At 41.8% G+C, this 72,089-nt stretch overlaps 4 protein-coding genes across 4 annotated transcripts in view; all 4 read left to right on the top strand.

Annotated features, from left to right (window-relative positions):
• LOC142098711 (hemoglobin subunit alpha-5-like) overlaps positions 1-722 on the top strand; it is a 999-nt gene extending 277 nt beyond the window's left edge. Inside the window, exons 2-3 of the mRNA XM_075181527.1 lie at positions 144-348; positions 594-722. Of these exons, the coding sequence (XP_075037628.1) occupies positions 144-348; positions 594-722 (334 nt within the window). The remainder of the gene's footprint in view (positions 1-143; positions 349-593) is intronic.
• A 21,145-nt stretch (positions 723-21,867) lies between these two features.
• Positions 21,868-23,202, top strand: LOC142098710 (hemoglobin subunit alpha-3-like). Its single transcript, XM_075181526.1, has 3 exons — positions 21,868-21,962; positions 22,577-22,781; positions 23,028-23,202. The coding sequence occupies exons 1-3, from the start codon at positions 21,868-21,870 to the stop codon at positions 23,154-23,156; spliced, it is 429 nt and encodes a 142-aa protein (XP_075037627.1). The 3' UTR covers positions 23,157-23,202.
• Positions 23,203-32,116: 8,914 nt separating this feature from the next.
• LOC142098709 (hemoglobin subunit alpha-3-like) lies at positions 32,117-33,114 on the top strand. Its single transcript, XM_075181525.1, has 3 exons — positions 32,117-32,211; positions 32,492-32,696; positions 32,953-33,114. Exons 1-3 carry the CDS (start codon positions 32,117-32,119, stop codon positions 33,079-33,081), a joined length of 429 nt encoding a protein of 142 aa, XP_075037626.1. The 3' UTR covers positions 33,082-33,114.
• Positions 33,115-47,572: 14,458 nt separating this feature from the next.
• Positions 47,573-48,878, top strand: LOC142098707 (hemoglobin subunit alpha-5-like). The gene is made up of 3 exons (XM_075181524.1): positions 47,573-47,702; positions 48,235-48,439; positions 48,666-48,878. The coding sequence occupies exons 1-3, from the start codon at positions 47,608-47,610 to the stop codon at positions 48,792-48,794; spliced, it is 429 nt and encodes a 142-aa protein (XP_075037625.1). The 5' UTR covers positions 47,573-47,607; the 3' UTR covers positions 48,795-48,878.
• Positions 48,879-72,089: the final 23,211 nt, after the last annotated feature.

Below are 72,089 nucleotides of genomic sequence, written 5' to 3'. Positions count from 1 at the left end.
AAGAACAGAGGGAGATGCCAATATACTTATTCACTGGTGGAATTATGGCATACAAGTATTAACAATTTGTCTGTAATTCGTCATTTTGAGCAAACTGATATTAAATCCATATTTTTATATTAAATGTTGACTTTTGATTTTAGGTTATTTCTGAGTTTCCCTCAGACCAAGACTTACTTCAGCCACTTTGATGTGAGCCACGGATCTGCTGATCTCCAGGCTCATGGAGGTAAGGTCCTTGCTGCCCTTGGAGATGCTGCTAAGCATCTGGACAACTTAGATGGAGCCCTGTCCAAGCTGAGTGACCTGCATGCATACAACCTGAGAGTGGACCCAGGAAACTTCAAGGTGAGACACAGTATTAATAAATGTTCTTCAATTACTCTAATAGGAATTCATGCAAATATGTTTAAACATACTTTTATGAATTTATTAAAGAAATATTACATACTACATATTGTTTTATTTTAGTAAACAATGTGTTTTAAATAAAAAAGAATTTGATAACACTCAGATATAATTGTATATTAATGTTTTCTTGAAGGCTGATATTTGAAATAAACAATAATGACTGACATAAATGTCTCTTACAGCTGCTGTCTCACTGCATCCTGGTTGTTCTGGCTTCTCACTTCCCAGCTGAGTTTGATGCAACAGCCCATGCTGCCTGGGACAAGTTCATCGCTGCTGTCTCCGGTGTTCTTATCTCCAAATACAGATAAATCCAATTATTGCTCTTAGTTTGAAGTTTAATAAAATATTTCACTTAAAATCTGTACTTTGTGTTTTATTTACATATTATTTACTGTAACATTATATACTTGGCAGCTGTGCATAATAAGTACAATCTGAATGGAAACACATTCATGTACCTGAATAACTTTGCAGAAATTGTGTTTTGAAATTATTATTCTAAATATGTATATTACAAATCACCTACGTGGTATTGGATAAAACAAATCAATGTAATTACTGTAAACCTGTTGCCTCCTGGGCTTGTACATATACTATATACTGTGGGTTGTGCTCATCTAGGTTAAGGAGTTATGAGTTAGAAAAGAACTGTGATGACACTATATTAACAGTGTTTCTGTAACCATGCACATTGGAAGGGGCAATGACCTTCACACCTCTACTCCATACTCAGTAATATATTACCTCATTATAGTGCCTGGTAATCTGTGAATACCACTAATGCTCACCTGAAAATAATATCTCTATTATAGTTCAATATAAACTCCTACATCATTTACCCTTCTGCCATACTTCCTTTTCACCTTCCTTTCTCATTCTGTTTATTATTCTATTTTGAACTCACAGAGCTAAAAAAAAGAGTCATACTCAATAATGTTCATTTTCAGAATGTTTTTATTATCCTATTTTCCCTGCAAGTGATGGGTCAAGATTCATTCATAAGATGACAACTGGATGCATTCTACAATTCTGTAATCCTCACCAATCCTTTCTCTCATTCAAATTTGATCTATACTCAGATATTTAAGCAAATGAGCAAGAGGCAAAATAGGAGCCCAAGGAATCTTATGGGCAGCACGGTGGCTCAGTGGTTAGCACTTCTGCCTCACAGCACTGGGGTCATGAGTTCAATTCCTGACCAAGGCCTTATCTGTGTATAGTTTGTATGTTCTCCCCGTGTTTGCGTGGCTTTCCTCCGGGTGCTCCGGTTTCCTCCCACACTCCAAAAACATACTGTCATGGGCACTAGGAGTTTTACCCAGAATTCACCAGATGTAGCTACACTTACCAGAGGTGCGGACCTCTGGGTAGTGTGGTGAATCAGTGGAACCATACAATAAAATAGAGGAAAGGAATGTCAATAGTATAAATGCTGAGTCTTGGCATCGTGGAGCTATGATGGTACAGCAGTTTAATAAACAGGATAAAATGAGGAAAGAGTCCAAGTGCCTTAGCACGCAGGTAGCATATAGCAGGCCAGTACTTGATAACTGGATAACGTTAGGCAAAGACCAATCAACAATATAGTAGAAGAGTCAGCGACTTGCAGCTACAATACAGAGGCACATGTAAACTTTAGTCCAGCTAATAGGTACCATACAGAGTAGTAGCCATATCACAAGGAAACAAGAAAGGTCTACAGCTGGTAAGTTTCACCACGGATATGTAGAGAAGACTTGTCCTAGCGCAGGCATGTATCCGGATAACGTGAGTGGTCTGCAATTGGCAAGTTGTACCACTGATGTAAAGGGAAGGCTTGTCCAGGTGCAGGCATGGAACGGAGTAACGTGAGTGGTCTGCAATAGGCAAGTTGTACCACTGATGTGAAGGGAAGACTTGTCCAGGTGCAGGCGTGGAAAGGAGGAATGTGAGTGGTCTGCAATAGGCAAGTTGTACCACTAATGTGAAGGGAAGACTTGTCCAGGTGCAGGCGTGGAACGGAGCAACGTGAGTGGTCTGCAATAGGCAAGTTGTACCACTGATGTGAAGGGAAGACTTGTCCAGGTGCAGGCGTGGAACGGAGTAACGTGGGTGGTCTGCAATAGGCAAGTTAAACCACTAATGTGTAGAGGAGACTTGTCCAGAAGCAGGCAAGTAACGGAGGTAGCGAGAGTAGTCTGCAGCGGGTAAGTTCTAATAATGATGTGGAGAGGAGACTTGTTTTGGGTTTTGGGTTCTGATTACCTTCAGGTTTTGGGTTCGAATGTGTTTTGCCAAAACACCCCCCTCAACGTTTTGGGTTTTGGGTTCTGATTTTTTTTTTAAAAAGCATAAAAACTGCTAAAATCCCGATTTTTGTTTTTTTTTCACTCCTACGCTATTATTAACCTCAATGACATTCATTTCCACTCATTTCCACTCATTTCCAGTCTATTATGAATACCTCACACCTCACAATATTGTTTTTAGGCCAAAAGGTTGCACCGAGGTAGCTGGATGACTAAGCTAAGCGACACAAGTGGGCGGCACAAACAAGTGGCCCATCTAGGAGTGGCACTGCAGTGGCAGACAGGATGGCAGTTTGAAAAACTAGGCGGAGAATGGCGAAAGTGTCCCGCAATTTTGCAGGCCACCGCAAGCATATCCTGCACACCCCTGTCACTTTTAAGATAATGCTGCACCACCAAATTTATTGTGTGGGCAAAACATGGCATGTGCTGGAAATTGCCCATATGTAATGCCCGCACAATGTTACTGGTGTTGTCCGACACCACAAATCCTCAGGAGAGTCTAAGTGGGGTAAGCCACTGCGAGATGATTTCCCTCAGTTTCTCTAAGAGGTTGTCAGCGTTGTGCCTCTTACTGAAACCATAATACACAACGTTCCCTGCCTTGGAATGAGCAGGCGTTTCAGAGATGCTGCTACTGATGCTGCTGCTGCTGTTGCTGCGGAAGGCGATGCATCTACCCAGTGGGCTGTCACAGTCATATAGTCCTTAGTTTGCCCTGAACCACTTGTCCACATGTCCGTGGTTAAGTGGACAGTGGGTACAACCCCATTTTTCAGAACACTGAGGACACTTTTTCCTACTTCTCTGTACATCCCGGGTATCGCCTGCCTAGTGAAGTGGAATCTAGACGGCATTTGGTACCGGGGACACAATACCTCCATCAACCGTCTAAATCCCACTCCACTGATGGCGGACACCGGACGCACGTCTAACACCAACATAGCTATCAAGGCCGCAGTTATCCGCTTTGCAATAGGATGACTGCTGTCGTACTTCGTGCTCATGGCAAACGACTGTTGTACGGTCAATTGCTTAGTGAAAGACGTAGCGTTCTTACGACTTCCCCTCTGGGAAGATGACCGACTCCGAGCAGCAACAGCAGCAGCGGAAGTAGTAGGCGTAGCGCTACAGGATCCTCCCGAAGAATCCCGGATTGAAGAGGACTCAGTGACATGGCCTGCAGGACTATCTACGATACAGATCGAGGAGGAAATTGACGAGGAGGGTGTTGCTGGTGTGGATACAACGGCACCAAGGGATTTAGGTGTCCCTGGACTGCTGATGGTCCTAGCCACAGTTCCTGAACTAAACACAGAATTATGAAGGGTCTTCAAGTGACGTAGAATGGAGGATGTCCCTAGGTGGCCAAGATCCTTACCCCTGCTTATTGCAGCTTTACATAAGCTAAATATGGCAATACAATTGTTGTCCAGATTGGGATAGAAATTATTCCAGACCGAAGAGGTGGATTTTTTGGTCTTCTGCCCAGGCATGACGATGGGCTTTTTCATTCCATGGACAACAACTGTTTCTCCCCCTGGTGCCTCATTTAAGAAAACCACATCAGCATCCTCCTCGTCAAGTTCCTCCTCAATGCCAGCTACATCAATATCCTCCTCCTGGTGTACAACATTGACACCTTCATTATCCAAATCTGTAACTGCACTGTGGGTGATCCTTCCAGCATATGCAGAGGGCATGCTGCAAATGGTGGAAGGAGCCACCTCTTCCCGTACAGTGATGGGAAGGTCAGGCTTCGCAACCACCAACACCCTTGGACTCGCCTTGGGGATTTGTGATGCCATGTCTTTAGAAGGCAGAGTTGTTTGCTGTGTTGTTGATGACAGCTTAACTCTCTTAAATATTTTAGAGGGGGGGGAGGAGGAGGGCTTAGATCATTGTGTGAAGTTGAACCACTAGTCATGAACACGGGCCAGGGCCTAAGCCGTTCCTTCCCACTCCGTGTCGTAAATGGCATATTGGCAAGTTTACGTTTCTCCTCAGATGATTTTAATTTCTTTTTTTTGATCATTTTAGTGACCTTTGGCTTTTGGATTTTATATGCCCTCTACTATGACATTGGGCATCGGCCTTGGGAGACGACATTGATGGCATTTCATTGTCTATGTCATGACTAGTGGCAGCAGCTTCAGCATTAGGAAGAAGTGGTTCTTGATCTTTCCCTACTTTATCCTCCACATTTTTGTTCTCCATTATATGCAGCACAAGAGAGCGTATCCCTAAACCACACAAACTCGGCAAAGGCTTTAAAAATGATATGCAGCACAGGAGAGTACCACTGGACTGGAGTTATACAGCACTACCACTGGACTTATACGGCAGGATCAGTGGAGTTATACAGCAGTACCACTGGACTTATGCGGCAGGATCAGTGGAGTTATACAGCACTACCATTGGACTTATACAGCAGGATCAGTGGAGTTATACAGCACTACCACTGGACTTATACGGCAGGATCAGTGGAGTTATACAGCAGTACCACTGGACTTATACGGCAGGATCAGTGGAGTTATACAGCAGTACCACTGGACTTATACGGCAGGATCAGTGGAGTTATACAGCACTACCATTGGACTTATACGGCAGGATCAGTGGAGTTATACAGCAGTACCACTGGACTTATACGGCAGGATCAGTGGAGTAATACAGCACTACCACTGGACTTATACGGCGGGATCAGTGGAGTTATACAGCAGTACCACTGGACTTATATGGCAGGATCAGTGGAGTTATACAGCAGTACCACTGGACTTATACTGCAGGATCAGTGGAGTTATACAGCACTACCACTGGACTTATACGGCAGGATCAGTGGAGTTATACAGCACTATCACTGGATTTATACGGCAGGATCAGTGGAGTTATACAGCAGTACCACTGGACTTATACGGTAGGATCAGTGGAGTTATACAGCACTACCACTGGACTTATACGGCAGGATCAGTGGAGTTATACAGCAGTACCACTGGACTTATACGGCAGGATCAGTGGAGTTATACAGCACTACCATTGGACTTATACGGCAGGATCAGTGGAGTTATACAGCAGTACCACTGGACTAATACGGCAGGATCAGTGGAGTTATACAGCAGTACCACTGGACTTATACGGCAGGATCAGTGGAGTTATACAGCAGTACCACTGGACTTATACGGCAGGATCAGTGGAGTTATACAGCACTACCACTGGACTTATACGGCAGGATCAGTGGAGTTATACAGCACTACCATTGGACTTATACGGCAGGATCAGTGGAGTTATACAGCAGTACCACTGGACTTATACGGCAGGATCAGTGGAGTAATACAGCACTACCACTGGACTTATACGGCGGGATCAGTGGAGTTATACAGCAGTACCACTGGACTTATATGGCAGGATCAGTGGAGTTATACAGCAGTACCACTGGACTTATACTGCAGGATCAGTGGAGTTATACAGCACTACCACTGGACTTATACGGCAGGATCAGTGGAGTTATACAGCACTATCACTGGATTTATACGGCAGGATCAGTGGAGTTATACAGCAGTACCACTGGACTTATACGGTAGGATCAGTGGAGTTATACAGCACTACCACTGGACTTATACGGCAGGATCAGTGGAGTTATACAGCAGTACCACTGGACTTATACGGCAGGATCAGTGGAGTTATACAGCACTACCATTGGACTTATACGGCAGGATCAGTGGAGTTATACAGCAGTACCACTGGACTAATACGGCAGGATCAGTGGAGTTATACAGCAGTACCACTGGACTTATACGGCAGGATCAGTGGAGTTATACAGCAGTACCACTGGACTTATACGGCAGGATCAGTGGAGTTATACAGCACTACCACTGGACTTATACGGCAGGATCAGTGGAGTTATACAGCAGTACCACTGGACTTATACGGCAGGATCAGTGGAGTTATACAGAACTACCACTGGACTTATATGGCAGGATCAGTGGAGTTATACAGCACTACCACTGGACTTATACGGCAGGATCAGTGGAGTTATACAGCAGTACCACTGGACTTATACGGCAGGATCAGTGGAGTTATACAGCAGTACCACTGGACTTATACGGCAGGATCAGTGGAGTTATACAGCAGTACCACTGGACTTATACGGCAGGATCAGTGGAGTTATACAGCAGTACCACTGGACTTATACGGCAGGATCAGTGGAGTTATACAGCAGTACCACTGGACTTATACGGCAGGATCAGTGGAGTTATACAGCAGCACAGCACAGGACAGCACCACTGGATTTAAATGGCTGTACCACTGGACTGGACACAGGACAGCACCACTGGAATTATGGCAGCACCACCACTGGACTGAGCAGGACAGAGCACAGGACAGCACCACTGGACTCAGCAGGACAGAGCACAGGACAGCACCACTGAACTCAGCAGGACAGCACCACTGGACTGAGCAGGACAGAGCACAGGACAGCACCACTGGACTCAGCAGGACAGAGCACAGGACAGCACCACTGGACTCAGCAGGACAGCACCACTGGACTGAGCAGGTCAGAGCACAGGACAGCACCACTGGACTCAGCAGGACAGAGCACAGGACAGCACCACTGGAATGAGCAGGACAGAGGACACCACTAACACACCCTCCCTCTTCCCTGATCAATGCCAGAGTGAAGATGGTGGCGGCAAGCGGGGACTAATATGAATCCAGATCTCGCGAGATCCGACGGCGGGATGATGACGTTTTGCCTCGTTTTGAGTTTTGCGTTGGGCGGGAATACCCGAAACAATGCTCGGATCCGGCTCAGATCGGCACTGTTCGGATTTCGAGAATCCGAGCCCGCTCATCCCTATTTAGAAGGTCATCTAGGATAATTGTATCAAATAATAAGAGCTAGTTATTCCATAGGTCATCTATGTCATATCACATGATAACTCTCTTATATCAATAATATATTGTCCAAAAATATTGGAACATCGACACAATTCTCATATTTTGTGCTCTATACACCACCACAATGGATTTGAAATGAAACTAACAAGATGTGCTTAACTGCAGACTTTCAGCTTTTATTTGAGGATATTTACATCCAAATCAGGTGAATGGTGTAGGAATTACAACGGTTTCTATATGTGCCTCCCACTTTTTAAGTGACCAAAAGAAATGGGACAATCGACTCAAAAGCTATTTCATGGACATGTGTGAGCTATTCCCTCATTATTTCATCATCAATTAAGCAGGTAAAAGGTCTGGAGTTGATTCTAGGTGTGAAATTTGCATTTGGAATCTGTTGCTGTCGACTGTTAATATGAGATCCAAAGAGCTGTCACTATCAGTGAAGCAAGCCATCATTAGGCTGAAAAATCAAAACAAACCCATCAGAGCGATAGCAAAAACATTAGGTGTGGCCAAATCAACTGTTTGCAACATTCTTAAAAAGAAAGAATGCATCGGAGAGCTCAGAAACACCAAAAGACCTGGAAGACCATGGAAAACAATTGTGGTGGATGACAGAATATTTTTTCCCTGGTGAAGAAAAACCCCTTCACAACAGTTGGCCAAATCAAGAACACTCTCCAGGGGTAGGTGTATATGTGTCAAAGTCAACAATCAAGAGAAGACTTTACAAGAGTGAATATAGAGGGTTCACCACAAGATGTAAATCGTTTGTGAGCCACAAAAACAGGAAGACCAGATTAGAGTTTGGCAAACAACATCTGCTCATGATCCAAAACATACCACCTCATCAGTGAAGCATGGTGGTGGTAGTGTCATGGCGTGGGCATGTATGGCTGCCAATGGAACTGGTTCCCTTGTATTTATTGATGATGTGACTGCTGACAAAAGCAGCAGGATGAATTCTGAAGTGTTTTGGGCAATATTATCTGCTCATATTCAGTCAAATGCTTCAGAACTCATTGGACGGCGCTTCACAGTGCAGATGGACAATGACCCGAAGGATACTGCAAAAGCAACCAAAGAGTTTTTTAAGGCTAACAAGTGGAATTTTATGCAATTGTCAAGTCAATTACCTAAACTGAATCCGATTGAGCATGCATTTCACTTGATGAAGACAAAACTGAAGGGAAAATGCCCCAAGAACAAGCAGGAACTGAAGACATTTGCCGTAGAGGACTGGCAGAGCATCACCAGGGATGAAACACAATATCTGGTGATGTCTATGCGTTCCAGACTTCAGGCTGTAATTGCCTTCAAAGGATTTGCAACAGTTTTATAAAGTGAAAGTTTGATGTAGGATTGTTTAGTTTGTCCCATTACTTTTGGTCCCTTAAAAGGTGGGAGACACATATAGAAACCGTTGTAATTTCTACACCTGATTTGGATGTAAATTCCCTCAAATTGAAGCTGAAAGTCTGCAGTTAAAGCACATCTTGTTAGTTTCATTACAAATCCATTGTGGTGGTGTATAGAGCCCAAAATATGAGAAATGTGTCGATGTTCCAATATTTATGGACTTGACTGTAAAGGCTGTTAAAGAAAATGACAGAAGACAACAAAGAAATAAATAGTTTACATTCTTAGTAGCTGTCACGAGCCGCGGCGGTACTCACAGCCGCCTCGGCTCGCTTCCTGTAGGTCCCAACGTCCCGGCCGTCACCATGACGACCGGGACGTCATTTCCTTCCAACTCCCGACCGTTGCCAAGGCAACGGTCGGACGCTTCCTCAGCGCCGTGTCCTGGCAGCCAGGCGCGCATGCGCTCTAGGGACAATCAGGCAGATTTAGCCTGTGGCTGAATTAGCAGGCATTAGCCTGCAGGTGTGGATTTCAGTGCTAAGCCCTGATTGGTCTTGCTAGGTGCTGGCAATTAGCCTACAAGTGTGGCCTTATCTAGGGGCAGGTTCTGATTGGTTATGGGTTGTATTTAAGGCAATGAGGTCTGCTGCCTCATTGCCGGTTATAGCTCCTGTGCTCCAGTCTGCTGACCTGCTTGCTCCAGTTCCTGTTCCTGTATCTACGTTTTGACTTCCCGTGTATGACCCTTGGCTTCGTATTTGACTTCGCTTGTGTTTCCTGTGACCCTGATCCTTGGCTCGTTTACCCGTTCTGCTACTTTGCCTGTGAACTCTGACCTCAGCTTGCTCATCGTTTCTGTTACCTGCTGCCTACCTTTTGACCTCTGCGTGGACCTGACTCTTCTTGCCTGGGTTCTCCCCAGCCGGTACACACTTCACGACCCTCTGTCAGTCTGCAGCCCAGTCTGTCCCCACCATCAGGGGCTCCAGTGAACACCTGACTGGCAGAGTAGACTCCGGGTTGTGTTGTGCCGGCTGGAGGGGTTCCTAACATTATAACCGGCCCACTCACGGAGACAAGATTAGGATGGATACAAGTGGATCCACACCGTCTCCAGCACAAACTCTAGCAGGCCACGTTGAGTCCTTGTATCAGATGATGCAGGGATTGGCTGAGCGTAGTCTGTTCAAGAAGAAGCCACAAAAGCTTCACAACCGACTCCAGGTTCCATCTGTGAACCCAAAATGAACTTACCAGATCGGTTCTCCGGAAATAGAACCCTGTTTCGGAACTTCAGGGAGAGCTGCAAGCTCTATTTTCGGATGAGACCTCGCTCCTCCGGTTCAGAGCAGCAAAGAGTTGGGATTATTATTTCCCTTCTACAGGGTGACCCCCAGTCCTGGGCGTTTTCTTTGCCGCAGACCAGTCCGGCCATGCAGTCCGTAGACTCCTTCTTCGAGGCACTGGGTCTACTGTATGATGACCCGGATCGAGTGGCCTCCGCGGAAGCTCATCTACGGTCCTTGAAACAAGGCCGACGGTCGGCAGAAGAATACTGCGCTGAATTCCGTAGATGGTCACCTGATAGTGGATGGAACGACCCTGCCTTACGGAGTCAGTTCCGTCTCGGCCTATCTGAACAGATTAAAGATTCTTTGGTGCAATACCCGTCTCCTAGTTCTCTGGAGGATCTGATGCACCTCTCCATTAAAATTGACAGGAGATATAAGGAGCGGAAAACTGAAAAGGAAGCATCATCACCTCCATTCGCCTTCGTTCCTGTTTCCCAGGATGGTGAGGAGCCTATGCAATTAGGAGCATATCGTCTCTCTTCGGAAGAGAGAGACAGGAGACGTTCGCAAGGTCTATGTCTATACTGTGGCATAAAAGGCCACTTCTCCCGTTCTTGCCCAAATAAGTCGGGAAAAGACCATGCCTAGGGAATGAGGGGAAAGTTCACCTAGGTCTGCAAATTATCTCCCCGAAAAATGCTGTATTAATCCCTGCACAGCTCACCTTCCGGGCTCGCTCTGTGGACCTGTCGGCCTTCATTGATAGCGGAGCTGCAGGCAACTTCCTTGATATTGGGTTTGCCCGCTCTGCCGGAATTCCGATGGTAAAACTCAACTCTGCCATTACTGTCTGTGGCTTAGACGGAGGTCCGTTGCCTGGTGGCAAGATTTCCTGGGAGACCCCACCACTACAGTTGAAGATCGGAGCTCTCCATTCTGAGTCAATCACCTTCTTCCTGATCGATTGTTCGTCGGTTCCTATGATCTTGGGCCACCCATGGCTTTCCTGTCATAACCCTGTCATAGACTGGGTAAAAGGAGAGATTGTCAAGTGGAGTACTTATTGTACACAGTCTTGTTTGTCACTGTCTCTGCGTATGATTCAGCCTATTCCGGAGCGGCTTCCCTCACAGTATCATGAATTCTGGGACGTGTTCTCCAAGAAGGCTGCTGATACCTTACCGCCACATCGTGACTTTGACTGTGCCATCGAACTTATTCCTGGTTCCAAGTTACCTAAGGGGCGTTTGTATTCCCTTTCTGCTCCAGAAACAAAATCCATGCAGGAGTATATCGATGAAAACCTGGAGAGAGGCTTCATCAGGCCATCTAAGTCTCCCGTAGGAGCGGGATGCTTCTTTGTATCAAAAAAAGACGGAGGGTTAAGACCTTGTATTGACTACCGGGGATTGAATCATATCACAGTCAAGAACACCTATCCCCTTCCGCTCATCTCGGTTTTGTTTGATCAGCTAAGAGGGGCCACTGTCTTCACTAAAATCGACCTTCGCGGAGCATATAATCTCATCCGTATCAAAGAAGGAGATGAGTGGAAGACGGCATTCAATTCGCACTCTGGCCACTACGAGTATCTGGTCATGCCGTTTGGCCTTAGTAATGCACCTGCAGTGTTCCAGGACTTGATCAATGAAGTTCTTCGGGAATTCCTTGGTTGTTTCGTGGTCGTCTATTTAGATGATATCCTCATCTATTCCAGATCTTTGCCCGCCCATCAGACTCACGTCAAACAAGTTCTACAGAAATTACGAGAGAACCACCTGTACGCTAAGCTGGAAAAGTGTGAGTTCGAGGTACAGAGAGTATCCTTTTTAGGCTATGTAATCTCTTCTGAGGGATTCTCCATGGATCCAGCTAAGGTCCAGGCTATTCTGGATTGGGTGCAACCCAACAATCTTAAGGCGGTGCAGAGGTTCCTGGGCTTCTCCAATTATTATAGGAGATTCATTCACAACTTTGCCGACATTGTGGCTCCCATTGTCGCTCTGACCCGTAAAGGAATGGATCCAACTAATTGGTCGTCTCAAGCAGTAGCCTCATTCGAAAGCCTGAAAAGGGCCTTTGTCTCCGCTCAGGTCCTCAGACATCCGGATCCAGCTAGGACATTTATTCTTGAGGTCGACGCCTCTGACATCGGTGCCGGTGCCATCCTATCGCAGAAGGATCCTCATACTAATCGTCTGCACCCATGTGCTTATTTCTCCCGTCAGTTCTCTTCAGCGGAGGCCAACTATGATGTCGGTAATAGAGAACTATTGGCAATCAAATGGGCCTTCGAGGAGTGGCGGCATTGGTTGGAGGGTGCTTCACATCAGATCTCTGTCATTACCGATCACAAGAATTTACAATATATACAGTCAGCCAAACGTTTAAATCCCAGACAGGCCCGGTGGGCGTTATTCTTTACCCGGTTTAACTTCCTGATCACCTACCGACCAGGCTCCAAAAATGTCCGGGCAGATGCCCTTTCCAGAAGTTTCTCGGCACACCACATTTCAGTCACTATCCCAGAGCCGATTATTCCCCCTTCTGTAATCCATGCCGGGTTGACCCAAGATCTGAGTATCACACTTCAGAGATTCCAGAAATTAGCCCCTGATACTACTCCGGAGCGACGTCTCTTTGTTCCAGTCCATCTAAGGAAGGCGGTTATTGCAGAGGCGCATAACAGTAGGGTTGCAGGGCATCCTGGAATTTTCAAGACGTTAGAAATCCTTTCCCGTACAGTCTGGTGGCCATCTATGTCTGCTGACGTCAGGAGTCATATCCTCTCATGTGAGGTTTGTGCCAGAAACAAAGTTCCTAGGATCCGCCCAATAGGCCAGTTAGTTCCTTTGGCACCACCTGCAAAACCATGGACCCACTTGTCCATGGACTTTATAGTGGATCTACCACCTTCTGCAGGACACAATACCATTTGGGTCGTGGTAGACCGGTTCAGTAAGATGTCCCATTTCGTTCCCTTACCCAGACTGCCTACAGCTCGGGATTTGGCCGTCTTATTCATTCAACATATTTTCCGGCTCCATGGACTCCCTACTGACATAGTTTCCGATCGGGGTTCCCAGTTCATAGCGCAATTCTGGAGATCTTTCTGTACCCTCCTCGGAATCAAGGTTAGTTTATCATCCGCATATCACCCTCAGTCCAATGGGCAGACCGAAAGAGTTAACCAGTCCTTGGAAAAAAATTTGCGATGCTACACGTCAGAGTTCCATGATAATTGGTCTTCCTTGTTACCCTGGGCAGAATTCGCCTGTAACAATTCCTGTCATTCATCTACTAAAACTTCTCCGTTTTTCTGCAATTATGGTTTTCACCCCAGATCTAACTCCCTGTATTCACTTAACCCAGTTGGTGTCCAGGAGATCCGTTCCACTGCAAGAGATCTCAGAGTTATCTGGAGGAAAGTACAGGCATCTCTGAAACAGGCTTCAGTTGTCGCAAAAATTTTTTCGGATCGCCACCGTACCATCTGCTCCTTCAAGGTGGGCCAGAGAGTGTGGCTGTCTACAAAAAACATTAAACTCAGACAGCCTTGCAAAAAGTTAGGTCCCAAGTTCATCGGCCCGTTCCTTATCATCAAGCAGGTTAATTCTGTTGCATTTAGGTTAAGAATTCCGGGCTCATTGAGAATTCCCAACACATTTCACTGTTCTCTGTTGAAGCCGGTATTATATCCTACTCAAATCCAGTCTTCAAATTTGCCTGAGAGAAAATCAAACAGATCACCAAGATACGTTGTTCAGAAGATCTTGGATTCCAAAAAAGTGCAAGGTCAGGTGCACTTCCTAGTGCAGTGGAGGAATCGTGGGTTAGAAGAACGGTCTTGGATCCCACGGAGACAACTCGATGCTCCTAAACAGTTGAAGGAGTTCTTTAAAAAATTTCCAAGGAAACCGGGATGTCGGGGTTCCTTAACCCCTCCTCAAGGGGGGGGTACTGTCACGAGCCGCGGCGGTACTCACAGCCGCCGCGGCTCGCTTCCTGTAGGTCCCAACGTCCCGGCCGTCACCATGACGACCGGGACGTCATTTCCTTCCAACTCCCGACCGTTGCCAAGGCAACGGTCGGACGCTTCCTCAGCGCCGTGTCCTGGCAGCCAGGCGCGCATGCGCTCTAGGGACAATCAGGCAGATTTAGCCTGTGGCTGAATTAGCAGGCATTAGCCTGCAGGTGTGGATTTCAGTGCTAAGCCCTGATTGGTCTTGCTAGGTGCTGGCAATTAGCCTACAAGTGTGGCCTTATCTAGGGGCAGGTTCTGATTGGTTATGGGTTGTATTTAAGGCAATGAGGTCTGCTGCCTCATTGCCGGTTATAGCTCCTGTGCTCCAGTCTGCTGACCTGCTTGCTCCAGTTCCTGTTCCTGTATCTACGTTTTGACTTCCCGTGTATGACCCTTGGCTTCGTATTTGACTTCGCTTGTGTTTCCTGTGACCCTGATCCTTGGCTCGTTTACCCGTTCTGCTACTTTGCCTGTGAACTCTGACCTCAGCTTGCTCATCGTTTCTGTTACCTGCTGCCTACCTTTTGACCTCTGCGTGGACCTGACTCTTCTTGCCTGGGTTCTCCCCAGCCGGTACACACTTCACGACCCTCTGTCAGTCTGCAGCCCAGTCTGTCCCCACCATCAGGGGCTCCAGTGAACACCTGACTGGCAGAGTAGACTCCGGGTTGTGTTGTGCCGGCTGGAGGGGTTCCTAACAGTAGCAGTAAAATTTGAAGCCAGTGGGGAATTTCCATTTGGTACCATTCTGTTGTCTGCAGTGGAATAGTGGGGGGAGAGGGCCATTTGTAAATCAAAAACAAAGGAGCTCATACAAATATTGTTTTTGGGGAGTGCTCCGAGAAATATCTCTGTGCAACCTTTTTTTTAGGTTTGTAGGTAAAAATACCCATGGCAGAATAAATATAAAAATAATTTAAAAAGACTCATGCCTACTGCACTTTAAGACCACTCTCTTTGTTAATGACAACTTTCACATTTTTCTCCTACAATACTGTTACTCCATATATTTCTTAAATGAATCTTGAAATGTGCTGATGTTGGAACAGTCTTTATTACTAGCCTCACTAATGTATATTTTTGTTCATTATTCTATTGGTAGAACTGCACCTATGCTTTTACCCCTTGTATTATCATCATCTTTTATCTATAAAGCACCAGCATATTACACAGCACTGTAAACTGAGGAGATCATGACACAAACAAATGATATACAAGGACATCAAACAGAAGGTAAAGATGGCTCTATTCAAACAAGCGTATAAGAGGTGTAAGGTTTGGGGTACATTTATACATTATTTAGCAGCGTTACAATTGTAGCTATTGGTAGAGATAAATATTCATGGATACAGGCTGCTCCAGGTAGCTGATAATTACAGGTATAACACTAGTTTGGACTCTGGGCAGTTGATTATTGTAGGTACTATGCTAAATCCTGGCTCCACATAGCTGGTGATTACAGGCAGTGTGCTAGTTCCTGACCTCAGGCTTCAGGCAGTTCATAATTACAAGTACACAGAGCTGGATTAAGGGGGAGACTCAGGGTCCCCCCATCCGAAAATATGCCCATGGGCCTTGTGCCCTGGATGTGATAGAAATAGAGTGCAGGCACAGGCCTGTGTGATAGGGATGCCTGTCTCTGGTAGCTTTCGTCAGCATCAGGGGGAAACCGTGAAAGCTCTGGGCCTTCCCCTGCAGCTTCTCCTGTTAATCCCAATATTCCCTTGCTCTCCTTTGCTTGATGCCATCTTCTATGTTAAACTCAACTCCTCTGACTCGCATGCATGGCCGCCGAGAGGGGGGGGGGGGGACGGGTACTAATTACCCGGGCCGGCCCAGGTCCTCACTCTATACTCTTTTTATTATATATATATTTTTCCCAATGTTTTTTCTTTTTTTTTTTCTTTCGGACCAGGGGTGAATGTCGGGGATGACGTCATCACGTCACGCCCGTCATTCATGAAGAAGACAGAAGACAGAAGATAGTCAGAAGAAAAGAAAAGAAAAGAAAAGAGGTGAAAGAAAGCAATACAGAGGTAAGTGAAAGAGGAGAAACGCAGAGAGGCACAGGGGGATGAAGGAAGGGGGATGAAGGAAGGGGGGGGGGAATTCAGAATGGCACGGGGGGTTGTAGAAAGGGAGGGCAAATTCAGAATGGCACAGGGGGATGAGGGAAGGGGGGCAAATTCAGCATGGCACAGGGGGATGAGGGAAGGGAGGGCAAATTCAGCATGGCACAGGGGGTTGAAGGAAGGAGGGGCAAATTCAGCATGGCACAGGGGGATGAAGGAAGGGGGGCAAATTCAGCATGGCACAGGGGTCTGAAGAAAGGAGGGCAAATACAGCATGGCACAGGGGGATGAAGGAAGGGGGGCAAATTCAGCATGGCACAGGGGGTTGAAGAAAGGGGGGGCAAATTCAGCATGGCACGGGGGATTGAAGCAAGGGGGGGCAAATTCAGCATGGCACGGGGGATTGAAGCAAGGGGGGGCAAATTCAGCATGGCACAGAGGGTTGAAGAAAGGGGGGGCAAATTCAGCATGGCACAGGGGGTTGAAGAAAGGGGGGCAAAGGCAGCATGGCACAGAGGGATGAGAAAGGGGCAAAGGCAGCATGGAGGGTGCAGTGCAATGATAAGGGGGCATAGCGTGGTGATGATGAAGCGGCATAGTAATGTGTGTATGATGGCACAGGGAGCTTTTGGCAATGTAGTGTGTGTGAGGTAGATGGTGGCTAATTAATGGTTGCTATTTTGTTTGCGGGGCAATGGGAATACTATTATTTTAATGTTGGGGCTGGAGGAAGGACTAATTATTAATCATGGGTGCTATTGATTTAACGGCGGGGCTGGTTGTAACTTTCTAAATGTAGCCATTTTTTTTACAAATAGGGTCCCCCAACATACCAGGAGCCAGACAAGCCGCAACTAAAGAAACCTGCAGCCACATGGGGTGAAAGTGAGAAGAACAGGTAGGAGAGAGCAGGAGAGTTTGTGAAATGTTGTGATTCTAGTGGGACAATGTCAATTTTTGGTAAGTGTTCTGCCCAATGTAAGGTACAGGCCAAGACTGTGAACTCTGTGTGTACACACTGCATTCTTTGTGTACTACACTGTGGTGCTAGATGTGTTGAAAGTCAGGAGTGCTTGGACATATGTGATGCTCCGGTGAATTCAGGGGCTAGCGCTTTTCCCCACCAGGCATGCCCCAATGATTTTTTTACCTTGCACACCTGTAAGGGGGCCCCATGAATTTGTTGTACCAGGGCCCTGAATTCCTCTTGGTAGCCCTGCTCGCATGTCATCTTGTTGCTTGAACTCGGAGTCACTGCTTAACCGCAACTCTTCTTGATTGAATTCACCGATTTGTTTCCAGAGCTTATCTTGGGTCTGTCTCCACTATTGGACTGACAGTGCCGCTCACAGCAGCTGAAAAAAAGCTGCGGCAAGGGTGCAGGGCAATGACGTGACTAGCACCGCTTGGCTAGCCATGGCACCCTAATTCTTATGGCTGGAGGTGAGCTCTGATTGGCTCACCATCCTGCCCACTGATTGGATAACAGCAAATCTGTCCAGATTCTCTGTCATCAATGCTGGGGAGAACTGCAGAAGAGCCAGACTTAACTGTGCTGGAACGGAGGTCAGGCAGGTGTATTCTTCTTTTTTTCGCCTCCTGGCCGTCTCCAGCACTGCCCTCTGTATGGAACCTCTTCTTCATGGGAACTGCTCAAATGGCACTCTGAGGACACTCATCCACTGTGCAACTTCATGGCTCTGTGCATTTGGTAAATATAGGTGCTGTGCTAGTTCCTGCCTCCAGACATCTTATGATTACAAGTAGAATGCTAGTTCCAGCTTCTAAGCAGTTGATTATTAGAGGCACTGTGATCGTCATTGGCCCTGAGCTGTCGGTAATTACACGTACTGTGTTAGTTCCTGGCTTCATGAGGTTGATAATTAGAGATGCTCACTGACCCCCGTGTTTTGGTTTTGGTTTTGGTTATGGATCTGGATTACCGTCGTGTTTTGGTTTTGGTTTTGGTTTTGCCAAACCGCCCTTGCGTGTTTTGGTTTTGGTTTTGTTTTGCAATTTTGTTTAAAAATCAATGTTTTTGGGCATAAAATAACCTAATTTAGTGCTCCTGTTTCTTTGATAAGTAAGGTAATTCTAAAGCTAATAAATTAGGAAGAAAACAGTTTGATCCCTGGTAGGCCATGCTTAATTCTCCACACAAACCTGGTTGTCTTCCTCTTCATCTTTGCCTATTGGCAATGCAGCCATCGTCTTTGGGTGTATATTTCACCCTCCACTTGTAGTTGAATAGAAAAAAAATCAGCCTGCATAGACTGTGGAATTAGAAAGTAAGAATAAATGGACCACGGTAGTTTGGTGGCAATCTATGCCCCCCCCCGCCCTCCACTTGTAGTTGAATAAAAAAAAAAAGCAGCCTGCATAGACTGTGGAATTAGAAAGTAAAAATAAATGGACCACTGAAGTTTGGTGGCTATCTATGCCCCCCCGCCCCCCGCCCTCCACTTGTGGTTGAATAGAAAAAAAGCAGCCTGCATAGACTGTGGAATTGGAAAGTAAAAATAAATGGACCACGATAGTTTGGTGGCTAAATATGCTCCCCCCCGCCCTCCACTTGTAGTTGAATAGAAAAAAAGCAGCCTGCATAGACTGTGGAATTAGAAAGTAAAAATAAATGGACCAAGGTAGTTTGGTATCTGTCTGCATCAGACCCCCTCTCCACTAGGAGTAAAATAGTAAACTATTAAGCCATTATAGAGTCTAGAATATAAATATAAATTGAGAAAGGCAATTTGGTATCTGTCTGCATCATAATCATCAACATCATCATTAGTGCCCTCATCGCCTACACAAATCTCCCCGTCATCCTCTTCTAATTCAAAAGTGGCATCCTCAATTGGCGTATCACCGACTACACTCGGGCTGTTAAGGCACACATCAGCAGAACTGCTGAAAGGGACCTTCTTTATGGATACACTGTCACTAACAGAATGCTCACGATTAGACATACCACTGGTGGATGGACTCTCCACAGGGATTGGTGTCATTTCTGATTCAGAGCATACATTATCCTCTAATGCCTGTTTTCTTGCAGCTCGGCTTTCACGCATAACAGTACTTGTGCACCACTTTAAGACTCCAAATTACTTGGTTTTGCTTTGAAACGAGTGTCCGTACAAGAAGAAGGCTCAGTAACATTTTTTGATCTGCCACTAATAGAGAAAGGCGAAGGCCTCATTCTTTCTTTGCCATTGCGTGTGTAGAATGGCATGTTTGCAATTTTTTTTTATCGGCAGTTAACTTTTCCTCAGTTACACTTCTTTTGCGCTTCAACACGGTAAATTTTTTTGTGTGTGTGTTTTTTTGACTGATTTCAAAAAACTGTGTAGTTTGACATCGCCTTTCCCAGATGACGTACTGGGAACACTACCATCAGGACTGGTGACAGAACCTGGTTGCTGATTCTGCTCATATGTGGACTGCTTTGAATTCATTATGAGCCAAACGCACTTGTAGTGCTACAAATTGTTTTAGATACTGCTGACAAATATGACTTTTGACAGCCACAAAAATTAATGCAAAAGAATGGGGGACACCCCAGAAGCACTTGGGAGTGCTAAATATTATTTTTTTAGACTGCTGACAAACAGGACTTTTGACAGCCAGAAATAATAATGCAAAAGAATGGGGGAAACCCCAAAAGCACTTGGGAGTGCGAAATATTTTATTTTTAGTCTGCTGAAAAATAGTACTTTTGACAGCCAGAAATATTAATGCAAAAGAATGGGGGACACCCCAAAAGCACTTGGCAGTGCTAAATATTATATTTTAAGTCTGCTGGCAAATAGGACTTTTGACAGCCACAAAAATTAATGCAAAAGAATGGGGGACACCCCAAAAGCACTTGGGAGTGCTAAATATAATTTTTTAAGTCTGCTGAAAAATAGTACTTTTGACAGCCAGAAATATTAATGCAAAAGAATGGGGGACACCCCAAAAGCACTTGGGAGTGCAAAATATTATATTTTTAGTCTGCTGAAAAATAGTACCTTTGACAGCCAGAAATATTAATGCAAAAGAATGGGGGGCAGCCCAAAAGCACTTGGGAGTGTGAAATGTTGTATTTTAAGTCTGCTAACAAATAAGACTTTTGACAGCCAGAAATATTAATGCAAAAGAATGGGGGACACCCCAGAAGCACTTGGGAGTGCTAAATATTATATTTTAAGTCTGCTGACAAATAGGACTTTTGACAGCCAGAAATATTAATGCAAAAGAATGGGGGACACCCCAAAAGCACTTGGGAGTGCTAAATACTATATTTTAAGTCTGCTGACAAATAGGACTTTTGACAGCCAGAAATATTAATGCAAAAGAATGGGGGACACCTCAAAGCACTTGTAGTGCCAAATATTGAAAAAAAAGACTCCTCTATCCTCATCTCTTCTCTATCAATTGTTTTTAGAATTGTAATCAGAATTGTAATCAAAATTGTAATCAGAATTGTAGTCTCTGTCCCTGCTCTAATCACCCTGCTCTCTCCCTCTGTCAAATGGCGATGGATTGCTGTGGAGGCAGGTATTTATAACTTTCAAGTATTGCGAGAACCGAGCCCTGAGATCCGACGACATCACGATGATGTTCGGCCTCGATTTGGAATCCGAGTGGGCGGGAGAGTACCGCTCGGCTCGGTACTCGGATAAGCAAAGTTCGGGCGGGTTCGGTTCTCGGGGAACCGAGCCCGCCCATCTCTATTGATAATTAATATTGCTGTGCTAGTTCCCAGCTCAGGGCAGTTGGTAATCATATACACTATGCTAGTTCCTGGCAATGGCCAGTTGTCGATTACAGGCAAAAGTTCTGTACAAATGTTCTATTTCCTTTTTCAGGAATTACATTTAGATCACATAAGTATCTTATAAACTGGCAATGTTATGAAGTTGCACTTTTTTAATGTTTGCACTGCATACACTTGACTGATTTTGACACTTTTTACAACTATACCAAATGAATACTCTCAGATGTAATCCCAATCAAGACTAACTTTTACAGTGGCCCCCTCACTGTTGCCAGAGCTCAGTGAGGCCCACTGCAACTCCTACCAGTAATTAAAATGATCATTTTACACTGCCCAGCAAAATGACAAATATATACAAATTAAGTTAATTACTAAATTATCCATTTTTGCATGTTTTCAATAAACCAACAAGATGCAATAGACTTCATGAGTAGCAACTATTGTTGTTACCACTAATGATACGTTTTTGAAATTAAAACCTGAAATTTGGTTTCCTACTGTACAAACACAACAGTACATGTGTTACATGCTGACATGCATTCTCATGTAGCTGATCTGTATTATAATTGTACATATGCAGCACTTTTCTAGGAGAGATAATCACAGCACTTATGTTTGGGTGTAACTCAGAACTGACCAATAGTGATGGAACATTGCCAGGGTTGCTGACCCTTCCTCTATAAAATGTAAGTGACCAAGAACCAGGAAACAGATCAAACTCTTCAGGTCTTCATCTCAGGCTCAGTGATCACACACCAGAAAGATGACTTTCTCTGATGCTGAGAAGTCTGCAATTGTGGGCATTTGGGGCAAAGTCTCCGGAAATGTGAACGCTCTCGGTGCTGAAGCTTTGGAAAGGTAAATAAAAAACAACCTGAAAACTTATTATTTATATAACATAGTTTATTATTTAGTATTATGGAAAAATGCATAAAAACTGCTTTAGATATTATTTTCATTTTCATATTGTGGGTAATAAATATACTAAATTAATAAATATTGTATTCTTCTGCAACCTGTGTAATGCATATTTGCCTTTAATCTCGGAATTTCCGGGAGGCTCCCGAATTTTGGGAGTCCTCCCGGACTCCCGGAAGAGTACGCAAACCTCTCGGTCCCTGTAAAATGCCGAAATTCGCTGCATTGAATAGCGGGGAGTGGGGCTTAATCGCATCATTAAGCCCCACGGGGCTATAGTGACATGATGATGTTGTCACGCCCCCTTCTACCCTCTGTCACATGATCTGTACTCTGAATTCCCGGAGTATAGATTTATAAAGTAGGCCAGTATGGTGTAATGTTTGATAGAACATGAAGAACAAAGGGAGATGCCAATATACTTATTTAATGATGGAGTTATACCAGGCCTGTGTTACCAATCTGTCTGCAATACTCCCTGTAATTTTGAGAAAACTGTTAGATGTTAAATATTTTTTTATTTTTTTTTACTAATTGTTGACTTTTGATTTTAGGCTATTTCTGAGCTTCCCTCAGACCAAGACTTACTTCAGCCACTTTGATGTGAGCCACGGATCTGCTGATCTTCAGGCTCATGGAGGTAAGGTCCTTGCTGCCCTTGGAGATGCTGCTAAGCATCTGGACAACTTAGATGGAGCCCTGTCCAAGCTGAGTGACCTTCATGCATACAACCTGAGGGTGGACCCAGGAAACTTCAAGGTGAGACACAGGATTAATAAATGTTCTTCAATTGCTCTAATATGAATTCATGCAAATATGTTTAAACATACTTTTATGAATTTATTAAAGAAATATTACATACTACATATTGTTTTATTTTAGTAAACAATGTTTTTTAAATAATTATTTTTTTTATAACACTCAGATATGATTGTATATTGATGTTTTATTGAAGGCTGATATTTAAAAATAAACAATACTGACTGACATAAATGTCTCTTGCAGCTGCTGTCTCACTGCATCCTGGTTGTTCTGGCTTCTCACTTCCCAGCTGAGTTTGATGCAACAGCCCATGCTGCCTGGGACAAGTTCATCGCTGCTGTCTCCGGTGTTCTTATATCCAAATACAGATAAACCCAGTTATTGCTCCTAGTTTATATCTCATGTCTGAACAATATGTTGTAAGAGTCCAACCATGTTAGAAATGTAATAAAATATTTAATTTAAAAATTATACTTTGTGTTTCCTATGGATATTATTTACTGTAACATTATATAATTGGCAGCTTTGCATAATAAGTACAATCTGAATTGAAACACATTCATGTACTTGGAAGCTTTGCAGAAATTATGTTTTGAAATTATTCTTCTAAATATGTATATTACAAATCACCTACGTGGTATTGGATAATTCAAAGCAATGTAATTACTGCAAACCTGTTGCCTCCTGGGCTTGTACATACACTATGTACTGGGGGTTGTGCTCATCTAGGTTAAGGAGCTATGAGTTAGAAAAGAAATACGATGACACTATAATAATAGTGTTTCTGTAACCATGCACGTTGGAAGGGGCAATGACCTTCACACCTCTACTCCATACTCAGTACTATATTCACTCCTTATAGTGCCTGGCAACCTGTGAATCCCCCTAATGCTCACCTGAAAATAATATCTCTATTATAGTTCAATACAAACTGCTACATGATTTCTCCCTTCCCCCATACTTCCTTCTCACCCTCCTTACTCATTCTGTTATGACCCCATAGAGCTAAAAAAGTCATACTCAGAAATGTTCAGTTTCAGAATGTTTTTATTTAACCAACTGTTTATGCACTAATTCTGACGCTGGGGAAACATGGTCCACTGTAATTTTTATTTCTTGCATTGTTTTGTTATACTTTTGGCTTCTGAGTGTATTTGTGTGATTGGCAGGGAATGTAGAATTTGAGCTCCAGGGTGGGCGCTGATGTGATTGATTACATACAGTACAGAAAGATGTAAATCAATGTAGGCAACTGTATTATAAAATAAGAAAATATAATGAGAACTAATGTAATACTTGACAGAAGAACTGTTATGCCTACATAACGTAATTAGATGTCCTAAGCTCTAGACATTGAACATGGAGAAGTAACAGCTCACTCTCAGCTTCATTGTCCACAATATAGAGCAATTCCTTCATCAGATGACAACTGGATACCTTTTACAATTATGTAATTTCTCACCAATGGAGGAGGTTTGTCCTACTGCAGCAGAAAGGCTTATAATACACAAATTATAATAATGGCATATAAGCAACTGTTAGTGACCTAGGAGAAAAATTGATGCTTGTTTATGAGAAAGATGATACTGTTGGATTATTTTCTTATGGGCTAATGCCAATGATAATGTTGTGCACTGGCTGAGGATTCACTGTGAACTCACTGATGCCAGAAGGTTTTGTGGATGTGTGTTGGAAGAAGACGGTGCTCCCTATATAACATTGAAACTAAAAATTAGCAGTAACTCTGGGGATACATTGTAGGCTGCTAGTTCTTTACTCTTGTTCATTTCCAAATTGATGTACCCTCATCATTCAACTTGTCCAAAGTTATAGTATGCAAAACTACTTTTGTAAAATGGTTCTGATGCTATACACAAACCTTTTACTTTCTGATTGCCAGTAAATATAATGGCAGTATGGTAGTTCCCCCTCACATTACTACACACAAATAACTACTTTATGTGGCAAGACTATTTTCTGTCTGTTAATTAATACTTTCCCTTCCTAATGTTTTCATTATATACTACAAATGGTATATCACACACTGGAATTCTTTGTTATTTGAAATCTCCTTGACCATAAAATATAAGTAAGAAGAACCTGTCAGCTTTGAGTAAATTCATTTAGTGACTTGTGCATTATATACATATGCTAAAAAGCAGGACTTTTTCTGTTTTCTTCACCTGGGATTGAGCATAGAAACACAGAGATCATGCTGAACTTGATAGGGCCAGGGTCCCAATATGCCTAATTTTTCCCAGAACAGTTACATTTTCTCACTATTGAAAGTATTTAATAAAATATTTAATTTATAATGATTGATATTTATTTATTTGTTTTTTCTATTTATCCTAGAAATACACTTTTCCCTAATTTATCAATGCTACAGATGAAATAGAGTTAATTTCAGTAATTTCTGCATAATAATCAATTTTCGGTGTCTTCTGTTCATTAAATCATTCCTTATCTAGTGCTGCATTTTGTAAAGTAGAATAAAGGCTTTCTTAGCAAAGTGCAAAGTAAATTCTCCAGAGTGCCTTGATTTGCGTAAAAGTGTATTTGAAGATACTGAATTTGAGAACAATGCATAACAGTATCACTGCAATAACAACACACACATTTTTACAATGGGTAACAGAAAGAAAAAGTCTCTATATAGGAATGGCTACAATGCCTCCTTATCCACATGTAATTAGACAATGCATTTGCGCTCTGGTGTGCTGGGGAACATTAACAGGGCTATAAGAAGTACTTATTGTTATGCTCGACTGTGGAGCCTCCACATTTTGTGAGAAACGAGGGACAGGCTGGTTAAGGTGATATCAAACTCATTTCATCACAAATATTCCCCACTTGCTTAGTCCTTGTTCCCCAGTGGTTTAATTTACCCCTAGTAAACTTTTCTCCCCCAAGTCTCAAGTTTCTGACCTAAGCCCCTGAACTGGTCTTCCGCAAGGTCTGGGTCTGATGGTATGGTATACAGCAGTGCACAGTTCCTGGATCTCCCATCAGGGTTCCATGAGTGCAGGCATATCATTTCACCTAGCTGGGGTGGTGCTTTATGCTCCCCTGTGGCATAAGATGAGACTGGACCACTCCTGCGCAAACATCTGTTGTAGCAGTGTTGTTGTCCACCATCTCTTGGATGCCTTGTCCTCCCTCAAATGCCCAAATGCAGATAGTCCCTTGGCAGGTAAATTTAGCCTCCTGTGGCAGTCTAGTGAGGCTTCTGAATACTTGCTCCTGATATACCATGTGACTGGCACTCTGACTGGGTTATTGGCGATAACCAGGGATATTTGACCGATCCTCTCTTCCTAGAGACCACGCTCCCCTCCCCCAAGTGAGACAACGCTCCACTCCACCCAAGTGAAAACTGCCCGCTGGCAAGAAAGCTTTTGGGTGCCTCATCTGGTTCTCTCTCCCAAGAGTAATCCTCTGTCCCCCTCCCAAACCACTTGCCCCTGTATGTGTGTGGGGTGCAACCCCCCTTCCCCGCTACCACATTTACCTGTAGTACTACTTCCCTCACCTCTGGTGCATCGGGGTATTGTGACATGTCCTGCTGGCAGCAAACCAGAGTGGAATGGTCCAGTCCAGATCTCATCTCTGGTATGGGATCCTGGGTCCCCATATTTGGAGCCGGATGGTGGTGCTCCATAGGTTGTAGGGCTGGTGATTCTTGCTGTGCCAGTACCCTCTCAGGCTCACACTTGGCTAACATCTCCTCATCTGTCAATTCTTCATAGGGAAGGGTGTAGGAATAGTCTTCCCAGGTCCCCTGGCATTGACCACTGCCATCTTCACACTTTTATCAGCCACCTTTCCTTGCTGACTTGAAACCTCTGTACTAAGTGCTCAAATCTCTTGACCCAATTGTAACATCCTTTGGACTGTCCATTCCAGCGCCTTCCTCCACTCAGGCAATTTCACCATGAGCAGGGATCTGGCCTCTGCCTGACATCTCACAAACAGATCAAAGTTGCAAACTTTTCCTGCTTGTCAACTCCTTTCCAGCTGCTGACCTCCTTCCAGACATGTAGAGGTGCTCCCAGGGAAAACAGACCCATTCATCTCTCTGCAAATCTGGGTCCTGGGGGTATAATAGGGTGCCCCCATCTATGCTGGTCCTTGCCCTGTTACTCCAATGGCCCTTTCTTCCCTTCTTCAGGGCCAAATTTGCAGTGGGGCTGAGACCCGCTAATGTATTGCACTGCGGGGCTGAGACCCACCACAGTATTTCCACCTTATAGGCTTCCAGGCCTGTACAAGGTCAGCTGTAGGGTTTGGACCCGCTACACATACTAGGGCCACTTCACTGTGGCCCCCCTATTCCTGAGACACAGCCGAATACTCAGTCATCCACTTGCAGGGTGTACTAAACCCTCACCAAGCCTGCACTTAGGTAGACCTTAGCCTTAGCCAAAAGCCCACAACGCTTTTCAGAACTCTTTCTCCCTTAGAGCTTTAAGGAGTAAGTTCAGGATAATGTAATAACTTGTTTCTAGCACTAACTGCTTTGCAGAGCCCTGGAACATATCACAATACAGTTCCCCTGCAGCTATATTCAGAGAGGATCTGGGACTGAGTAATCCCACTGCGGCCCAATTATACCCAATTCTCGCAGGCTGGCCACCCATGGGTGCCTTACTATCGGCCAGGCAACGCTGCCCAGTACCTTCTTGAATTCTTATGTTCACGCGGGCAAATGCAGTTAGAAAAGTACAACAATACATTTATTGGAATAAAATAATCACTAGAATACTGAATACAAACAGTAAATAAATGACAGGCAGGTTTACCACAGTATCAGTACCTTACCACACTATCAGTACCTTACCACACTAGTTTAAGGAGCTTCAGTCACTTGGATCTTCTGACTTGCAGAATCCAAGACCTATGGAATTCTTCTGAGCTGCAGATATACCAACAGGATGCTCAGTCCAGCAGAAGCTTAGACTGCAGCACTGGATTTCTTCCCAGGATTAAATCAAAAAGAAAGACAACCCAGCATCCCTGGCTCTCACTCATTCCTCTCTACCCTGAAGAGTTCCCCCGCTCCAGGTTCTGTGTCAGTGGTGACATTAGACAGTGGGATCCTGAGAGTTGCTCTCTGTTAAAAGGAGCTGTTACAGGCCTGTCTCTTCTCATCCCAATACCTCCCTTGGTCCCCTGCTGGGATGACGCAAAGGAGTCTTGTAGAATGCAACCTGAGACAATGGAGACATACTCAGGTTAATTAATAGGCAATGCCAAGATTACTAAATAACACTCCCAGTACTGCAACGCAAAACTGTACTCAACTGTATCAGAATACCTCCACATAGATGTCCATCTATCAGCTCCTAGATAATCATGGTCTGGATGTATTTTCCATTCTTAAAGAGTACATTACACTTGTCAGTGATATTAAAAAGGTGATAACTATGACTCAACAATATCTTGTGTGTACCCAAATCAACTCACAGGCAACATCTCTGTGTTACTGCATGTGCCTCTTGCAAAGAGACTTCGTAGGACCACTATCAGCAATCAACCATAAATATCTTTATGCATCTGCATAATATTTAATAGCACTAGTTCTATTGGACCATGTTTGCTACACTGGGGTATTCAAAGGATCATCGGGACCCATTTCTCTGGCAAGATTGTGAAAGTGATTTGTGAACCCAATCTCCAAGGATAGTATAGTAAGTATAGTACATGTATCAGATACAGTTGGCTAGGGTATTGCTAGCAATGAATTCCTCCTAGCAAACAACTCTACCTGTAACACTTAAGGACATTAGAGCAACTGATGTCTCTTCTACAGGGATAACACCATCTGACCCACAATTATAATGGCTGACATGTTTGCTTTCCAAATGAATCCTAAATGCCCAACCCCAGATTGTTTAGAACAACCTGAAGTTACTGCTTCCATGTGCATCTATACATATTCAGATAAACAATCTAAAGAGATACACTCCCAAGTCTTCTGTAGATTATATTGTTATTATCTAAACCTTTAAAAAGACAGATACTTGAGAGGAAAATTTGGCAGGAAGTTACCAGTACCGGAAACCATGGGCTTCACAATGTTGAAAGTTCAACAACCTATGACTACAAAGTAAGAATCCCAGCAAAGTGATCTATATAGACGTGTCAAATTGCGCCTGAATGTTATGATCTGCATATAATTTGCATATGATCACTTTGTATTCTACCAGCCTTTTTTTGCTACACTGTTCTGACCGTTTTGTGTGCATCTGAGGCCGTAATGTGACCGAACATCATTGGAGGCATGTCCTCTCATTAACCTTATTGGTAGTCTCTCATTTAAAAGTTCCTAATTGTTTAGCGATAAATTGCTGGAAATAGCTTCTTCTTTTGTAACCTCCTTACATTCCTGTGGGTTCTAGCTTTGACCTTTGCTTTGGATATCGATGACTTCTGACTCTGACCTCTGGCTTTGGATATCGGTGACTTCTGGCTCTAAGTACTGGCTTTGGATATTGATGACTGCTGGCTCTAACTAATGGCTTTGGATATCGGTGACTTCTGGCTCTGACTAATGGCATGGAGTATCGGTGACTATTACTTTGAATGTCAATGATTTCTGACTCTGATTAGTTGGCTGTATATGGACTACTCCTATCTGTGCAGCATGCTACAGGTAGTCTTACCTTCACTATACTGTGTGCTTACTAGCAGTGTCTGGACCTGCTTTACACTGATGGGCTTCAGGCCTATCTCAGGACTGACTGCTATCTTGTGTAGTAATGTGTATTCTGAACTCTATTGGTTGGGCTCGGCTGTAAAACAACAGACTGCAGTATCACTGTATTACTTGCATACCAGTTTATTGTGCCATTCATGATCTGTGCCAAGTGTTTCCTGCATACTGTGCCATTTACCATCTGTGTCCCTGACTTATCTATAACTTGTTATTTACAATTTGTGCCAGTCACTTTCCATGGTTTACTATCCTGTCAGTGACCTACAGCATTGTCATCATTGTATCAGATTATATCATATTGCCTTGCCTGTTTTCATACCTACAAAGCTCGTAACCAGCTTTCACGATATCTGCATTGATTGTACAAATTGAACTACTTATCTACTGTTTACTTCACAACTGCCTCATATCTCCTGCCTGCAACAACCGAACACGAGTTTCCCGAATTGCGGAAGACAGCAAGGATTGGTGAAAGGATAATGAAAAAGGTAGGAAGTAATAGTCGCATATAGCTTAAAACCCTTTTTAAATTTTAAGAGCTATTAATGAATGTAGCACTAATAGGCCACGTTGTTCTTTTAGATAACAGCGATGAGAAGAAGAGTGGCGCTATGGAGCAGACAAACACCACTTGCAAATATTGTAAGTCTGAGTTCTTAGATTGGCCATTAGCAGTAGAGTGTAAAGGAAAAAAATCCAGGAGCCCCTACACCAAATACACATTTGTACATGGACAATGGTATTTAGATGGACTTTGAAGAAATAACATTGGAGATGATTCAGTCAAACATTATACACCTTCAAAGAATGTTTCTGCTGTATAAACTTGCACTGTGCATTAATACATATACCCATTTTAGCAAAACAGTTGTTTTTCTTTACTTTTTATACAGAGATCGTGCTTTCGACCACCAATGGCTAAAAGAGGGCAAAAACAAAAAACAGTGCACAGGATGCGGAACATCAAGCCCTCCTCAAAAGAGGAAGGGCTTTTTTTAACTCCAACCCCCAAGACCAAAAGGTCCCTTCTGGACCACAAATGTAGGGGAGGTCCCTTTTGCCCTGGGTTCTGTTAAGCTTTCCCAAAGGCACCAGAACTTCTGGTAGGGGAGACCTCAGAGGGTTCAGGGCGGTGGGAACTTCAGGTCCATACCACCGCCCCTAGATCATGTGGAGGAACCCATAAGGGTCATTCACACATGTCAATCTGTGGTGTTGACAAATAAGAAGTGAATAAATAAATAAATAAGTGACAAGTGATCGGTGCTGTTAAGGGGGTAATGTAAGTATGCAGGCATGGACAATGTACAACGCTTTGCAAAGTACATTGTCTATGCCCGCATACTTAAATTACCCCCTTAACAGCACTGATAACAGCGTCGCGGTTGCCAGTGACATAATCAACTCTCCCTGGCTTCTCCATTCGTCGTTATGCCTTGCAGTTGTTGGTCACATCGGTCGTCCTGGAGCCTGGTCGGGAAGGATCCATTCACTGTGAACATGTCAGGATAAGTCTTGACGGGGTAGTCAGCATCGATATGCTGACTACCACCTATAGGAAAGTAATGCATAACACAACAGAGGTATATGTATAAGGAAGATGATTCTGAGGCTGCCGAAGTGATAGAATATAATGTATGGTACATTTTCTAAGCCACCTTTATAAGATATGAAGCTCAGGATGATCTGCATTTTTGAACATATTACGATATGCTAATATCAATTATAGATATCCTGAAAGTATCCTGGCATCCTAAGTTGAGAAAGTTGAGAAATTCACAAATGCACTAAGAATGCAAAATATACACAAGAATGTGTCACTACTGATTATCTAGAATCCAGATTTATTTATTGGTGTTAATACTGAACTGCAGTATCATAGGTTAGGCCATGTGGATAAACAACCATCAGCAAATATGGACTTAGGGACCCAAAAAGGGACATTATAAAGTTGAATGTGAACATTTGTAGGTGGAATATAGTATGTAACAGTTTAAACAAACCAGTAATTGATGTATTAATATATCACACCCCTCTGGCAAAGGAATAAAATAATAAATATGTGTCTCATTATTGGAAGGATCCCCATGGCAAAGATTTTAATTTTAATAATAATAATAATAATAATAATAATAATAATAATCATAATAATATGTATGGAATATTTAAATGGTTAGTCTGTGAAAAGTAGATAAAGGGTGTTTGACATTTATAGAGAGGGTTTATCTTGGTGTATCAGAACACCACCAAATTATAATAGAATACAATATAGAACTCATGGAAACCAACAATTTTACTTATAATTAATGATATAACTTTTTTAATATGATAGAAAAGCTGTTTGGCTTCATAGTTTAAAAACTCAATCGGACATGTGCATATATGTTGTGTTACATTCTCATGTAGCTGACTTTTAAATTAACTGTACATAGACAGCACTTTTCTAGGAGAGATCATCACAGCACTTCTGTTGGGGTGTAACTCAGAACTGACCAATAGTGATGGAACCGTTTGCTGACCCTACATCTATAAAAAAGTAAGTGACCCAAGAACTAGGAAACAGATCAAACTCTTCAGGTCTTCATTTCAGGCTCAGTGACCACAGACCAAAAAAATGACTTTCTCTGATGCTGAGAAGGCTGCAATTGTGGGCATTTGGGGCAAAGTCTCTGGAAATGTGAATGCTCTCGGTGCTGAAGCTTTGGAAAGGTAAAATTACCTGAAAACCTCCTCTAAATATAACAGATAACTATTTAGATTTAATAGAAGAATGTATAAAATGTTTTAGATCTTATAATAATTTTCATATTTTATTTCATAAGTATACTAAAATATAATGAAATATCTTATTCTTATGAAACCTGTTTAACATTAAAAACAGTAGATGTCAACTTGCTTAATTACTGTCTGAATTATACCAGCATTTGTCTGTAACTTACTGGATGTTAAATCTATCAATTCATTACCAAATACTGACTTTTGATTTTAGGCTATTTCTGAGCTTCCCTCAAACCAAGACTTACTTCAGCCACTTTGATGTGAGCCACGGATCTGCTGATCTCCAGGCTCATGGAGGTAAGGTCCTTGCTGCCCTTGGAGATGCTGCTAAGCATCTGGACAACTTAGATGGAGCCCTGTCCAAGCTGAGTGACCTGCATGCATACAACCTGAGAGTGGACCCAGGAAACTTCAAGGTGAGACACAGGATTAATAAATGTTCTTAGTTGTTTCACAATAGAATTACTCTAATATGAATTCATGCAAATACGTTTAAACATATTTTTATGTCATTATGAAAGGCATATTACATATTAAATATTGTTTTATTTTAGTAAGCATTGTTTTTTAAAATAATTTAATAATACTCAGCTATGATTGTGTGTTGATGTGTTTTATTGAAGGCTGATATTTGAAATAAACAATAGTGACTGACATAAATGTCTCTTGCAGCTGCTGTCTCACTGCATCCTGGTTGTTCTGGCTTCTCACTTCCCAGCTGAGTTTGATGCAACAGCCCATGCTGCCTGGGACAAGTTCATCGCTGCTGTCTCTGGTGTTCTTATCTCCAAATACAGATAAACCCAGTTATTGCTCCTAGTTTATATCTCATGTCTGAACAATATGTTGTAAGAGTCCAACCATGTTAGAAATGTAATAAAATATTTAATTTAAAAATTATACTTTGTGTTTCCTATGGATATTATTTACTGTAACATTATATACTTGGCAGCTTTGCATAATAAGTACAATCTGAATTGAAACACATTCATGTACTTGGAAGCTTTGCAGAAATTATGTTTTGAAATTATTCTTCTAAATATGTATATTACAAATCACCTACGTGGTATTGGATAATTCAAAGCAATGTAATTACTGCAAACCTGTTGCCTCCTGGGCTTGTACATACACTATGTACTGGGGGTTGTGCTCATCTAGGTTAAGGAGCTATGAGTTAGAAAAGAAATACGATGACACTATAATAATAGTGTTTCTGTAACCATGTACGTTGGAAGGGGCAATGACCTTCACACCTCTACTCCATACTCAGTACTATTTTCCCTACATATAGTGCCTGGTAACCTGTCAATCCCACTCATGCCTACCTGAAAATATTTTCTGTATTAGAGGCATATTCAGTTAAGTCCGGCGATTGCGATTATGTGGCGGCACACTTCCAGTTACCTTAACACTGCGCATTTCCACCTACATCATTTCCCCCTTCTCCCATACTTTCTTCTCACCCTCCTTTCTCATTCTGTTAGGACCTCATAGAGCTAAAAAAAAGTCACACTCTATGAGAAGGCATAAAAACAGCAAGTCCGCCTGCCAGGGGCTACAAGCCCCATATTAAAAAGAGATGTGGTCCATCCTGACCCCTTTGGGCTGTGGAAGCTGGGGCAATTAATATATTTGGAATCTGAGGAGTAGCAACTTTATCAACCAATTCTTCCCGTGTATAATGGACATTGGTATCTAAGATCCCTGTTCATGATTCCAAAGAGTAAATAAAAAACACAACAAGTTTTAACATTAACTCCCTATAATTCTCATTTATCACTATGAAAATATTTTGTTCTTTCTTGAAATGGTGTAGTAAAAATAAAAACAAAGAAAAAGAAAAATCCCCATATGGCAGGTGTGACAAAATGCCTGATTAAACCTCATTTTGTTGTTTTGTACTATCATGTGCATATTACTTTAAATGTTTTTAGTAAACATGGCACAGTTGAAACAATGGCAACATATCTTGCCAGGGTGTCCTCTCAGTGCTTACTGCGCAGATGCAGAGAAATGTATTCTTTTTATCTCTATTGTACCAATCAAAGGATTGAATTCATTTATATAACCAAGTGATTTTGCAATGCTTATATAATGAAGGTCTTTCTAGAATCTTCAACACATTTCTAGTTTGGGCGGTGGCTTTGGGCCTATTGCACAAACTCAAGCTTGTATCAGTATTAAACAGTCCAAGATCATGTTTATAAATTATATGTAGGTGATGTTAGGGTCCTCATCAATGAAAGCAAGTTATCTGCGACATAACCTTGCCTCATCTTGGAATGCTGTAGACTTTCCAAGCACTTGTTGTTACAGCCAAACAACTGTTTGCTACCAGTATACTTCCTAGCTTTTGAGTTTGTGTGCCAGGCTAACACAGAGAAAGAAGGGGTCCTATGGAATAATCAATAATCGATATCTGTGATTAAACATATCTACTGGATGATCTGTTGGAAACAGCTAAGTATTTTCTTATATTTATGTCATTGTATTATATGTTCTCTTTTATATTAATTCTTTACATCCAATAAATTATATACCTGTTAAACAATCTGAGTGTTGCGTGTTATTTAATCCACTGCACCCTGGACCCACAGTTCCATCTGGGAACACCCCATAACAAATGATCCACTAGCACACTACCACTGCCTGCTGTGAAATTATTAAAACTGGGATTACCTATTACTTCCCTTCACTGCCAGCCAAGTACCACCGCTCAGCATGTGGTGATTGTGATTGGTTGGTAGTAAAGGGAAGCCTAAGTTAGCCTTTGTACACACTACAGGTTTTACACCCGATAATCGTACCAATCACACAATAAATGACCGTTCACCCAATATCTCATTAGTGAGTATGCTCCCATGATCATGCTTTTAGCGCTCCAAAGCACATTGTATCGTTTGGTTTGATTTTATAAATGGACTAAAAATATCTGTAAAGGATAGAATCATGATGTTCCAATTCTGCAGTGTGGTTGCACATACGACCAGCAGTGTAGACAGATCTCTATTGATAAAATAAAAAAGTTTGAGTGCTAGAGACCCGTGTTATACAATACAATAAACAATAAACAGTGCTAATCTAGATCGCGGCTCACCAAAACATGGAATCTGTACCCAATTGTAAACAACAAAACAACAACAATAGGAGAGTTCAGATCTCAGATTTAGGTTTAAAAAATTGATTTAATATAAAATATACATGTAAAAATACAGCATAAACTTCGGTATAAACAATTATATGTAAGTATATACCACATCTGGAGTTATAGTAGTGCTCTATCAACAACACTGATGGTCTATGGCAAAATATAAATCATTATTACCCATTACTTCCCTTCACTGCCAGCCAAGTACCACCGCTCTTGAAGATATAATATAACTTGCCTCTCAAAGTTCATAAGATCAATAAATCTCCAGTAAATTCCTCCAAAATGTCCTTGTTAGAATAATCATACAATACCAGGCTCCTTAGTGTTATCAACACAATATTTCCGCTGGGATGTAAAGATGCTGCATCTAACCAGAACCCCATAGTTGCCAACATTGGCAGGTTAAGTCCCGGGAGGTTTGGGGGTCAGGTGGGTGTGTGGGGGCGGGGCTCGAAGAATCACGCCGTTAGCCCCGCCCCAAAGCTGTCACCACCTTTTTTGTCCAATAAAACTAAGGGGCGGGCCACAATGACGCGCCCGTGACGCTGATAAGCCCCGCCTCCTCCATCTACTCTCCACAGCCGCCCGGGAATCGGGAGAATTGCCCTCTCTCCCGGGAGCCCAGGAGACTGACCCAGATTTCGGGAGTCTCCCGGATATTCCGGGAGAGTTGGCAAGTATGCAGAACCTTTATAAATGGGGGAGCAACCCGCAGCAATCTTATAGACCCAAATTGTGGTAGGTGTCAGTTTGATACTTATCCAGCTTTAGGAGTCCAGTATCCAGTATCTGTTCCATCCAAGAATTGTTTATAGAGCACATTGGCAATCACGTGACTTGCTATCACCAATCGGCATACAGAAATCATGTGACTTCAATCTTAGAATCAGCGTTCAGCCTGTTTCTGTAGTTAGCCATACTCTTATTCCGAAATCTCGGCCATGATGATATGATCGTTAGTGTCCAATCGCTAGTGAGCTTTTTATCGGGACAGGTCATATTCCGTACATGAAAGAAATCATAATTTTTTTAAGAGACACAGGATATTACCAAAAACCGGTTCTATATAATTAAGCAATAACAAATAATATTATGCTTCCTTTAGTATGTAATTTATACAGCTCAATTTAGGACACTCCTATAATTTGAAAATAAATTTGATCACAACAAAATATGCCAATACATTTCAATAGTATTAGATGTGTCCCTATAAAGCATATAACTAATTAGTAATAATAATAATAACAGTCTCCATTGTGATATTATTATTATTATTATTTTTATTATTATTATTATTATCGTTTATTTGTTAGGCGCCACAAGGTTTCCGCAGCGCCGTACACAGTACAAACAGTAGACTATACAGGGTAAAAACAGTACAGAACAATAAACACAAAGTTCCAGTACTTCAAAACTTCAGGCAGTCAAATACAGTAGAGATGGAGCGGAAAAACGGGTATGGAGTCAGGAGGGAAGAGGGGCCCTGCTCATACGCGCTCACATCCTAAGGGAGGGTAAACAAAATCAAGCACAGAATGGAGCCAGTGAAGCAAAGGGGAGAGAAAAAAGGGGCCAGGGAGAAACAGAAGAGGTGAAAGGTTAAATGGATGGCTGGTATGCCTTAAGGAACAGGTGAGTTTTAAGTGCCCGCTTGAAGGAGCACAGATTGGGTGAGAGGCGGATGGAGCGATGGAGTTCGTTCCAGTGAAGGGGGGCAGCGCGGGAGAAGTCTTGGATTCTAGAGTGGGAAGAGGTGATCAGAGTGGAGGAGAGGCGGCGATCATTGGCCGAGCGCAGATAGGGGGCGGGAGTGTGAATGGAGAGGAGGTTAGAGATATAAGGGGCAGTAGACTGGGAGAGAGCCTTGTAAGTGATAGTGAGGAGCTTGAAAAGGATTCTGTAGGGGAAGGGGAGTCAGTGTAAGGCAAGACAGAGAGGCGAGGCAGAGGAGGAGCGACGTGAGAGGAAGATGAGTCTAGCAGCCGCATTGAGTATAGAGCGGAGGGGGGCAAGGTGGGAGCAGGGGAGGCCAGTAAGGAGGAGGTTGCAGTAGTCGAGGCGTGAGATGATGAGAGCATGGATGATCGTTTTGGTAGCATCTTGAGAGAGGTAGGGACGGATGCGGGCAATGTTACGGAGTTGGAAGCAACAGGCTTGGGCGAGGGATTGAATGTGGGGGGCAAAAGAGAGAGAGGAGTCAAGAGTGACTCCTAGGCAGCGGAATTGGGTGACAGAGGAGATGGTGGAGTTGTTAACAACGATAGAGAGGTCGTGGTGGGAAGGGAGTCTGGGTGGGGGAAAGACAATGAGTTCGGTTTTGGAGATGTTAATTTTAAGAAAGCGTGAGGACATCCAGGAGGAGATGGCTGAGAGGCAGTCAGTTACACGAGAGAGGAGGGAGGAGGAAAGATCAGGAGAAGAGATGTAGAGTTGGATATCATCAGCATATAGCTGATACTGAAGACCGAACGAGGAGATGAGAGCCCAAAGGGAGGAAGTGTAGAGCGAGAAGAGTAAAGGGCCAAGAACAGAGCCCTGAGGGACTCCAACAGAGAGAGGGGAGGGGGAGGAGGAAGAGCCAGATGTGGAAACAGAGAAGGAGCGGTTAGCAAGGTATGAGGTGAACCAGGCATGGACAGATCCAGAGAGGCCGAGAGAGAGAGAAGAGTTTGCAGCAATACATAAAAAAATATATAAAATATATAAAATTACATGTAAAAAAAAATAAATATTGCGTGGCTCATATACTTCCATGTATATTCTGTCTATCGGTCCTCAGACTATTGCATCCTGTGTGTCATCTGCATTGTCTAGTGGTAACACCTCACAGACTATTGCACCCTGTGTGTTACATCCACTGCTCATTGTGACACTTCACAGAGCATTGCATCCTGTCTCCAGTATCTCCTGCACCCTGTGTATCATCTTCTTACTATAACGGCCATACTGCTGACTTTTCAAGCATTACCGCTTATTGCATCACTTACCTGTTTAACCCATGTTAAATAAAAAACACTTTATTCCACTTTCATTTTCTCAGTGGTTTTTATATTGGGAATCCTGACAATAGTACAATATTGGCAACAAATATATTGCAAGACTCATCTTCCTCTCACGCCGCTCCTCCTCTGCCTCCCCTCTCTGCCTTGCCTTACACTGGCTCCCCTTCCCCTGCAGAATCCTTTTCAAACTCCTCACCACCCCTTATATCTCTAACCTACTCACCATTCACACTCCTGCCCGCTCCCTGCGCTCGGCCAACGACCGCCGCCTCTCCTCCACTCTTATCACCTCTTCCCACTTCATAATCCAAGACATTTCCCGTGCAGCCCCCCTTTTCTGGAGCGACCTCCCTCGTTCCATACGTCTCTCTCCTACTCTGTGCTCCTTCAAATGTGCACTCAAAACTCACCTCTTCCTCAAAGCCTACCAACCATCTACTTAACCCCCATCTCCTCCCTTTTGCTCGTCCTCCCTTCTCTCCTCTTGCCTCAACTGGCTACTCTTCTGATCCCTAGGAGGAAGACACATCTCCACTCACTTGCAAAGATCTTCCCTCTCTCATGAAGGAAGCAAGATAGACATGTATATAAGTCCAAATGGAAGTACAAAAATTCAAAGCTTAAAATAACAAACTGTCTTCTATAAGGGATTGATTAACTCAAAACGAAAATGGTACTAAAGTGAGACAAGACATTCCCACCCTTCAGGAGAGCCAGAAAGGTCAGGATAATAGAGCATACTGAATAACTTGAAGATTAAAGGGATCCCTGAAGAAGATAGATTTTTTTTATTTTAAAATGCTCTTCTCACTTGTCTCCGAATGCTCCAAAAGATCACCTTCTGTTGGATTATGCTCACAGAGTGTTAAGACCCTAATCCCAAGTTCCTTCTCAGACAAAATATATTGCCCTGAGGATGCAGTGCTTCACATATAAAGAAAACATCTGCAGAAGAAAAGAAAACTTAAACCTTTCACAGATATGCTTAGCACCAATAATATTAAACATAGATTGGATTACCCATTTTCATTCGAATATCGCATCAGAATAAATTCCTTATGACCAAATCACTGAAAGAAGTTTCTGCATTTTATATTAACTAGATCTTCCTTCATTTGAAGAGACGAAAGAACAAAGACCAAAAGACCTCTGATACCATCTACAGTCCACAAGTGACAGTGCACTGCCAACACTGATAACTGCAACATGTTAGGATCCACTGCAATACCAGCAAGAGAAAACAGGTGGCAGTATAACATCTACACCAGTGTTTCTCAACTCCAGTCCTCAGGACCCACTAACAGTGCAGGATTGCCATTTGACCAGTGAAATAACTAGTACCACCTGTGGATCTTTAAAAATGTGTCAGTTAGTAACGGATACACCTGTGCTCCAGCAAGGAGATATGGAAAACATGTACTGCTAGGGGGTCCTGAGGACTGGAGTTGAGAAACACTAGTCTACACTGACAACTACACATTCTTTTTCACTTACTGCAAACAGCGGTTTGGTAAAGATCAAGTCAATTAGGTCTGCAACTGGTATGCAACCTTTATAAAGCCTCAAATCTTTACATGAGCAATGTTTTAATGTATTTTCTCTGCTGGTGCTTCAAGAGTCTTGTTTTGTTTGTTTATCAAACTCGTCTTAAACCCTCACAATTCTACATTCTCCAAGCTGTTGACCTCAGGTTTGTCTTTCAAGACCCATCCACTCAGTACTAAGTGGCGTGGCTGTTCATGGTGTGTCTCTGATAGTTATGCAAACTAACTGGTTCTCTCCTGGGTGTAACCAGCACCATGATCCTATCATCACTAGGAGAGTGATCCACAAGTGTCAATGCTCCAAAACCTACCTGTCAGAACTGTAACTTGAAGAAAAAGAGTATCTCTCTTCATCAATGGGATAAACCGGTTGAATATCCAAGAAGAAACTTTCTCCCAGATAACAGTTCATATGTTTCATTATGTTCGTTTTTTTATGTAGATATATATAGAGAGATAGTCTTATATTATTACAGTATGTTTATACTAATACACCTTAAATTTTTTTGTAATTATTAATAGGAGAATCTTTAGGGTATTACATTTTTATACACTTAAACTGGCCATAACCACCAATCTATCTCAAATGGTGGCCAGGTTATTCAGCTGTTCTCCAAAAAATAAAACTGTAGTTTCAATTGATATGTCCAGCGTGACATCCATTTTTAAAATATAGATCTTTATGTGGTTGATTTATAACAGTTTAAAAATTGATGCTGAAGTAATTTTTGTTACTATTGTTATTTGGTAGAATAACAATGTTAATATACTTGTGACAGATAAAAAAATATATAGTTTGCAGACACTCTCCCCTATATTATTGCTACATATACTGTACACATAGGGCAAATCCAACACTTAACATATCGCTGGATTTTGGGCTATCGAGGGTGGAAGACTCCTTCCACTCCGTTCACCTACCTCTGAGGCCCTTGCTGGCTTACCATACTATCCTGTGGGCTCAGAGCCCTTAATTTTCATTTGGGAGCTTAATACTTTCACCTTTCCCTGGCATGCATGCTAGACCAATGCTAACCATGTAACTTAACCTTACCCTTTCCTCCTTGGACCCCATTTTCCTTTTCCAACTATACTCCTCTCCTTTCCATCTATCCTGCTTTTCATATAATTTTAGATTTTAAACTTAAAGAGATTTTCCTGAAAAGAATTTAAACCTAGAAAAACATTCAAAAGTCCACTTACACACAGACCTGTAATCTAAATTATATCCCACTTTCACTGCATGTGATGTAATACACAAAAAGAGAGGAGTAGCAATATAGTTTATTAAGCATATTTTTTTGTGCCTATAGATCTTTGTAAAATAAAGAAGGCAGTTTCCTGATTCTCATAGGTACCATCCAACAAAGACAAACGGAAACTTTTTACTAAACTTAGTAATATCCTAACCCAAACTAGAAAAGGGGAGGTGGTTGTAGTAGGTGATTTTAATGGTGTCATAAACAGCACTATGGAGAGATTGTTGCCTGTGGCTCCTATAATGGACAGGCCTGATTTTCAGAAATCTGAAGCATTATCAAGTTTTAAAATCTCTTATTTGATACTTGGAGAGTCAGAGAACCACTAACTAAAGAACATACTTTCTACTTAGCTGTTCATAGCTTCCACTCTAGAACCGATATGATTCTGCTCAGCCATGATTTAACCCCCAAGTTTCTTGAAGTTCAAGTATATCAGACTGTATAGCTGGACCACACACCAATTTCAGCTTACTTATCTAACTTAGTTTTTTGTCCATATTTCAACCTGGAGGATTAATAAATTCCTTTTACATAGCAACACGATTATTAATCAAATGCAGTATTTCCTAACCACATATTTTAAACTACTTTTAAATTATTGGAAGCATACACTTCAAATACACGGACAAATGCTGTATGCACTACTGATAGGTTAACGCAGCAGATCATTGTAAAGAGAGACAAAACCGGGAATGCCCGATCAGAATCAGAACAGTTGTCAAACTGTGAAGCTTTTTCCTACTTGTTCTTATAGCTTTTAATACCTACTGCTGGTGTATTAAGTTAAGGTACTGATTGTCTGATGCAGGAATGCTGGGGTCCTGTTTGGCAGAAAAGATAGGAACATGAAATATGGAAAGCCTAACAATGAATGAGCCCTCTAAGTTCCCCTCCCCCAACCTGCCTCACCATTAAATCAATAGCACCGACATTTAATACTTAGATTATTCCACTCAACTAGCCTCGACATAACATTGTATTCACATTTAATAAATAGCCGTTCTTCTCCTCAAATTCCGCCTCACATTCAATAAAAAGCCCCAGCATAAAATAAAGAGTATAGGGGGGATTTCAATTGCATTGTTTGTGAGAACAATGAGGCCTGTGCACTATTATCGTTAGTATGGTAATTGTAACGGAAATTCAAGTAAAAATCAGCGGTGAAATTATTGTTCTAATGGTAATAATGCACACTATTATTGTACTAACAGAAATCATGCATGGGCCCCATTGTCAATTGAATTCCCCCCATAGCCTGTTGCAAATGTCATAAGTTTCTAAGTTGTTAAAGAAAAAAGTGTTCATGCCTATGCCGCCCAGTCTGTTGTTGCTGGGAACCAGCTGGGCTTACTTTGCCATCATCCCCTTTCGTTATTCGGAATACACCTCTCCTGCTGTAGTAGGAGGGGCCTGCTGCCACCACTGAGCTCTTTCTATGGCACTCAGAACCACGTTCCTTCTGGGTAACTGATGCTGCTAGCATACCTCGTTGCTGGTGTACCTGGACTGGTACTCCTGACCTCTCACTATAGATCAGAGTTGCTGTGGATGGATCCCCCCTGGCCTATCACACTAACCAGGGCTGCATGGGTAGCAGGCAGAGCGGTGGTACTGGAGAGCTTGGGTCCAAACCTCAGAAACAGCCAGAGAACGGATTAGAGTTTGGGTCTGATCTGTAGATCACAGGATTACAACAGTATTGAAGATGTTTTCAAGCAGGTCTTGAATCAAGATGTTTCTTTGCTCTCACATTGGTGGAAGGTACCAGTGTGATCAGGTCAGATGAAAATAGGAAGAATACATTACATGCTCAAACAGCTCATCTTTTATACAGTTCAGACACAGGCTATTTTTAGCATCAGGATGTACTCTATTTACACAAACATGGATTTACATGCATTGGAAAACTAGCCATATTTACACTTATATGTGAAATTCTAGAAATGCTGTGATGTCCTGCATCTGGTTTTCAGATGCAGAGAATCCAGGAGCCAGTCTTAATTAAAAGTTCCTGCCTTTAATGTTGGACCTTCACACATCAAAAGATCTAATTAGCACGGGGCCTTTTTTCAGACCGTTCGAAATACATATTCACACAGAACAACAAAAACCAAAAACAAGCCAGTTTCCCACATCGCAATACACAAAAGGCTTTGTAAACAAAGGCTCATTATATCAGATATATACATTAGAAATAGGCATTTCCTATAGCAAGCTTAAACAAGAGACTAATTTCTTCCCTTGGTCTCAGAAATTAAAGATTTCCCTATATCAAAACATACACAATATTAAAAATAAGTGCATTGGCAATTTATATAAATCAGCGGCCTGCGCTATTTCCTTTAAATAAATTCATACCAAAATGTATTTATCAGTGATCCAGTCACAATATTATTTCATAATATACCAAGAAATACTTACTATAAACAATTGGCAAATTATAGCATTCTTTGCATTTTTGTAAAAAACTTCTTTTTTTTTTAACCATTGTATAACATCTATATGCATATATACAGTATATATTAAAGGCAGTCTGAATAACTTAATAATTTACAACACACAGTGCACAGCCATTTCTTCCTTCTTTGTGGTGTCATGTGCCTATTATGTATTTTTGCAGACACAAGCAAAGATTAGCAAAGAAAGATGGTGCTGATTGCAGAAGCAGAACATTGTTGTTCCTTATGATGGGCTGAGTCAGCTGAATATGGACATATTGCTGTCTTCCAAGAAGACTGCAGTATACTCACAGCAATATGTCTGATTTTGCTTAATAATGAACGAAGAACAGTTTGTTTTGCAGAATAAAAGTGGTGGAGACTAGGCATAATTGAATATTTTCCCATTTTTGTAGGAATACGCAGAGCTTTTCTAGTAGGGTAAAGTGGCCAGGCTTTTACACTATCTCAGAACCTCAGCTACTATTTTTGAAGGGGTGGCTTTTGCTCTATTGGTGGATATTGCAGAAGAGCATTAATCTGTACAAACAAACAAATAGAAATAAAACTCACTGGTGCTGCAGAGTCCCATGCCCCCCTCCTTTTGTGAAATCCCCCTATATATAAACCAGTTAGGGCAGATATGGACAACCTGATACACTATGGGGGCCCATGGTGCAGCACTCTACCCTTGAAAATGGCTACGCATTATCCTTAATCTCAGTGATAAGGTAAAATAACACATTTAATCAAAGAAAGAGACACTAATCTGTAATAACATACCAGCAGGCATATTAAACAAATTGTACAAACTGTAACATTCAAATCTGACAATAAAGCAGGAAGGATCTGAGGCTGAATGTGAAGTTTTTTTCCTTGAAAAAGTCCTTTGTCGAAATGCACGTCAATGTTGCTATCACATAATTAAAATTTAGCCCTTAATGAAATTTGTATGCTAAACCTACTTATTATATACATGGACATGCACCCAGATAGATTATGCGATCGTGAACATACTACACAATAATAGAGAAAGAAGAAAGCCTTAGTGATAACTTTTAACAATCTGCATTTGCAAATAAATACTATTGCACTTTCAGGATAGCGGGCCAGTCTCAAGAGAGTAACTCACTGAGGAATACATCTTATGTTACTATACGTGACTTATGAATATTAGAGTTCCTATATCCTATATGAGACTATCACTCTACATGTGTTCTAACCCTGCTAACAGGTGCACCTATGAATGAATAATAATTTAGCAATAGTTGTTTAAATGCCTGTTTGTATATTAACAGCTTATAGGGATAGATGACAAGGATCTACTGCAAACTGACCTGCAACTAAGTATATATGCTATCTACCTCAATAATAATTCACTTGGGTAGAATTATAGAACATAAATATTAGCAAGAGTCCATATCACATGTTTATAAAACACAGGTTTGATTAATGATTCCATGATATCCCTCCCTCGCACAGTAAGACTTTCCTCTAGTCTTCAAACCTTCAAGCGTTCACTGAAAACCCACCTCTTCAGACAAGGTTATGATATTCCTCAACCATCATCTTAATTTCCCTAGATTACCCTATTGCCATCCTCTACACTGCTAACGCAAGACAACAACCTTCTGACCAACATTGCAACACACACAGCCCACTCAGTACTTTTACCTTTGCAGTCTGGCTGGTCCATTGTGCAATATGATGTAGCCCATGCCCTTGTGTTTCTAACTCCCATTGTCCTATAGATTGTAAGCTTTCGAGCAGGGTTCTCTTACCTCTCTGTCTGTATGTATTACCCAGTATTGTCTTATTAATGTTTGTTCCCAATTGTAAAGCGCTACGGAATTTGCTGGAGCTATATAAATAAATGTTGATGATGATGATGATGATGATATAAATAAAACCCACGATAAACGCACTGTGTTTTACATACTAAAGCATAGGTCTAACATCTCTATAAAGAATCTCAATGTTCCCTTGCTATCAAATAGCCATTGTGTATTGGCACCTATAATGTTATAAAGAGTCCTATGAGTTCTGGAAGCATTTAAATTAGGAAGCATGAGTACTCCACAGCAAATCAAATATCTAGATAATTACATTCAGACTAAGTAGTTTTGGTGAGAAATATATTTAAATGATAATAGATAATTTAGGAGGTAGCAACCAGATTTGCCACTAATCTGTTAAAATACTTTTACTTTCCATATATATACAATTATCCTTTTGTTATAATGCTGGGTAATGTACTGTCAAAGACAAAATTGGTGATAGCTTTATGTGCATATCATTCCCAATAAATTGATTACAATTACATATATTTCAAATTTACAAACATACTTCTGCACAGTGTTGTTACAGAAGTAACGGATAAATAATTCTGCGAATGCACTCTTAGCATTGGGAACCACTGATATATATTTTGGTAACAACCAGATAATCTGTTATACTGTAAACTCTATTGACAGAGATATTCAAGCTCGCACTTTTTCATTTCTTGGCAAGCGCACAAAGCACTAATTCTGAAATTGGTGGATTGAGTGCATGCTCAGATATATAAAAAGTGTATTATACACCAAGAACGCAATTTGCGTTCACCTTAACATAAGCCACTTAGTGAATAGCTATTGAAAGTTGTAAATTACCACGATACCATATGATGGGATTGTTTATATGGTTAGAAAATACTATCTAAATAATAGGGCTAATTTAATAAAAAACATAAAATACAATATTGTAAGTTCATACAGCAACAGGTGGTGATTACAGTTGTTACAGGTAAGAGAGAACGGCAAAATCTGTCTAAATTTTAATGCTTGAGAATTCTCCTGAATAGACATTTAATGAGTTCTAAACATATGCCTTATATTATATGCTGAAAGTCAACATATAATTCCCTATGTACATTATTGGTAGTTGTGCATGCACAGTATTAATACATATATTAATATGCTTCAATATGTTGGGGGGAGCTCTGTGGATGTATTAGCCTAGGGCGTCTGAGACCCTTAATCATCTCCTGAATACATTACATATGCAGCTACTATTTCATCCCCATATTGCAAGGTTAACAAATTTACAATGAAAAAAGTGTATGATCAAGATAAAATAGTAGAAACTAACTTAAATGTCAACATAAAATGTAAACTATGTGCAATCCTTGACTAGCACTGACTAGTGCTTTTTACAGACGGTGATTTTTTTATTGAATACATAAAAGTAAAATTTACTTTGTTGGAAGCTTACTACCACAACTGTACCATAAAGGTAATATGCAAACTTTGTTCTACATGAGGATCTCAAATTCAAATTGTTTAGCATCAAACTTGCATTGCAATTTAGATTGTGCAGATCCACTGCATCACAGTAGATGATAAATTAAAAATCGTGTTAGCTATGTGTCATAATGTTTTAACTTCAAGTTTTAACTAATTTTATGTGTGAAAATAATGTGGACTAATGACACTCTATCAAATATGGTTTATTAGTGATATATTTTGATCAATTAATTCAATTAGACACTTTTCTTATATTGGAAATACTGAAACAGAAAGCACAGGTAATTGAAATGTAAACGTAGGAACGTTAAAAAAAAAAGTAAATTAATTGAGACAAAACCCTGGTGTACAAGTGAGCAAACATACATTATGCTGTTATCAGACTACAAACACTATTGTCACAGTAAGTTACATGCTATACTCTGCATACTGTGGTTACTGTATGTTGAGATAAAGAGATATATCACTATATTAGACAGTATGAACCCTGACAACATGATTGTGCTTTACAGATAAGAATATGGGTGTGACGGACATGGTAGCCAATAGAAAAATGTTTAGGTCAGGTCATCTTAATTCCATTTCCCTTTAAAAGTGCAAGAAAATTTGTGCTGTCCAAGTCATCTGTACTAAACCTGATCCAACCATGCATTTCTCTGATGCAGAAAAGGCAGCCATCGCCGCCATCTGGGACAAAGTGGACGGCCATGCTGATGATATTGGAGCAGAGGCTCTGGAAAGGTAACAAATACTAAATTGTCCTATTATTATTCACATACCCCCTATTACCTTTATAGAATGTAATTCCAAATACAAAATGCCTCTTCATTTATTGTTCAAATGCCTTTTCAAATGCCTTTTCTGTGTGTATAATACATGATACATGAGTGACGTTAATATAGACTTTATAGATTGTAAATAACTGAATATTTTTATGTTTGCATATATTGTATACAATAACTTATTAATTGTCATCAGCATGGTTTGGAGAAAATGTGATAGTTCTTTTTTTGTCATTACCATGAATGGGTAGATATAAAATCTGTACTATACTGGATACAAATTTTCAAATTAAATTTTTCACTAATTGTTGGCTAGATTGGCACTAACCACCATCAATTAGATAAATGTGATTGAAACATCAACCAAAATATTGCTCATAACCTTTTACAATTAGATGAGAATAAAGGTCATTTTGAAAATAGCAGCACAATTGAATGACACTGTTTTAATACCTCATTATTTATTAATCATATATTTTAATTCCATACAGACTGTTCCTGAGCTTCCCTCAGACCAAAACCTACTTCAGCCATTTTGATCTGAGCCATGACTCCAAAGATCTCCACAAACACGGAGGAAACGTTCTGAGAGCCATTGGAAATGCTGCCCATCATTTGGATGACCTTGCCAATGCTCTGTCTTCCCTCAGTGACCTTCATGCCCAAAAGCTCAGAATTGACCCTGGCAACTTCAGGGTAAGTAATTCAACCTTTTTACTTTACTAATAATTGATATAGAACTAATAAAATAAAATTAGAGATGCAGAACTATTTTTTAAGTTACACATTAAATATAATTTGTCCACAGCTTACTAGAGCTTTAGTTACAATCATGTACAAATAAATGATTATCAGTTAAAATACATTGTTTATATCTGATTGTAATTATGTGATTACAAATATCAATTTGTTTTTCTTGTAGCTGCTGTCTCATGCTATCCAGGTTACTCTGGCTGTCCACTTCCCTAAGGAATTCAACGCTGTTGCCCAATCTGCCTGGGACAAGTTCCTCTCTGCAGTGTCCTCTACCCTGGTTTCCAAATACAGATAAACTGGTCCTCCTGTGGTGACTGCTGGACATTGCAATGTCTTAGTCATTATCAATTGATTCAATAAACGGAATATCAGCAGTTAATAGTTGTCTGTGTCAAAAATTATCTTTTGGTTTTAATAGTTTTATATTTAGAATTTTGTTTCGCTTTTACTTTTTTATAGGAGAACAAGAATGATAAATCTTTACAACCACAAATAGTTGTTTTAACAATATAATATTGCATTCTAAAGAAAATTGCTATAAATATTTAGCACACATAGCTCACCTGTATATAGAATATAGTATTCCTACAAATGATATGCTGATATAATTACATGCATTACTAGTGGTGGTCCACTTAGAATTCAAGCTGGTGGTGGTCCACTTAGAATTCAAGCTGATCACAAGATCAAATGTGTTCATAAATTAATTGTATTTAAGTACACACCTATACAGTATTAATCTTATGTATAACTAATTGAAATCATAAGTAAAATTAGTTAACTCCTACACATATATATAAAAATTATAAAAATATATGTGCATGGAAACAAATATGTAAAAAGACCACCAATTGGCAAACACAAAAAAATGATGTATTAACATATGAATTCTATAATGAATTATAACGAATGAATAATTAGGCCTACCTATTTATGTGTATATGTGAAAAGGGCCTTCCATTATTAAATTATATCCCTATCCCATTTTAGGTGTCCACCCACATACATTTCACTATAAGCTTTTTCAAGGGTCAACCACACAGGCTCCACTGATCTGTGGACATAATAAATTTGAACAACTAAAAGATATGGATATAATATCTATACAATACCAACATCTAGGTATGATGAATGGGAGCCAGTAACAACAACATGGAAGTCTGACACTCGTATAATGTACAAAAATAAACCCGTGTAATAAATTAAATAGTTATATAGTTATATGGTTAAGCAAGGACCACGTGCCCCATATTAAATACAGAAGATATTGGGAAACGATTTTCTATAAAGAGAATACACAGTGCAAATTAAACGTTATACACCCTATTCATATACCCTAATGAATAAGGAAAATCTGTTATAGCATATGTTGCATATAATAAATTGGAGTTTCCAAAGAGAATGTGTGATACAACATATTATATGTTGATTAACTAATGAATGAGAAGAAACTCACTGCAACACATATTTTTTTGGACTATTTGGGCTCCAATTAATTACCAGTGCAGGATTTTAAATATACAATTAAAATTATGTACTCCATAATAATGAATGAATAAGATGGAGGGAAATCATAATAAACTTTGCCCTCAATTAGCTCTCTAGACACTGGTATAAATGAGGTGAAATCTTAAAACCCTAATACTAAATCAATTTAAAACTTCTCCTATTTATTATAAAGGATCTTTTTGATGAAATGTACATATTTGGGTCTCCAGTATAAAATGAAATAAGATGTAAGTATGCATTGAAAGTGGGAACTCTCACTTTTTATAATTAAGAGTTGAATTTAGAAACACTTATATCCTTCTATTTCTTTTCATGACTACTATATTTTAATTCAACAACGTTTCACTTCGATATCTTAATAGAGATTGGAAATATTATTTTAACGAATTATAATAAAGGTAAAAAAATATTAAATTGTAATTTGGACTACATCTGTATCTAGGTGACTAGGAATCAGAGTGTCTCCATATAGGAATATCTTTTTCTTTGTTTTGGTCCCAGTATATAACATGAGAAATTGAAGAGCACCCCACCCCTCCTTCCCAAGATGAATTGCAAATACTAATAGATGGACATGGACAAGGAAATATGGTGGGGTCTAATGAATATATAATTCCAGGTCTCAATATAGTAGTGATATAATGTATTAATTGGTTCCCACTAAATTACAATAGAACAATGTGAAAGGGAAGTAAATGAGATATGACAGAATACCAGTGCGTCCATTTTTTTTTATATACAATAAAGGTAACACTCTCACCAATGGCTCTTGTGCCATATTTGCTGAATTTCTAGGACTGTGTGCAAAATCTTATAACACCCACCTGCATTGTTTGTGTTTGAATGTATGGCAACTGATGCCAAGCATATGATATATCCACATGTGTAGCAACTAAGACAGCTCAATGCTGCAAGGTGGAGAAACTTACAATACTGACAACAATCAGACATGTTAGTTTTAAAATATCTTCAATAAAAATGTTTTAGGTGGATTAAAAAAAGGGAATAATCATAAGAGTATAAGAGCAGAAATAACGATCTCTGAAGATATGCTTCCATATGGGCTTTCTTGCAGATGAATAAAAGTAGGAACTCATTTAGTAGTTGACAATGGATAGATAACGATCTACTTTTAAAAGAGTATCTAGAGATGGTCATTGACCCCCATGTTTTGGTTTTGCTTTTGGATCTGGATTACCTTCGGGTTTTGGTTTTGGCTTTGGCAAAGCCACCCTTGCGTGTTTTGGTTTTGGTTTTGTTTGGTTTTGTTTTGCAATTTTGTTTAAAAATCTATTTTTTTTTGGCCTAAAATAACCTAATGTAGTGCTCCACCTGTTTCCTGGATAAGTAAGGTAATTGTAAAGCTAATAAATTATGAAAAAAAATTCCTGGTAGGCCGTCGTTAATTCTACAAACAAACCAGATTGTCTTCCTCTCCATCTATGCCTATTGGCAATGCAGCCATCATCTTTGGGTGTATATTACACCCTACACTTATAGTTAAATATATAAAGAAATGGACAAAGGCAGTCTGGTTTCTGTCTGTATAGGCCCCCCTCCACTTGTAGAAAATCGTAAACAATTCAGCCGGTATAGACTGTACAATATAAATTGAAATGGACAAAGGCAGTCTGGTTTCTGTCTCTATAGGCCCCCCTCCACTTGTAGAAAATAGTAAAAAATTCAGCCGCTATAGACTGTAGAATATAAAAAGAAATGGACAAAGGCAGATTGGTATCTGTCTGCATCAGACCCCCTCTCCACTAGGAGTAAAATAGAAAACTATTCAGCCGTTATAGAATCTAGAATATAAATAGAAATTGAGAAAGGAAATTTGGTATCTGTCTGCATCATCCTCATCAACATCATCATTAGCGGCCTCATTGCTTACACAAATCTCCCCCTCATCCTCTTCTAATTCCAAAGTGGCATCTTTCTGTATCACCGGCTGTTCAGGCACACATCAGCAGAACTGAAAGGGCCCTTCTTTATTGGTACACAAACAGAATGCTCATGATGACACATACCACTGGTGGATGGACTCTCCACAGGGATTGGTGTAATTTCTGATTCAGAGCATACATTATCCTCTAATGCCTTACTGTTTTCTTGCAGCTCGGCTTTCCCACGTGACAGTAGTTGTGCACCACTTTTAGACTCCAAATTATTTGGTCTTGCTTGGTCATGAGTAGGGATGTGCACCGCGACTTTTGGTGTCTCGTGTTTTGTGTTTTAGATTCGGATTTTCGTGATGTTTTGGGTTCGGATTTGTTTTGCAAAACACCTGCCGAAAGGTTTTGGTTCGGATTTAAGGTTTTGGATTCAGATTTTTTTGAAAAAAGCATAAAAAGTTCAAAAATCAAGTTTTTGGGCTTATTTTCACTCCTACGCTATTATTAACCTCAATAACATTCATTAACAAGCATTTCCACTAATTTACAGTGTATTCTGAACACCTCAAAATATAGTTATTAGTCCAAAACGTTGCAACGAGGTATCTTTCTGGACTGCGTAGTGGAGTGGTCCCCACAATATAATAAGAAAACCATCAACTGGTCTTAATCGCACCAAAAAATGTACCTGGACTGCGTAGAGGAGTGGGTCACCACAATATAATTTAAAAACCCTGAACTTGTATGATTCGCACCAATAAATGTATCTGGACTGCGTAGAGGAGTGGGTCACCACAATATAATAAGAAAACCATCAACTGGTCTGAATCGCACCGAATTATGTACCTGGACTGCGTAGAGGAGTGGTCACCACAATATATATAATAAGAAAACCATCAACTGGTATGAATCGCACCAAAAAATGTACCTGGACTGCGTAGAGGAGTGGTCACTCACCACAATATAAATTAAAAACCCTGAACTTGTATGATTCACACCAAAAAATGTATCTGGACTACGTAGAGGAGTGGGTCACCACAATATGATAAGAAAACCATCAACTGGTCTTAATCGCACCAAAAAATGTACCTGTACTGCGTAGAGGAGTGGGTCACCACAATATAATTTAAAAACCCTGAACTTGTATGATTCGCACCAATAAATGTATCTGGACTGCGTAGAGGAGTGGGTCACCACAATATAATAAGAAAACCATCAACTGGTCTTAATCGCACCAAAAAATGTACCTGGACTGCGTAGAGGAGTGGGTCACCACAATATAATTTAAAAACCCTGAACTTGTATGATTCGCACCAATAAATGTATCTGGACTGCGTAGAGGAGTGGGTCACCACAATATAATAAGAAAACCATCAACTGGTCTTAATCGCACCAAAAAATGTACCTGGACTGCGTAGAGGAGTGGGTCACCACAATATAATTTAAAAACCCTGAACTTGTATGATTCGCACCAATAAATGTATCTGGACTGCGTAGAGGAGTGGGTCACCAAAATATAATAAGAAAACCATCGACTGGTCTTAATCGCAGCAAAAAATGTACCTGGACTGCGTAGAGGAGTGGGTCACCACAATATAATTTAAAAACCCTGAACTTGTATGATTCGCACCAATAAATGTATCTGGACTGCGTAGAGGAGTGGGTCACCACAATATAATAAGAAAACCATCAACTGGTCTTAATCGCACCAAAAAATGTACCTGGACTGCGTAGAGGAGTGGGTCACCACAATATAATTTAAAAACCCTGAACTTGTATGATTCGCACCAATAAATGTATCTGGACTGCGTAGAGGAGTGGGTCACCACAATATAATAAGAAAACCATCAACTGGTTTTAATCGCACCAAAAAATGTACCTGGACTGCGTAGAGGAGTGGTCACCACAATATAATTAATAAAAAACCCTTCACGGCTCTTAATTTCCCCAAAAAAAATTCTGGACTGTGTAGTGGGGTGGCCCCGGTACTAAATTTGTTACCGGGGCCACAATACCTCCATCAACCCTCTAAATCCCACTCCACTGATGGCGGACACCGGGCGCACGTCTAACACCAACATTGCAGTTACAGCTGCAGTTATACGCTTTGCAATAGGGTGACTACTATCGTATTTTGTGGTCATGGCAAACGACTGTTGGACGGTCAATTGTTTTGTGAAAGACTTAGCGGTCTTACGACTTCCCCTCTGGGAAGATGACCGACTAACAGCAGCAACAGCAGCAGTGGCAGTAGTAGGCGTACCGCTGCAGGATTCCGCGGATGAATCCCGTATTGGAGAGGACTCAGTCTGGCTGCTGACTTGGGCTGCAGGACTCAATCTCATGGAGATCGTGGAGGAAGTTGATGAGGAGGGTGTTGCTGGTGTGTATCCAACTAGACCACGGGATTTAGGTGTCCCTGTATTGATGACGGTCCTAGCCCCAGTTCCTGAACTAACCACTGAACTATAAAGGTTATTCAGGTGACGTATAAGAGAGGATGTCCCTAGGTGGGCACGATCCTTACCCCTGCTTATTTGAGCTTTACATAAGCTACATATGGCCATACATTGGTTGTCTGGATTTGGATAAAAATAACTCCAGACCGAAGAGGTGCATTTTTTGGTCTTCTGACCAGGCATGACGATGGGCTTTTTCATCCCATGGACATCAGCTGTTTCCCCCCCTGGTGCCTCATTTACAATAACCACATCACCATCCTCATCATCAAGTTCCTCCACAGCACCAGCTACATCATCAATAGCCTCCTCCCGAGCCACCTCTTCCCGTACAGTGATGGGAAGGTCAGGCTTGACAACCACCAACACCCTTGGACTCGCCTTGAGGATTTGTGATAATTTCTCTTTAGAAGTCAGAGTTGTTTGCTGTTTTGTTGCTGACAGCATAACTCTCTTCAATTTTTTTGTAGGGGGGGGGAGGAGGAGGAGGGCTAAGATCCTTGGGTGAAGATGGACCACTAGTCATGAACACGGGCCAGGGCCTAAGCCATTCCTTGCCACTACGTGTCGTAATTGGCATATTGCCAACTTTACGTTTCTCCTCAGATGATTTTAAGTTTCTCTTTTAGCTTTTTTTTGAGAACTTGTGCTTTTTGGATTTTACATGCCCTGTACTAGGAGATTGGGCATCGGGCTTGGAAGACGACGTTGATGGCATTTCATCATCTATGTCATGACTGGTGGCAGCAGCTTCAGCATTAGGAGGAAGTGGGTCTTGATCTTTCCCTACTTTATCCTCCAAATTTTTTGCTCTCCATTATATGTAGCACAAGATACTGCAGAATGTGTGAACTTGGTAATATTGAAGTACCAATGGGCTTATACTGCAGGATTGGTTTGGCAAATTTTGTTGTAATTAATAAAAAAAATATACAAAAAACTAATTAATTTTTTTTTTAACTTTTTTTTAATTTTTTAAACACTTGGGAATATTGGGGAAATAACTATGCCCTTAATAGCACAGAGCACAGGACACAGGACCACTGGACTGAACAGGACACAGCACACAGGACCCAGCAGCACCACTGAACTCAAAATTGACAGAGCACAGCACACAGCACCACTGGACTGATACTGCAGAATGTGTGAACTTTGTAATATTGCAGCAGTACCACTGGACTTTTACTGCTGAATGTGTGAACTTGGTAATATTGCAGTACCAATGTGCTTATACTGCAGGATTGGTTTGGCAAATTTTGTTGTAATTAAAAAAAATAAAATTATTTTTTTGTATTATTTTTTATAACTTTTTTTAAATTTTTTAAACACTTAGGAATAATGGGGAAATAACTATGCCCTTAGATGCACAGACCACAGGACACAGCACGACTGGACTGAACAGGACACAGCACAGGACCCAGCAGCACCACTGAACTCAAAATTAACAGAGCACAGCACACAGCACCACTGGACTGATACTGCAGAACAGAACACAGCACAGCACAGCACAGAACAGAACAGCACAGCACAGAACTAAACAGCACAGCACGAGATCTACCAGAACAGAGGACCACCTAACACATCCTCCCTCTACCCTGATCAATGCCCGAGTGAAGATGGCGGCGACTAGCGGGGAATTTATAGGTTCCGAGTATCGCGAGATCCGACAACGGGATAATGACTCGGAGCCTCGCTTTCAAGTTTTCATTTGACGCCAATACCCGGATCTGTCTCGGATCTGACTCGGAACGGCAACGTTCGGGTGGGCTCAGATTCAGGAAATCCGAGTACGCTCATCTCTATTCATGAGTGACCGTACAAGAAGAAGGCTCAGTAACATTTTTTGATCTGCCACTAATAGAGAAAGGCGAAGGCCTCATTCTTTCTTTGCCACTGCGTGTGTATAATGGCATGTCGAAGTCAGTAAATTGGATAAAAGTAATTTCAATTAAAGTCTAGCAAACTTGGTTGTCTTTGTCTGAAAAGATGCGTACGGTACGCTACGACGTTGAAGGGCACGCTACGGCATCCACTGCACGTGGCAGCAACAGTAATTGGTCTTTTACCATACATTCGCACAAACACGCATACTTATAAAATAGTACACATTAATAGTAGTTGCAACACATAGTCAGTTATGTCGAAATATAGTTGTATTTATATGTTATATCAGAGTTACATGCATATTAGTGAAATACACGGAATGGGTTGAAGGAATAACATCATGAGTGGTATCATAATGAACCTTGTCACATATCCTACTGTTTAGTTCACTCTGCGAGGGAATCGCAGAGTGCATACGCAAGTTATGAATGATAGGGAATTATGAACTACTTAAGACTAAGGAATCTTGGCGGGAAGAGCAGAGCATACCCCCTGCTGAGATGACCCCCTCCTTTGGATTCCTTTGTATGAACTGGCCAATGATGATGACCCCTTGGACCTTCCTGAGACCTGGACCAATAGATGCAAGCTATTCCATCTACATTGTATTACTGTATGTGATTGTGTATATAAGCAGCAGCTTGTGATCCTGAGTGCAGACTTCTTGTCCCCAGACTTCAGGATTGAATGACTGCACTGGATCCAGAGCGCCTGTGATAAGTAACGGCTGTATTTACTATTACTTCGCTTGAGCATATTATTCTACTTATTTGCGAATAAATCTTTGTGCTTTGGAAACACAAATCGAGGTTCGACAATCATTATTGGTTAGCGACAATACGCACATAACAATTTGGGGGCTCGTGAGCTTTGGAGGTTTTGTTGCCGATGATACGCAAGACCAACGGATTTCGGTTCCTTAACAAAGGGTGGAGACGCGTCATAAACGGGTAAGAACGCATGGTGTTCAAAACCTGAATTTTACTCTGTGTTGCGAAACCGAATGTCCGTTTTTTTGTATTATCTAGGGCACGCTAACTAGAACCTAGGGACAAAAGAGAAAACTGTTTCTTTTTTCTGTCATTGTGCGTTTTAACTGTATTGCATTGCTTAGCGTATGTGTATTTCCTGCTGTGCGTATGCGAACTTCCGGTAGACTTGCCATGTGGTTAAACAATCGTTTTGATAGTTATTGTACATGTATAGTATAATTACTTGTGAAAGCCTCTGATACATTATTACTATTGTTGGGAACTTTTGATTTTCTGCGCAGAAAAGGTGTATAGTGTGTGATGTTGTAACGTAGATACACTGTTTTATTGTGGATTGTGCTCAGTTGCTGTCTGACGAGGCGGATTGCCCAACTGAAGGACGGTATACAGGGCAGGTATACCGAATGCGAAAACCGGGTTTTTCGCAAAAGCGCTACCAATAGATCGCAAGGTTTGCTAATAATTAGTATTGGTAGGCAGTGCGATCCGATCGCACCGTTAGTGCGGATTGGTGAAGCAGCTAGGAGGAATTATACTGGAAAGACAGGTTGATTGTATCGACTTTGCGCTCCCAGCGATAATAAACTCAGCAGATTTTTGTGGTTAAGCCAGGGTATCGAGGAGCTGATAGCCCTTGGGGCCCACAAGTAATATTTCTGTATTAGGGATCCTCGCCTGGTGCGAGAAAAGCGAGTGAACGCGGCTTAAGGAAATACGTTCACCGAGCATTATAGATCTCTAGCGGTGAGTATAGCAACAGAGTTGAAATCATTAGGTGGAAGGAACAGAGCATTGCGGTGTGTCTGTGTTTCACATTCGGCCGGAAGGAACAGAGCACTGCGGTGTGTCTGTGTTCCGGGTAGAAGGTATATTGTTCAACATGGGTGCTAAGCATACGCTAGAGATGGTCAGTGTACTGCCTAAGGAAGGCCCTATTGGTTCAGCTAGGTTTCTCATGTGTAAGAAATATGGTGCATATGCAACTGTGTATTGTGACACGTAGGTCGGGATGACCAAAGCTTGTGATAGGCCTTTCCCAACAATAGGGAGTTTTAATGCAGAGGTACTAAATACTGTAAAAGATAAAATATGGTTGATCAAGTCAATGAAAAAGAGAAATAGACATAATGATTGTTTAAAATTGTGGCAAATGGAAGGTAACACGTGGCAGAGCAGCGAATGCAAACCGGAAGTAGGCGTGGCAAAAAGCGCGCGCGAGGCGGATGTAACCATTGAGAAGCGTGGCGAACTCAGCGCAAGCGCGCCCCCGCCACCTTATGTGGCGGGAGGGGTAAGTACAGCCGTTGTTAAAACTGAAAATAGAAAAATTACTAAGTTGTACCCTGTTTTAAACCAGTTTCAATCAAGTGTATCTGAAAATGAAGATGAACCCACTGTGATTTCGGCCATTGCCCATGCTGTTAGTGTACTAGAGGCTCAGCGCAAGTATGAGAAAATGGCTGAGATAGGTGAGAGTAGCGTGATCACTAGGAGTGAAAGTGTTCTAAATCTAGGGCCTGTAAATCCTGTAGTGTGCCCTGAAGTTAGTGTACCAGAGGGCGCGTTCCCAGTCCGCACAATATCAGTTCCCAATGGGAAACCTGATAAGGATGGTGTAGTTCCTTTAAGAAATGTAACAATGCATTGTCCCTGGACTAGATCAGAATTACGTTCCATTATGACTGAATTCCCAGACCCTAGAAAGGAGTTAGCTAAATGTCAGAAATTTGTTAAAGACTTAGGGAACGCTCACGAACCAACCAGTAAGGATTGGCGGGTAGTGTTGAGGGCGTGTCTTCCTCCCAATACTAACATACAAAAATTTATTGAAGATTGTTTGTTGGAGGAAGATGACACCTTGACTGATGAGATTAACCAACGGAATATAGAACAAATTGTCAAACATTTAGCCATCTGTTTTCCAGTAGTAGTAAATTGGAGTAAGATTTTCACCATTAAACAAAAGGATAGTGACACTGCCTCAGATTACTTCACTAGAGCTATAACAGCGATCGCACGATTTACTGGGATATCCAACATAAGTGAGGACCCACATCACAGAGAGGTAGCTGTAGGGGTACTGATGGACGGCCTTAAAGAAAATTTAAAGACGAGAGTACAAACCACATTACCTAATTGGAGAGGCGTCACGGTAGACGCTCTTAGGGAGTCTGCTGTGGAGCATGACAAGAACTTTTTTAGAAAAAGGGAAGAGAAAAGTGATAAGTTAATGACGGTAAGTATACAGGCTCTAGAAGGGGTGCATACACGACCACCAGCATACAACCCATATAACAGGAAACCTAAAGTGATCAGGTGTTTCAACTGTAACGAGGAAGGACATTACAGGAGAGATTGTAATAAAGAAAGACTCAATACACATAGGGGTGGGTCACATAGATATCCTCCAAGGAAGGATTCACATAGACTAGAAGACTCACATCTACCCGCGCATATTACGGCAGCAAATGCTGCGCGGGAAATCAATAGTCAGCGCTAGGGGTCAGGTCATACCTGTAGTCTACAGCCAGTGAGGTTAACTGAGAGTCAGAGTGAAGAACCAACAATGATAGTTGACATAGCTGGTAGGAAACAAACTTTTCTTGTAGATACAGGGGCGGCCCGATCTGTGATAACCTCTCCTTTCAATCTACAGGTGACCAGTAAAACCATTCCAGCTATGGGGGTGATGGGAAAAGTGTTACATTATCCTCTAACTAAACCCGCTGAAGTTAATATCGACCCTCTGCATACTAAGCATTCGTTCCTCTTAGCTGCAGCAGCTCCTACTAACTTGCTAGGGAGAGACTTGTTATGTAAAATGGGATATGTCATATACTGTACTTCTGATGGTGTGTTCCTAGATATACCCGAGAAGGTTGCACATGAGGTACAGGACATATTAGACACCCCTCAAAGGTTAATGTTACACTCTCCTGTCATAGAACAAAGTCCATCTCAAGTAAAGGGGATGTTGCTGGAAATACCAGGTTCCCTATGGACCAGAGATGGCCAATTCCCCGTAGTGCCGAATCCAGCTGTCATCCTCATGCAGATTCCACCGTCTGCCAGCCATTTTACTGTCATTGATCTATGTTCTGCTTTCTTTTCAGTCCCTCTTCACCCTGACTGCCAATACCTTTTTGCATTCTCCTACAGGGGAGTGCAATACACATGGACCAGACTACCCCAGGGGTTCATTGACAGCCCCAGTATTTTCTCCCAAGCCTTACATGACTGTTTGCAATCCTTTCAACCCCACAATGGGTCTGTCCTAATTCAATATGTGGACGATTTGTTGTTGTGCTCTGATTCTTTTATGTCATGTTTACATGATACTAAATTGTTGTTGCTTCATCTTTCACAAACAGGGCACAAGGTAGCAAAGGATAAATTACAGCCATGTCAGACTAAGGTCAAATACTTAGGACACTGCCTCACTAAGGGGCTAAGACACCTGACAACCAACAGAATTGAGGCCATACCCCACATGACCCTGCCACAGAGCCAGAAGCAGATTCGTACTTTCTTGGGGATGTGTGGATAGTGTAGTTCCTGGATCCCAGGTTTTTCTATTCTGGCATTACCATTGCAGGAGCTAGTCTCTTCCTCAAAACCAGAACGTGTTGTACACACAGAGGAGTCAGAGCAAGCGTTCTTTAATCTTAAAGATAGTCTGACAAGAGCACCTGCATTGGGAATACCTGATTATGAAAAGCCTTTTGAACTATTTTGTACAGAAGCTGATGGTTGTGCAGCAGGTGTCCTCGCACAGAAACATGGTGACGCTAGCAGACTGGTAGCATACTACAGTGCACAATTAGACAATGTGGCAAGATCACTCCCAACATGTCTCAGAAGTGTAGCAGCAACGGCCCTTCTAGTAAGTAAGAGCGAGGATGTAGTATTAGGACATAATTCAACCATCTATACACCCCATGCTGTATCAGCTCTGTTAAATTCAGCCCAAACCAGACATGTTTCTTCAGCTAGATTCACAAAATGGGAACTAGCCCTGATGGCACCCTCAAACATCACCATCAAACGATGTAGCACCTTAAATCCAGCTACATACCTTCCGTATGTGTCTCTAGAGACACAAAGGGTGGGAGGTGAAGAGACCCTGGTTGATGATGAGTTAGGCAAGAATACTGACACGCATGACTGTATGGAACACCTGAATCAGACCTTTACTGCAAGGCCCGACATACGTGACACCCCCTTAGAAAATGTAGATTTTACGTTTTATACAGACGGAAGTTGCCATAGACAGACAGAGACAGGAGAGCTATGTACTGGTTACGCTGTTGTAGACGATCAGGATGTGGTAGAAGCTGAACCCCTTGGCCCACCTCACTCAGCCCAGGTGGCGGAATTAGTACCACTAAGGAGAGCATGTGAATTGGCAGAGGGTAAATCAGCTAACATATATACTGACTCTAGGTACGCCTTCAGGGTAGTGCACGATTTTGGGGCCCTTTTGGCGTCTTAGAAACTTTACGACAGCAGCAGGTACACCAGTAGCACATTCACAACACATAAAAGGACTTCTGACAGCGATACAGTTACCCAAAACAGTAGCCGTCATAAAGTGCAAAGCCCATACCTTTGAAGAAGACCCAGTGTCACTGGGCAACAACAGGGCAGACGAAGCTGCTAAATGGGCAGCAGGCCAACCTATGACTGTATCGACCGAGACTATGATGGTTTTTCAGACATTAGACATGCAAAAATTAATTGAAATGCAAGATTTGTGTTCCCTGCAGGAAAAGGCGGTCTGGAAGGCGAAGGGATGTGGTCAAGAGTCCTCAGGACTCTGGAGGGATGGACAAGGTAAGCCTGTAGCTCCCCGACCATACTATCCAAGCCTGGCTGAAGCAGCACACGGCCTGACTCACCTGGGTAAAGAAGGTATGCGCAAACTGGTGAGAGCATACTGGTGTGCTCCCGAATTTTCCTCTCAAGCTGGTAAGAAAGCAATGTCATGTCTTACTTGTTTGAGGAAAAATGTTGGGAAAACTATTCCAACTGAGCCATGCCACATCCCTCCTACAGATGGACCTTTTCAGGTAATACAAATTGACTATATCCAATTACCACCGTGCAGGAATCTAAAGTATGTGTTAGTATGTATTGATGTGTTTTTCGGTTGGGTAGAAGCATATCCGGCAGCCACTAATACTGCTGTGGTCACTGCAAAGAAAATTGTACAAGACTTTGTGTGTAGTTTCGGTATCCCTAATATCATTGAAAGTGATAGGGGTACCCATTTTACTGGTGATATCTTCCAAAATATGTGTAAACTCATGGGAATCAGTAGCAGACTTCACACCCCTTATCGACCACAAGCCAGTGGTAAGGTGGAGAGAGTAAACGGTACTATCAAGAACAACCTGGGTAAGATAATGGCTGAAACTGGGTTGGCATGGCCTGAGGCTTTGCCGTTGGTCCTCCATAGCATTCGAACCACTCCTAGACCTCCTCTTAATCTGTCCCCCTTTGAGATACTGTTCGGACGACAACCTCATTTGATTGTGAGTCCACAAGACGACTTAAAGTGTAATAATGAAGTGACTGTACAATATCTTATAAGAATGAGTAGACAGCTGAAACAACAACAACAAAAACTAAAAATGCTGTCACCTGGTATGCCAGAGACGAACTGTCATGATGTTGAATCTGGAGACTATGTTATGATCCGCAATTTCTTACATTCAGGTTGTTTAACAGAGCGTTGGGAAGGCCCGTACCAAGTGTTGCTGATCAGTACTACGTCACTGAAGGTTGCAGAGAGAGACACTTGGGTCCATTCCACCCACTGCAGGAGAGTCCATAATCCGGAGAAATTGCAAGACAAAACTCAGACCGACGACATAGAACTGTCACTTTGAGCCTGTTCCGGGAGACCTAAAGCCTGCAGTTGAGACACCTGAACCAGAGACGTTGCCTCAGAACTATCTTTCCAGCGATGGAGTGGCGGTTTTTGTTTTTCTTTTGTTCCAGGATTTTCCTTGTTTTTAACTTTTTTTAGGACATTCTATTTTTGTGAAGGAGGATGGAGGACGGAGGAGAGTTCTGGGAGTGATACGGATGAAATGGAGGCCGAAGAAAAGTTAATAGGATACTCTGAGCCGCCCATTATCAAACTTGGTCCAGGGGTTATGAAAAGGTCTGCTAGCTCAGGAACTCGGAGGCAGTGTGAGGGGCTATTGTCTGATGAGTATTGTATCTGCAAGTTCTGCGACTCCCTAGTTGAAGAGAGATGCATCCAACGATGCCAGTCCCCCAGTACTCTGAATATAGGCGGGCATCCTTTGGAGGATTATCACTCCCTGGTGGGTAAGGTGCTAAACCAAACCGAGTGTTGGGTGTGCTCTCACGTGCCTCAAGGGCAGCATAACATAGGACTAGTGCCATTCCCCCTAAACATATCCGAAGTACTCGAATTGAGGGGTGGGAGGCCCATAGAAGGAAGGTACAATAACACTAGGTCCCCTAGTCTGACGCTTCGACAATACTCCATAGGCAGATCTTTGCTGTGCCTAAACATATCTCATGCAAAGCGCCTGGAGAATTGGGAGGCTGACCTATCAGATTAGACAATGGCTCGCCACCCTCATTTTAGAGGAAGACTCACAAGGTCACTACTAGGCAGGAATGTTGATGGAAGTCACAAGTTAGGGCGTATAACCAAACATAAGAAGGTATCCATTGGAAAAGTCTCTACAGGTAAATGTGAAAATGTCATTAATGCCTACACGTGTCTAGAGCAGATGAAGACACTAGGCATGGGTAGTTTTATCAAAACTCTGTGTGATATAATTCATGGGCATACTGTTCCTTATGTTCTCCCTGAGAATGTGTATTTTGTTTGTGGGAGAAAAGCTTATTCCTGGGTGACTCCGAGTTCCAAGGGCTTGTGTTTTCTAGCTAAACTGGTTCCTGAAATCATGACTATTACTCATGAAGAAATGGTTGATATTCACAAGACTACATCACCACCATACATACACACACAGTATGAACACCGTGGCAAGAGAAATATGATTCCTGGTGAGAAACCCATAGCTACAAAATTGATTAGTGAAACTGCTGGTTTCCAAGTTATGGTTGCTCTAGATCTCACCAGGACCGCTCGGGGAACATTAAACTTTAAATATATCCAAGACCTAGCCAAATTAATAGATAATATCACCGAGATGTATGATGACACTTTCAGGTATACTGGAAGGGAGCTACAAGCGTACAAGAAAGAGTTGGTGCAACATAGACTGGTACTAAATTACCTCACCTCTATTACTGGTGGGTACTGTGTGACACTGGCCACCCAGTTCGGTGTCAAATGTTGCACGTACATTACTAATAATACAGATGACCCTAAAGAGGTTATAGACCGGAAGATGGATGAAATTTTGCAGCTGAAATGGGAATTTCGAAAGAGCCATAATTCTTCGTTATATGAGGTCGGGGAAAAGGTGGCGGGTTGGTTCTCATGGTTGAACCCAGCAAAATGGTTCTCCGGTCTGGGGGAGTGGGTACAGGAAATGATTGCGAGTGTAGGTAAGCTTATTCTCCTGATACTGGGTGTCATCTTAGCAATTGGTTTAGTTGTCAAATGTGTTCCTACTGTGTTGAAGTGTGGAAAATGGTCTCATAGGAGTAACACTGAGAAAGAGACTGAAAGGGTGGTACCAGATACCGAGATCATGGTCTGTGGAGAAGTATTGTATAATCCTGAACTTGAAACGGTGATTGGGTGATAGTTTATTACACTATCAAAGGGTGGAACTGTCGAAGTCAGTAAATTGGATAAAAGTAATTTCAATTAAAGTCTAGCAAACTTGGTTGTCTTTGTCTGAAAAGATGCGTACGGTACGCTACGACGTACAAGGGCACGCTACGGCGTGAAAGGGCGTACGCATCCACTGCACGTGGCAGCAACAGTAATTGGTCTTTTACCATACATTCGCACAAGCACGCATACTTATAAAATAGTACACATTAATGGTAGTTGCAACACATAGTCAGTTATGTCGAAATATAGTTGTATTTATATGTTATATCAGAGTTACATGCATATTAGTGAAATACACGGAATGGGTTGAAGGAATAACATCATGAGTGGTATCATAATGAACCTTGTCACATATCCTACTGTTTAGTTCACTCTGCGAGGGAATCGCAGAGTGCATACGCAAGTTATGAATGATAGGGAATTATGAACTACTTAAGACTAAGGAATCTTGGCGGGAAGAGCAGAGCATATCCCCTGCTGAGATGACCCCCTCCTTTGGATTCCTTTGTATGAACTGGCCAATGATCACGACCCCTTGGACCTTCCTGAGACCTGGACCAATAGATGCAAGCTATTCCATCTACATTGTATTACTGTATGTGATTGTGTATATAAGCAGCAGCTTGTGATCCTGAGTGCAGACTTCTTGTCCCCAGACTTCAGGATTGAATGACTGCACTGGATCCAGAGCGCCTGCGATAAGTAACGGCTGTATTTACTATTACTTCGCTTGAGCATATTATTCTACTTATTTGCGAATAAATCTTTGTGCTTTGGAAACACAAATTGAGGTTCGACAATCGTTATTGGTTAGCGACAATACGCACATAACAGGCATGTTGGCAAAAAATTTTTATCGCCAGTTAACTTTTCCTCAGTTAGACTTCTTTTTCGCTTCAATACAGTACATATTTTTATGGTGTGTGTTTTTTTCCCAGATCTAAAAAGACTATGTACTTTTACATAGGCTTTTCCAGATGACATACTGGGAACACTACCATCAGGCATGGCCGGATTAAGGGGGGGGCACGTGCCCCGAGCCCCCCTCTCTTCAAGGGCCCCCCGCCTCCCGCATACCCTCACCTGCTGATAGTAGCCGCGGTGCTGCTGACAGAGAGTGGATGCATGCGTCAGTGGGGACCCCGCCGGCCGCCGCATCTGACAGCTGTCAGTTGTGGTCTGACAGCTGTCAGATGCGGCAGCCGACGGGGTCCCCACTGACGCATGCATCCACTCTCTGTCAGCAGCACCGCGGCTGCTGGACCATCTAAAATGGCCGAAATGGAGCGGCTATGAAGGGTCTTCTTCAATATGTATATACATATTATTATTTATTTTAGCAGTTATGTTTCAATAAATATACATTGAACATTAATATTAGACTGGTAGCGCCAATGCCCGATTTTATATATATATATATATATATATATATATATATATACACATACATACAGACACACATAAATATGTTTATATAAATAAATAAACAATCTAGATAAATAATCTAATTAAAGCTTTAATATAAGTGGCAGGATTCGATAATTACTTTAATAATGATTAATAAAATAGAGGGTCTTACATGATATATACTACATAGCTGCACACACACACACACACACACACACACTACACACACACACACACACACACACACACACACACACACACACATATATATATTTGATATATATATATATATATATATATATATATATATATAGACGGGGGTGGATTGGGAACTTAAAGTGGCCCTGGAAAAAATTCTTGACGTGGCCTCATGTGGGCGGGTCCAAATCAACTGCGGGTGGGGCCAACACAAAAGTAGGCGGGATTTAAAACTACTAGGATTCGGTTGTAGTAACATTTAGGAAAACCTATATGTGATGACTTAAGACACAGTGGATCAGTTCTAAAGCAAAGCAGGGAAAAAGCTGCCAGTCCTGTGCTATAAAAATACATGAAATCTTTTACATTATCTGAGACTGATTTATGCCCCTGTGCTCAAACTTCTTTAGTTGCCTACTAACACATTCTTCCAAAATTCCCTTCATAGAAACATATCTGACTTTGTTTAATAAGTTTAACTATTACGAAACATGTTGGCAGAATCCTATTTGATCAGTCTGCCAGAGAAGCATATGAGCACCGCACCGCACTGTTGCATCTTTTCCTGACATATGAGCTGTAACTACCAGCCAAATCTCTCTCTTTAATATTTAAAAATGTGTACTGTGTGTTTCAAAAAATGCATCAAAAATAATCCTTATAATAAATGGCTATCAAGTGCAATCACCAGAAAAGTAAAATGCTTCAAGCATCTGCAAGAAAACACTTCTTTGGTAACAATTATGTATGAGCTCTAAATGTGCCCTGTGATTGGTGGTGTTTTGATTTAGTAACAGTGCAGGGAGGGTTGGCAGACAATGGCATAAGTGAAGGGGAGAGCTATTCCAAGGGTTTGCTGGTGATATAGTAAGTTTAAAGGAGGCAGGATTAATTATATTGTCAGTACAATGGGGGCTGGCCATATGTTCAGCAAAGTGATCTGAGAATGGGACCAATGCAAGGTAGAAGGAGGCAATGGAATCAAGGCGAGAACCACTAAAGTATTGCTAGAGCTGGAATAAGGCTCTGGGGGGCCCGGGGCACTTAAGACAGGGGGGGGTTATTATATATGACAAATAAACAGGCAAAACTGTGTGCACTACTGTTAGGTACACGCAGCTCTGCCTTCACAAGTAGTACAGTGTGAAGCGGGGCATACCTCCCAACTGTCCTTTCAGTAGGACCAAATCCTAAGCGAGATGGTCACCGAAATTCTGGACTGTCCCACCAAATTCAGGACAGTTGGCAGACTGTCCTCATCTCTCCTACCTGTTCTTGTCACTGTCACCACCTGTGGCTGTTGGATCATTTGCTGCTTGTCTGGATTCTGGAATGTTGGCGGCCCTACATGGAAAAAAAAATGGGTACACAAAATTTAGAAAACTCCAACCATCCCTGGCATTTAATCAATAGCACCCACATTTAATAATTAGGCCTGTTTCCCTCCCTCCAAACAGCCCCAGCAATAAATTAATAGCATTTACATTTAATATAACCATTTTCCAAAAACATCACGGCATTACATAATTAATATTCACATTTAAATAATAAATAGCTCTCCTTCCCAAACTCAGCCCTACATTCAATTAATAGCCCCAAACCATCCCAGCATTAAATTAAAGGTCCCTTCACTCCACATTAATTTAATAGGCCCAGTATTAAATGAAATTATCCCACCAATAAATTAAATTGCCCCACCATCACCCCACAAATATTAGCACCCATTAAATAATTAGACCCAACAATAACTCCGCCATTAAATTAATACCCTATCTCCCACCCATGAACTATTAAGACAGCCCCCTCCCTTCCCTCTTATCACACAATATATTAAGACCCTCCCATTCCAACCTTTAGCAGCCCCCACTCCTATCCTAAACACCCTTTAGTAGCCCCCACTCCTATCCTACATACCCTGTAGCAGCCCTCACTCCTATCCTACATACCCTTTAGCAGCCCCCACTCCTATCCTAAACACCCTTTAGTAGCCCCACTCCTATCCTACACACCTTTTAGTAGCCCCCCCCTCCTATCCTACATACCCTGTAGCAGCCCTCACTCCTATCCTACATACCCTTTAGCAGCCCCAACTCCTATCCTAAACACCCTTTAGTAGCCCCCCTCCTTTCCTACATACTCTTTAGTAGCACACACACACACACACACACACACACACACACACACACACACACACACACACACACTTTAGCAGTGACATACACTTTAGCAGAGAGAGAGAGAGACACATACACACTATATAGCAGAGACACACACACTTTAGCAATAACACACACACACACACACACACACTTTAGCAGAGAGACACATTTTAGCAGAGAGACACATACACACTTTATAGCAGAGACACACACACACACACTTTAGCAGTAACACACACACACACTTTAGCAGAGAGACACATTTTAGCAGAGAGAGACACTGTTATGTGCGTATCGTCGCTAACCAATAACGATTGTCGAACCTCGATTTGTGTTTCCAAAGCACAAAGATTTATTCGCAATAAGTGGAAAAATATGCTCAAGCGAAGTAATAGTAAATACAGCCGTTACTTATCGCAGGCGCTCTGGATCCAGTGCAGTCATTCAATCCTGAAGTCTGGGGACAAGATGTCTGCACTCTGGATCACAAGCTGCTGCTTATATACACAATCAAATATAGTAATACAATGAAGATGGTATAGCTTGCATCTATTGGTCCGGGTCTCAGGAATGTCCAAGGGGTCGTCAATCATTGGCTGGTTCATCCTAAGGAATCCAAAGGAGGGGGTCATCTCTGCAGGGGGTATGCTCTGCTCTTCCCGCCCGGATTCCTTAGTCTTAAGTAGTTCATAATTCCCTATCATTCATAACTTGCGTATGCACTCTGCGATTCCCTCGCAGAGTGAACCAAACAGTAGGATATGTAATAAGGTTCATTATGATACCACTCATGATGTTATTCCTTTAACCCATTTCGTGTATTTCACTAATATGCATGTAACTATAACATATAAATACTACTATATTTCGACATAACTGACTATGTGTGGCAACTACCATTAATGTGTACTATTTTATAAGAATGCGTGTTTGTGCGAATGTACGGTAAAAGACCGATTACTGTTGCTGCCACGTGTAGTGGATGCGTACGCCCTTTCACGCCGTAGCGTGCCCTTGTACGTCATAGCGTACCGTACGCATCTTTTCAGACAAAGACAACCAAGTTTGCTAGACTTTAATTGAAATGACTTTATCCAATTTGCTGACTTCGACAACACATACACACTTTATAGCAGAGACACACACTTTAGCAGTGACACACACTTTAGCAGAGAGAGACACATACATACACACACACACACACACACACACAAACACTTTATAGCAGAGACATACACTTTAGCAGATATACACTTACCTTGTTCCTTCTGCAGACCCTCCCCACTGCACACATGGGACGGCAGCTGTCACGTGACACGTCCCATGTGACCTGTGTAGGAGACTGCAGCCACAGAGGGGGGGAGAGGGGAGAGACCATTCTCCGCGGCCACATTAAGGTAGGTGGCTGGTTCCGGAGGAGGGACCAGCTACCTAGTACCACACTGCCTTTCCCCCTCCCCTGCTGTTCGGGGGGGGGCGCTACACATAATTTTTTTTTTTTTTTAAAAAGACACTAGTCGGCCTCCTGAGGTCGTCGGCCTCCCGGGGTTTTTCCCGGTAGGTTACATTGCCAATCCGCCGCCTTTATATAGACATATAGGGGCATATTCAATTCCGATCCGATCCACGGTAACGCGCATTACCGCGGAAAATGCGCACTACTGCCGGTAATACGGTATCGCAATAACTAGAGATGAGCGCACTCGGATTTATGAAATCCGAGTCCACCCGAACGTTGCCGATCCGAGTCGGATCCGAGACAGATCCGGGTATTGGCGCCAAATTCAAATCTGAAACTGAGGCTCTGACTCATAATCCCGTTGTCGGATCTCGCGATACTCGGATCCTATAAATTCCCCGCTAGTCGCCGCCATCTTCACTCGGGCATTGATCAGGGTAGAGGGAGGGTGTGTTAGGTGGTCCTCTGTCCTGCTATATCATGTGCTGTTCAGTTCAGTGCTGTGCTGTGCTGTGCTGTGGTGTGCTGTGCTGTGCTCAGTCCAGTGGTGCTGTGTCCTGTGCTCTGTCCTTCTGAGGTCAGTGGTGCTGCTGGGTCCTGTGCTGTGTCCTGTTCAGTCCAGTGGTGCTGTGTCCTGTGCTCTGTGCTTCTAAGGGCATAGTTATTTCCCCAATATTCCCCTGTGTTTAAAAAAATAAAAAAAAGTTATTTAAAAAAATACCAAAAACAAATTTAATTTTTTTTTAATTACCACAAAATTTGCACAACCAATCCTGCAGTATAAGCCCATTGGTACTGCAATATTACCAAGTTCACACATTCAGCAGTAAAAGTCCAGTGGTACTGCAATATTACAAAGTTCACACATTCTGCAGTATCAGTCCAGTGGTGCTGTGTCCTGTGCTCTGTCCTGCTGAGTTCCGTAGTGCTGCTGGGTCCTGTGCTGTGTCCTGTTCAGTCCTGTGGTGCTGTGTCCTGTGCTCTGTGCTTCTAAGGGCATAGTTATTTACCCATTATTCCCAAGTTTTTAAAAAATAAAAAAAAAGTTAAAAAAAAATAAAAATAAAAAATGTAAAAAAAAAATATAATTATAACCAAATTTACAAAACCAATCCAGCAGTATAAGCCCATTGGTACTGCAATATTACCAAGTTCACACATTCAGCAGTAAAAGTCCAGTGGTACTGCAATATTACAAAGTTCACACATTCTGCAGTATCAGTCCAGTGGGGCTGTGTCCTGTGCTCTGTCCTGCTGAGTTCCGTAGTGCTGCTGGGTCCTGTGCTGTGTCCTGTTCAGTCCAGTGGTGCTGTGTCCTGTGCTCTGTGCTTCTAAGGGCATAGTTATTTCCCCATTATTACCAAGTTTTTAAAAAATAAAAAAAAAGTTATAAAAAATATTAAAATAAAAAATTAAAAAAAAAAAGTAATTATAACCAAATTTGCAAAACCAATCCAGCAGTATAAGTCCATTGGTACTGCAATATTACCAAGTTCACACATTCTGCAGTATCTTGTGCTACATATAATGGAGACCAAAAATTTGGAGGATAAAGTAGGGAAAGATCAAGACCCACTTCTTCCTAATGCTGAAGCTGCTGCCACTAGTCATGACATAGACGATGAAATGCCATCAACGTCGTCTTCCAAGCCCGATGCCCAATCTCGTAGTACCGGGCATGTAAAATCCAAAAAGCCCAAGTTAAGAAAAAGTAGCAAATAGAGAAACTTAAAATCATCTAAAGAGAAACGTAAAGTTGCCAATATGCCATTTACGACACGGAGTGGCAAGGAACGGCTTAGGCCCTGGCCTGTGTTCATGACTAGTGGCTCAGCT

This window comes from Mixophyes fleayi, chromosome 7 (assembly GCF_038048845.1).
Source record: "Mixophyes fleayi isolate aMixFle1 chromosome 7, aMixFle1.hap1, whole genome shotgun sequence".
Classification (NCBI taxonomy): Eukaryota; Metazoa; Chordata; class Amphibia; order Anura; family Limnodynastidae; genus Mixophyes; species Mixophyes fleayi.
This window is presented reverse-complemented; position numbering and strand designations above follow the sequence as displayed.

Excerpts from the sequence above, each read along its gene's own strand:
- LOC142098710 (XM_075181526.1), top strand. The coding sequence starts at position 21,868 with ATGACTTTCTCTGATGCTGAGAAGTCTGCAATTGTGGGCATTTGGGGC. Across the intron at positions 21,963-22,576 it reads GGTGCTGAAGCTTTGGAAAG|GCTATTTCTGAGCTTCCCTC; the intron begins GTAAATAAAAAA and ends TTTTGATTTTAG. Across the intron at positions 22,782-23,027 it reads TGGACCCAGGAAACTTCAAG|CTGCTGTCTCACTGCATCCT; the intron begins GTGAGACACAGG and ends TGTCTCTTGCAG.
- LOC142098707 (XM_075181524.1), top strand. The coding sequence starts at position 47,608 with ATGCATTTCTCTGATGCAGAAAAGGCAGCCATCGCCGCCATCTGGGAC. Across the intron at positions 47,703-48,234 it reads GGAGCAGAGGCTCTGGAAAG|ACTGTTCCTGAGCTTCCCTC; the intron begins GTAACAAATACT and ends AATTCCATACAG. Across the intron at positions 48,440-48,665 it reads TTGACCCTGGCAACTTCAGG|CTGCTGTCTCATGCTATCCA; the intron begins GTAAGTAATTCA and ends TTTTTCTTGTAG.
- LOC142098709 (XM_075181525.1), top strand. The coding sequence starts at position 32,117 with ATGACTTTCTCTGATGCTGAGAAGGCTGCAATTGTGGGCATTTGGGGC. Across the intron at positions 32,212-32,491 it reads GGTGCTGAAGCTTTGGAAAG|GCTATTTCTGAGCTTCCCTC; the intron begins GTAAAATTACCT and ends TTTTGATTTTAG. Across the intron at positions 32,697-32,952 it reads TGGACCCAGGAAACTTCAAG|CTGCTGTCTCACTGCATCCT; the intron begins GTGAGACACAGG and ends TGTCTCTTGCAG.